The 70,675-nt window shown below is 47.9% G+C and overlaps 1 protein-coding gene across 3 annotated transcripts; it reads left to right on the top strand.

The window, feature by feature from the left end:
* Positions 1-14,750: 14,750 nt before the first annotated feature.
* MRAS (muscle RAS oncogene homolog) lies at positions 14,751-57,683 on the top strand. Of its 3 annotated transcripts, none has more exons than XM_082483488.1 (6): positions 14,751-14,851; positions 37,455-37,665; positions 48,184-48,337; positions 51,775-51,874; positions 53,213-53,292; positions 56,683-57,683. In XM_082483488.1, exons 2-6 carry the CDS (start codon positions 37,473-37,475, stop codon positions 56,780-56,782), a joined length of 627 nt encoding a protein of 208 aa, XP_082339614.1. In that variant the 5' UTR covers positions 14,751-14,851; positions 37,455-37,472; the 3' UTR covers positions 56,783-57,683. The 3 variants fall into 3 exon arrangements, with proteins under 3 accessions (XP_082339614.1, XP_082339613.1, XP_082339615.1); XM_082483487.1 differs by having other exon boundaries at positions 14,753-14,851; positions 37,452-37,665; XM_082483489.1 differs by lacking the exon at positions 14,751-14,851 and adding an exon at positions 15,293-15,323 and having other exon boundaries at positions 37,452-37,665.
* Positions 57,684-70,675: the final 12,992 nt, after the last annotated feature.

Below are 70,675 nucleotides of genomic sequence, written 5' to 3'. Positions count from 1 at the left end.
ACAGAATCAAGCAGCTTTGATATGCCATATTTCACCCTACCCAGTATCTTCTACAGGGAGGGAGTATAAATTGACCTCTGTCATGGTGATATTTTCCTTATCTTTTTAGTAACATGAAAACTGGCTAGTAAATCTTCTATAGAAACTCCCTGCACAAAAAAAAAAAAAAAAAAAAAAAAAAAATTGAAACTGAAATATTTAATCCCCATGGAATCAGCTCATCACAGATGGAGGATTTCCCCCAAAATCAGATTGTGAGCTTCCAAGAACACATCCTGGAAATGGTGATTTCACATCAAAGCTGAAAAAGGGAGTGGGAGGAGAAGAGAGGAGATTTTGGGGAGGAGGGGAAACCCAACTGCTGGTGTTCACCCAGCCTGTGCAGTCTCAGCCTCCCAGACCTGACTCCTGTGGATTTAGTGTACATGTGAGCACTTCCACAGATTTTAAGCACTCCAGGCAGAAGTGCCATTGTTAGGTATTTATTCTGAAAGCAGAGAGGATCGTCTTTCTTCCTTTCAAATCTAAATCTCTTGTTAGCTTAATTAGGAAAGGAACACAATCAGATGCCAATCTGATTGGCACAATCAGGAGCACAATCTGATTGACACAGTCTGATTGACACAATCAGGAACACAATCCCTCAATACAATTGAGAGTCAGGCTTTTTTTTTTTTCTTCACTCCCAAAGAAAAGTACAAGTTACAAAGGAATGCTTACTTTTATTTGTAGCTTTTTTCTGATCACCAAAGGGCACGTGATGTGTCAGCTGCTTAAATCTCTTTATTCTGTGCGTGTCTGTACTCTTCTAAGTATTTTATTTTTAGTCTGTTGTGTCACGTTCTGCTTTCCCCAGAGTTTTTTCTTTTAATTGCAACATTTTAAAACTCGACACCCGCATATCATCATACATCAAGACCATCTCCTCTTATGTCCCAGATTTCCCTCTCCTGTTAGTGGATCTCTACTTCTAGACAGCGATACAATGCACTCGATTGCTTATGCCATCCTCCAGCAGCAGAAGAAAGGAAAATCTCTCACAAATGGCCCAGACCACTTTCCACAGCCCACGGGTGAACTACGTCCCCCTGCCCCTGTGACCCAGAAATTATTTTATTTCTGCAAGTGACTGAATTTTCCTCATACTCTGTTACAATATCTCCTCAAATGTCTCGAGTCGTGACACTTGGACTTCTCTCTTCTGTGGCTTCCCTAATTGAGAAATGCTGCTCAGGCTCTCAAATCATGTAACTGCTCATGATCTTTGCACAGCTGGGGGGGAATGGATAGGTCCCAGCTAGCAGCTCACTTTCAAAGCCTTTTATTTCTAGTCTTAATGATTTGGATCTTGGCTGGGATCTGAGTAAAAACTCACATTACTTGAAAGCTGTTTTTCAAATGAGCTGGCAGCTTCCATTTTCTAAAGGGGCATGGCTGATACGGAATACTGGAAATTTTGGTGGCACACTCTCAACAGAAAAGAGGCCAGGGATTGAATTAACATGCAGTCTGAGTTATTGGAGCATGCTGACACCTCTCTTTAGATCAAATTAACTTGTCAGTGCAAACAACCCCCACGTGCTCAAACCCTTTGCATTCCTTGGAACCTGGACTGTTGCACAATTCCAAAGATTATGTCCTGAGCTATCAAGACCCATGCAAGCAACGTCCTTTATCCAAATGGATTTCAGAGTGGCCACATGCTGAAGGTGATGTGGAGCCTTGACGCTGCAAGCAGCTTTGCATGCATCTATGCAATTATATTCAAGCAGAGGTTCTGATAGAATTAGGAGCCTTCATCAGGAGACTTCCACTGAAGCCCTGTGACCCTCAGCTTTGCTTCTTGCAAAGAGGTATTTGTAAAAGTGGATGGCCTTCCATAAACACCACCCAGTCCTGGTGAGCAAGGGGATGGGGGAGAAGGACTGAGTCCTTCCTCACTTAGGCAACATATCATTGATTTCCTTCCGTAAAGAAATAATTCACTTTTATTTGAAATTGGCAGCAAGCAGAAGTAGTATGAAGGGTAGTACAATCCAAGCAGCATCCCCATAAGGTCTCCACGTGGTGCGTGGATGCCGGGCGAGCAGTGACTTTTCAGGCTGAAATCATTAGTCTGTCTTTGAAACTGTTCCAAACTCAACTCCCCTTCAAAAAGCATGGAAAAGGAGCAAACGTACCAACCATGGTGGCAATTTTAGTGACTTTCCATTTCAAGACAGTCCTTTTTTGAGTAGGTTTGTGACCTGATCTAATGCCTGGCAGATTCACTAAGCTGTGAGTAGGCCATCTCCTAAAATTTGCTGTGCTTGAAGGTTTTCCATCAACTACCTGTAAAACTGTGGGGCAGAGCCTTTGTTTTCCCATTTCCCATATGTGAAATGAGATAACAGTTCCTCTGAGGCATGATTTACTGATATTTGTAAAGCTTGTCTTAGTTGCAGCTTGGGGATTTCAAAGGGCTGCACTTTGTCTAGTCTAAGTACCCTGACTTCAGCAAAGCTATGAACTAGATGAATATCTCCATCTTGCGCTAGTAACTCCTGACTAATCTCATTAAAACCTTTCCAGACCCAGATCAATATTTGAAATGCACTCTGTCCTGTAATTAATCTGATGAGCCGTGCTATCCAAGTCCCTTCAAATTTTTCTTTAGAGTTTTTTATTTTAAAAATAAACTGGTTTAGCAGAAGCAGGGTCATGATCTCTGTTTCTTGGTAGCTTTTTCATGCCCTTATTAAATATCCTGTACTGAGTGCACTCGGTAATCCAATGATCCCACCCTGGTGAATAGAGTTGGATACCAGGGTCTTAAAGACCCTACAGAGGGGCAGGTCTGGCAGTTTGACGGCTCTTGTGTGATAGGGAATGGTCAGACCAGCCTGATAGATGTGTGGATTCGTCCCTCAGAGACATAAATGCATAATGAAGCGTGTGGACCTACGTGAGTCAGAGCAGTGTCATATCAGCACTCCTGGCTCCTACCTCATGCATTCATGTGTCCTCACCAATGCTTGGTCTGCTTCAGCTTTTGAGGGTAGGGTCCTCTCGGTGAGGATGATTTTCTGATACCTGGCTTTTTTTGAGTGAAGGGCTATTCAACAACAGCCCCATTGACCCATGAGGGACTACAGTACTACTAATCAGAGCACTGGAACAGGCTGCCCAGAGAGGTTGTGGAGTTTCCTTCTCTGGAAATATTCAAAACCCGCATAGACGCGTTCTTGTCCAACCTGCTCTAGGTGAACCTGCTTTGGCAGGAGGGTCAGACTAGATGATTTCCGAAGGTCCCTTCCAACCATTCTGTGACTCTGTAATCACCTGGAATTGTGTAAGGCATTTGACGCTATCCCACACAACATCCTTGTCTCTAAATTGGAGAGGCAGGGACTTGATGGATGGACCACTCAGTGGATATGGAATTGGCTGGATGGCCACACTCAAAGAGTTGCAGTCAACAGCTCGATGTCCAAGTGGCAACCAGTGATGAGTGGCACTCCTCAGGGGTCAGTACTGGGACCGGTACTACTTAACATCTTTGTTGGCAACATGGATGGTGGGATTGAGTGCACCCCCAGCAAGTGTGTCGACGACACCAAGCTGTGTGGTGGAGTCAACACGCTGAAGGGAAGGGATGCCATCCAGAGGGGCCTTAACAAGCTTGAGAACTGGGCCTGTGTGAACTTCATGAAGTTCAACAAGGCCAAGGGCAGGGTCCTGCACACGGGGTGGGGCAATCCCATGCACAAATACAGGCTGGGTGGAGAATGGATTGAGAGCAGCCTTGAGGAGAAGGACTTGGGGGTGTTGGTGGATGAGAAGCTCAACATGAGTTGGCAATGTGCGCTTGCAGCCTACAAAGCTAACTACATCCTGTGCTACATCAAAAGAAGCGTGGCTAGCAGGTCGAGGGACATGATTCTGCCCCTCTACACCACTCTCGTGACACCACACCTGGAATATTACATCCAGCCCTGGAGCCCCCAGCATAAGAAGGACATGGACCTGTTGAAGCGGGTCCAGAGGAAGGCCATGAAGATGATCAGAGGGCTGGAGCACCTCTCCTATGAACACAGGTTGCGAGAGTTGGGGTTGTTCAGCCTGGAGAAGAAAAGGCTCCAGGGAGACCTTATAGTGGCCTTCCAGTACTTAAAGGGGGCCTACAGAAAAGGTGGAGAGGGACTCTTTATCAGTGATTGTAGCGATAGGATGAGGGATAATGGTTTTAAACCTAAAGAGGACAGATTTAGACTAGATATTAGGAAGAAATTCTTTACTGTGAGGGTGGTGAGACACTGGCACAGGTTGCCCAGAGAAGCTGTGGATTCCCCATCCCTGGAAGTGTTCAAGGCCAGGTTGGATGGGACTTAGAGCAACCTGTTCTAGTGGAACATGGCCCTGCCCACAGGAATGGGGTTGTAGATCATCTTTAAGGTCCCTTCCACCTCTAACCATTCTATCATTCTATAATTGGTGTGGGCATGAAAACAATGGCCTTTAGCTTTATACGCCCTCCAGAAAAATGGACATGTGATCTTAGTTCATTAGGAGTACAAATGACTTGGCTAATAGCATAGATGACAGCAAAACTTAGAAGTAAGCTGTGCGAACAGAAGGAATTAATGGAATAAAATTGTGACTCCATTTTTTTGCCATTGACCAACAGTCACATAGCTCACATATATCGGAGTGCAACAGGCAGTAATTAACCACTACAGTTGTATCTGGGCTCAAAAGCACGGCTGCCTAGTCTAATGTTAGTAATAACTTCCAGTTTGAGCAGGAGGTTGAACTACAGACCTCCACAGGTCCCTTCCAACATACCTTTCCAGCAGTCTGTGGCCCTGCCCTGGAGTCCTGTCATGTTGCACAATGCACAAATGTTTACACACTAGTGTCTCAAAAAGGGGTCTAAGGATGGGGAAAAGATATTGGATATATGCACAGGGACTCATGAGAGAGCTGGAAACAATATGGCAGCGTTGCTTTCTTTTTCTTCATTGGTCTTTAGTGTGCTTCTTTGGAAGGCATCAAGAACAAAGTGCTGGAGAGGATTATGGCAACAGGGACAACAGGAAGTGCAAGGCTGAGCCAAAACACTGAGATACTGGGTGGAGAGCAAAGCAGTCTGTACCAACTGGAGAGATTATCTAATCTCTAGAGTTTTCCATGGAAATCTGAAGTTTTTCCCATTTAAACAGTGGAAATCACAAACATTTTGGTCTTAGATTTAATGTTTCTCCATGAGACACAAAGAATATTGCACTGCAGAAAATGCAGTACCTGGAATTAGCAAGAAAGTTTTGTTCACCTCTCAGCCAGCGCAGAAGCTGCTAAAGGTCCTGTGAAGAGGTTCATCCCAACCCCTGTTATTATCTGAAGCTTACGTGGTCATGGAGAGGTGAGGAGAGAAATCGGCCCTTGTGTCTCTTCTGTAGAGATTGAGAGTGCTTATCAGCACTTCATCTAATGATTCGGGTTTGGCACAGGCCTAGACAGCTCTTGTGCCCAGTTCAGTCTTGCAGCTGGTACATGTGCTAGTTTGGATGCAGAGACTGTTTAAAGACATCTTCCTTATCTCAGACAGCGCTTGCTGTTCCTCACTGTTCCCCTTGCATAAAGAGGAAGACCTGACTGTCCAGCTCGTGGAGACCACCCCACGGCTAAGGCACTTTTGTATTACATTTTTAGCCTGGGTCTGGTGACCCAGCCTTGACCTGGAGAGATAACTTGACCAGCCAGAACAGTGCCAGGAAAATGGCAAGCTCTCCTCTGCTAAGAGCTTCTCAGCTGGACTGCTGCCTTGTGGGATGTGAGGATGAGAAACCCTCCTCAGTTGTGATCTGCGGCCCAGCCTGGCCACACACGCAGGCTTCACTAGCAGGGTCACACAAGCTCTCCCATTCCTGCAACTAAATTTTAGGAGAGTGCTCTGCATAGTTTGAATATCCCAGTGTGGGGTGGGGAAAAGGGAGCAGCGCTGGGTCTCCTCTCCCTCTTTCTCCTCATGGGAATTAAACGTGAGAGCTAAGTGCTTGCTTTTCTGAAGCTATTATTGGCAACCAATGCAAAATGTCCCTTTTCATGACAAAGTAAATGACCTGCTAAGTACAAGCTATAAAAATTCAGGTCATGTTTTCTGTTTCATTAATATGCTGCCTGACAAAGCCTTTGCCTGCTGGGGCTCTCTGCTGGGGAATGGGGGTTAGAAAACCCTTAAGGATTTCTCACTGTCATTATGAGATAGAAAGGCAAACAGGCTTCTAAAGGAAGGAAGGCTCCCAAAAGACAGGCTGCCTTTGTGTCCTGATCTCATGAGCAACCATGGGAGGAGGGAAGTAATGCCATTTACACACAAAGTCCCAGTAGTGTGGGGTTCGAATGCTTTTATGTTTCACTAATAGCTGGGCCTGACTGTCCCAGAAGTCAAGAGAAAGGCTTTCCTTGATTGCAACAGGCAGTGGACCAAAAACGTTATTCAGCCACAGAAATGTTTGTCAAGTTGGTAAGGAGGGGGAGAAGAGCAATATGAATCCAAAAGAGAATCCAAGGGAGAGTCTCTGAAATGAAAAAATCATTTAGGTTTGAAAAGACTTTTAAGATCATTGAGTCGAACCATTAACTTAGCACTGCCAAGTCCACCACTAAACCACGTCCCTCAGCAAGACATCTACACATCTTTGCAATACCTTCATGGATGGTGACTCAACCACTTCCCTGGGCAGCCTGTTCCAATGCTTGAGAACCCTTTTGATGAAGACCTTTTTCCTAATATCCAATCTAAACCTCCCCTGGCACAACTTGAGGCCATTTCCTCTTGTCATATTGCTTGTTACTTGGGAGAAGAGACCAATCCCCACCTCGCTACAACCTCCTTTCAGATAGTTGTAGAGAGCGATAAGGTCTCCCCTGAGCCTCCTTTTCGCCAAGGTAAACAACCCCAGTTCCCTCAGCCGCTCCTTATAAGACTTGTTCTCTCTAGTCCCTTCACCAGCTTCGTTGGCTACTGTAGTCTTTGGGACAGTAGCATCAAGAGTTTACTGGAGGTAAACTTTCTATATGAAATTGTCTTTCAGAAATCAGAGAAGTGTTTCCCTACAGGGGACATCCAAGGTGGGTTCAGAGGGTGCATAACTTCTAGGTGTAACTACAGGCTTTCCCATGGAGGATGTAGGGACAATGGACCTTCATTCACATGCTTGGCTAAGGCTGGATTAATCTAAAGCTGGATTCTGAATCCAAAGCCTTTTCCCTGCATAGAGAGTTTGGGCTTGAAGGAATTTGAAGAGCATTAGCTTGTGCTCTTGGCAGTGTGGAGTAGGATGCATCCTCCCTTCTTGATTGCGTTCTCTGGGCTTGCAGGGTAGTAACTGATGTGCTGGCACTGAGGCCGTGCTGCCCTGCCCAGGGCTGAGGTTTGGCTTTCCACCTCCAGGTCAGCTCCCCTTCCTCTCGCCTGTCCTGCATCCTTGGCTACACACTGATAAAGTGAGTTTCACACGGAGAGTGTGGAGGCTGAGATGCAGCAGAGAGACCTGAGATGTAACCTGGCAGGTCGGTGCCTTTCAGAGGGTTAGAAATATTTCCTGGAGCCAACAGAGATTTCCAGGTTTGGCATCCAGGTGTCCTGCTGAATCACTTCTAGCCAGAGGTGGGTTTTAGGGACCAGGCTGCTTTGTGCCCTTCTCTGTGTTGTTCACTACCACGTACCTTGTTCTCTTGGCCAGAATGCCAACGTTTTGGAGTAGCACTATCAGCCTCGTTCCAGGGACACTCAGCCTGCAATGAATGCATTGATTCATAGCTTATTTTTAAAGCCAGAAGGAATCGCTACGCTGATCTGCTCTGACCTCGAGCATGCAGTGGGCACAGGAGTATTTATAGCTCTGTTTACAGCGTTCTGCTCTGTATACAAGCCAATAAGGCCAAGTAAAGAGCAGGGTCCCTGCCCCAGTGTAGGTTTGACAGCCACTACAAACTCAACTGCTTTATTAAGGTATTGCCCTCAGTAAATAGCAGGGCAGACCAGCCCTGCCAATTCCCCAGCGCGTGGGCAGAGAGTCACCCGCACACAGGACTTTCTGCACATACATCTGTGACCTATCCACAGCAGAAGCAGAAATAAGCTCCAGGTGGAAGGACAGAGATCGGGGAAACCCTGGATCTGCGCTTTAGCGTTTCTTAGACTCCATGCTGAGCCTGTCTTGCATCTTCTCTTGGGTGACCATCTCTCCTATGTTCTAACCGTATTGAAGCAGCCCAAAAGATGCGTAAGGTCACTGGATAAGGTGGTTGAAACATGCCTAGGGAATAATAAATAACCGGTAGGGAGGTGCTGGAGAAGAACAGGACAGAGCCACCACCAACTGCAGCTGCTACAGCTCTCCCAGTATAATATTCCTCAATGTGTGTTCCCTGCTTTGTATTTGGAGTTGTAGGCTAAGACACGGCATGCTCCAGAGCTCCGTGGTGCTGCATCTCAGATGCGGTGATGAACAGACCTGCCCAAAGCTCGAGCTCTCTCGTATGTGTGGAACTGGGGTCATTAAAATTGAAACAAGGCTAAAAGCTACCTCACTTCCCCCTTGCCATGTCCTGTCTTCATGTCTCGCAGCGTGCAGAGAATGTGCAGGCTGCTTGTCTTTCTCCTGTGCTTACTTCTGTTGCCTTAGCTCTTGATGTGTGGAGAATGTCCAGCCAGAAACCTGAACATTAACTAGATAGATTAACTAGATAGATTAGCTAGTTTTTTTCTTCTGGCTCGATGTCAGGTTTCTGCAGGTTAGTGCCCCGCAACTGCTTTTGGACTGCCCGTGTGACGTAAGAAGCCCCTGTCATTCTCCTTCCAGTAAAACGGCAATTACAATATTTCTTAGAATAAGATTTTCATAGCTAAATTTTGTTAGTGTTCTGATTGAAATGTGTCCCTTCGGGTTCAAATTCCCTTGAGAGCCTGTCTTTCTCCCAGGACTGTATTTGTGAGTGAACACGTAACTGGCTGTAACATTGTACATCCCTAAGAGGGAAAGTAATTGCCTTTTTACATGCAGAAATGGTAAAATCAGCTGGAGCTAATGCTTTGATAGTTAAGAGAATCAGTTATTAATATTTCTGCACGGAGGCAGCACAGCCACCGAGGCCCTTGCAACTGTGAGTCTCACAATCTTGCTCCTGGGCAAAGTATATGCAGTCATCTCTAATCTGTTCCATCTCTCCACAACCAGCTCGCCCAGCAGTGTGAACAAATTGCCTGGAAATGTCGTCATCAGGCTTCATCTGGCATTATCTCCCCTTCTGTCTGGGTCATTGATTTCCTCATCTCCTCTGCCTTAAAACTCACATCGTACATTAATTTGCGGCTCTCCAGTACTGAAGCAGCTGCACTGTGCCTTCCCCTGCTCAACGCCAGCAGCTTTCAGCCTCTGAAGTGTCCTTTACTGCTGCTCATATGAAGACCTCCTGAATGTGTCTCAAGTGGCGTCCCTGCCTGCTACATAACAGCATGTGCTCTGCCAGCTTTTGTTTCATCACAAGCGAGCTTAGAGCTGTTCTGCTTTCGGAAATTGGGTAAGACTCGGTCTCCTTCCTACAATGACTCAGTGTGCTGGAGAAATGACTCCTGCCTTGTACCAGCAGCTACCGTGGAGCTCTCAGAGCTGTGCCAGCCTCTGCTAGCCACCAGCTGCCCTCTGGAGAGCCCCTTGGCCAGCAAGGAGCTGGGGCGGCTCCACGCTCTGGTCTTATGACGGTTAAATGTAGAGGCCATTGATAAATAACATAAATGCATGAAGGGCGCAAGAACCAACTGCTGTTGCGGAGTCGCCTCAGCTAACACAGCCTTTTCCTCTGTTCTTTTGCCCGCGTCCCTGTGGCCTTTCAACACCACCCTTTGCATTTTGAGCACCAAACTCATATTCAGTTCTCATTGCAAGAGAGTCCAGGATTGGGCCTTCGACGTGTCATTCAGCCCAGAGAAATGATTCTGAAAGAGATAAGAGTCTTGTCTGGCTACTCACTGATGCTGCGCTCACTCTCGGCCAGAGTTTATTCCCAGTCCTGGTCTCCTGCCATCGTTTAATAGCCAGGTACCGCTCAGATCCTGTATCAGACCTGTTTGCTGAGCCGAAGCCAGCTCAGGCAGCTGAGCCACAAACTATTTGCCTACGGTAGGTTCACACAGCTATTCCCAAGGATCTGATCTGGCCAGCAGAAACTTATTTTCCTTGCATTTTATTAGCAATAATACAGTCCCACCTTTCCTCAACGCTTGTAAACTGAGTGCATCTGACATGGAAACAAGTGCAAGATGGTGAGGCCTCAAATGTGAAGCCCTTACTCCTAAATTAACGGTGATCTTAACGGGAATAATCCCATTCAAAGGAAATGTCGGATAAAATGAGTCTGTTTCCTTAGGGAAGTGTGTTCCATTATAAAGCTCTGCTGATCCTTGTCTTTCTAGAAACCAGATTGGAGGTCTCTCTGTTTCACAGCCAAATTCCTCATCCTAGGCCTGGAATATGTCTGGAACAATATTTCTAGAGAATCCCCTGTTATGAATAACTTGGAGGGGGGAAGTATTCTATGTGTCCTTCCTAAAACAAAGAGTAGCAGGCTGCAAAAGGGTATGGAGAAAGGGCTGATCTCTTGTACTAGGGGAGGAAAAAAAAAAAAATCTTGATCTCGGGGCTGATGTTTGAAGTGTGTGCTCTGGGTGAGTCACATGAAAGGCGAATTGAGATAAGAGCAAAGACTCCTGAAAGAAAACTACTGGTCTTAAACTCTGCATCCCTGCTTACAAAGGTCTTTGCTGTAGAAACAAAAGCGCTGCACTTCCCTTTAATGTCTCCTTGTTAAAATGTGTAGCACCACCAGCTCCCCTGAGCTTTCTTCTGTGCCCTCGCTGTATGTTTTCTAGGTATAAAGCCTTTGGGGATTTTTTTTTTTTTTTCTGTGTGATCTGTTTATAGAGGGTGCTGCGTGGTCAGCCTGTGCCAGCCCTCTTGCAGCTGTTACAGCCGCACCACACCAGTCTTTGGCCACGCTGGCTCTTAAGCAGTCACACGTGAACTTTTATCGGGTTTATGTAGTTGCATGTGAGTATCACTAGATGTCCTCTACCGCTAAGTAGCTTTATCGTAGTCTGTGCCAAGCACCGCACAGAAATTGAGTGACATGAATCTCGGCTGTTTAAGCTGTCCCTTTTTATAGCTTCATTGTTCCTAGGCTATAGATGCACAGCAATACTCTTCGTCCATAGCCCGAAGGAGTGACCTGCTACCTCTGACCGACTGGACTTACAGGGACAGCAAAGCTATTGTGTTGGTTTCATGCAGATTTGGAGCCATCTGGCACGTCGTATGAGCACCTCAACTTTTTCTTTTGCATCTGGTTTGAGACTGAGCCATCAGGCAGGGCCCAGGGTTTGTTCTCCCCATGCTCTTCTCCAAATTCACCACCAAAGGTCAAGGCTGTGAAGCTCTGCTCTAGCAAGATCTGCTCCGGTGCAGGATGGTGCAGGGTGCAGTCAGGTACAGCTCCCTGCTCCCGCACAACCCAGCCGCCCTCCAGGCAGCGATGCCAGCAGCGCCTTGGGTTAGCTCATGGGAGGGCCACCGAGTGCCCTCAGATCCCATCTCCACCCTCTGCCTTCTCTGCACTGACGGCTTATCCCCGGCTACGTGGCACTGGCAAAAACTTCTGCAGACAAAAATCTTACCCGTTGCACTGCTCCTGCAGAGAAAACATTGCTTTTTTTTTTTTTTTTTTTGTGTGTGTGTGTGTGTGTGTGTGCAAACTTGCTTGCTGCCGTGCTGTGCGGAGCTCAGCTGGCGCGCAGCGTGCCAGGGGCGGGCAAGGGAAGCGTCCCCAGCCAGCCCAAAAGGCAGCTGCCAGCAAAGCAAGCCAAGAGGCTCGCGCTGCCTTAACCCGCTCAGCTTTAGTACGGGATAATAAACGGCCACATTCATCCAGCCCTAATAGTGAAATATTATGCTAATGCGCCCTCTTATTTAGAGACAGTTCGCCTGTAGTCTGACCTGAGCGGTTCCGAGACTGTACGGTCACTTTAATCTACTAAGTGAAGCTGAAACAGACTGGGAATGTCGTGCGCTTAAAGCTGTATGAGGGGGAAATGTTGGCTGAAATTTGAAGGCACTATTTTTTCTTTTAGCTTTGTATTAAGTCCCGCAGTTTGAAGCGTTGCCCATCCTGCACTCGCATCCCCCCAGGGGAGCTGGTAAAGGGGGGGTTCTTCATGCCACCGCCACTGCTGTCAAACTGAACGTGAAGTTTTGTTTGAGGGTTCCTTGGGGTGACTCAGCAGGATACAAAAATGCACTTAAATGGGAGTTGTATTGTGTAAGCGCTCAACCACAGCACCAATTCCCCTTTAGCAATGTTGTTAACTAATACGCACTACAAGAAATTTAATGCTGCTCCAGATACTGGCTGGGATTGAAAGAGGAGTTTTTGGCTTTCCTCCTTGCATAACTTCAGTATTTCTTACGGGCAGGAAGGCTACTGAGAACTGAGGAATACCCCAGAGACCCGACGTGCAGGAGCCAGGCCACGGGTTTTTCCTCTCAAATTTTACTGACTTTGGTATGAAACGCATCAGAGATTTTCAGGTTTGGGTGTCTGAATATTTGGCTTGGTTTGGAAATACAGCTATCTTCACAGGAGCAGAAATGTGCCCGCTCTGAAGGCTGATCTCTTTTAGATGCCCAAGTACAGAGCTGGATGCTGAGATGTAAAGATCTAAACCTGAAACCTTTGGCTTACCAGTCCCGGGACCGCTGTCCCCAGCATTTACTGACAACATTTCCACACCTTCGAGGGTGTGGAAACAACCTGATGTGTTTTGAGACTCACTAATGGGTACCCCGGTACTCCCCGAAAATGCCACCGCAGCTTCGCCAGTGCTGCCCTGCATCGTGGCAAGATGTGCTGATAGCAAAAAAAAAAAACAGATTTCTCCTCACCAGCCACCTCCATGGCTGTGCTGCACAAAGCCGCTGCCAAAGTCTGCCCTCAGGAAACTGAGGAGAACATTTTCTCCCAGAAGGAAAATTTGCAGCCAACAGACGAGCCGAGTTTTGCACCAAACCTCTGACTCCTGTTGACAAACGCGTGTCTTACAAATCCCGCTGTTGATACACGTGAACCAAATGCCTCTGTGCTGCGGTTCGGTCGGAAAAAACCTACAGGGGTTCTCCTGGACGCATCTCCTGTGTCCCGAGACAGGGCAAGATTAGTGAGGAATTTGCAGGGTGAGCCAGCACAGCGCTGCAGCCAGGCGCTCTGTGGCCGCTTGCTGTGGGTCTGCTCCCTCTCACCTCCTCCATGCCGCTGGACCAATGCAGGTTTTGAGGCAGAGACTGGTGTCTCTCGTTTATAAAACGGCAGCGTGCTCCTCTCTGCCTCTTACTTAGGTGGGAAAGACAGCATGGAGGCTGTCTCTTGTTTCATGCAGGCCACAGCACGATGCCAGACTGCCTCGGGTAGGCATTTTCGGGGAGTATTGGGGTGTACGTAATGCTAATTTGGCACAGGAGGGGAGCTGGGGCTGTTCGTTTGTCTGTAAGAACCAGTTTGAGGCACGTACATCCGCTTTGCAGACCAGCATGGAGGTGGGCCCTGACCCAGCACGGTGAATTAGCGGGTGCCTAAATGCAGCCCCCTGAGATGCTCTGGGCACTTGGCACCTGCCCGAGCACCCCGCAGGATTGCGCCCAAGATGCTCCCATGGTAGGACACGGGCAGAGCCGGACGGATCCATCCTTCCTCATGTGGATGATTCTCATGTAGCCATCACCCACACCCTCTGGGAGGGCAGTGTGTGTGGATAAACGAGCGCACGGGCAGAAGTGGGACTTTTGTCAGCTGCAAGAGGAAAAGGTGTGAGGTGGCAAAGGTGCCTGCAGGTGAGATGTGAAGCACTGCTTTGGTTCTGCCTCCCAGCACCAAGGGCACAGAGAAGAGGTAGGAAAAGTACACACTCCCCGCGTGTTCCTTAAAGTCCCCTCTGGGATGAGCCTTGTTGTAATCAACACAAATTCTGCTGTGGCGATAAAAGTTGATAAGCCTTCCTCCTATTAGGTGTAAACATATACGTGAGTGTGTGCGTGCATGTAGCAGCCGGTTCTTTGTAGCACAGCGTGTGCCGTGCTCATGAACTCCCGTTTGTCGAATCCCGTGCCCTCCGGTTCCTGCCCCATCCACCAAACCCGCAGAGACGCGGTTGTTTATCCCCATCCCCATCCCCATCCCCATCCTCCTCCTCCTCTGGCGGCGGCTGCGCAGCCCCCCCCCGGCCCAGAGGGTCGGTCCTCTCCCTTTCAGCCACAACTCCCCCCGCCTCTCCCGGGTACCGGGCGGGGAGAGGGGAGGCACCGACCGCCCGGGCGGCTTAAGGTGCCGCCGCCCGCTCCCGCCGCGGTCCACCTTAACGCGGCGGCGGACGGGCCCATTGCCGCGCCGGGGGTCGGCGTGCCCCGGGTCGTGCCCCCACCCCCCCCCCGGCAACTGCCCCGCCGCCCCGCGCCCGCCGGACGGCGGTGTAAAAACGAGTCAAAAGTGATAAATACGTCGCCCTTCACCCAACCGCGGGTGATAGCGGGTCCCCGCCGCCGCCGAGAAACCCCCCCACCGGCGGCACCCGGCCCGGCCCCCCCGGCGGCGGCGGGGCCGGGCTATTTATAGCAGCCGCCGCGGCGATATAAGGCATGGCCGGGTGCGGGCTGCCCGGCCGCGGCCGCCGGGGCGGGAGGGGGCCGGCGGCGCTGCTGCTGCCGCTGCCCGGCCGCGGGCGCCGCTCGGCGGGCATGGGCGGGCGCTGAGGGCGCGGCCCCGGGTGAGCGGGGCTTGGGGGTGGGTGGAGGGATCGGGGGCGGGGGGGTGGCGCTTTTTTTTGGGGGGGGGAAGGCAGAGGAACAACCCCCAACTCAATAAATCGCCTTTTTTGGCTTCCCCCCTCCGGCCGGGGACAGGGGGTGCGGGGTAGCGCCGCGAGGAGTTGCGGCGCTCCACGCGTGGAAAGCCCACGGGGGTTGGGGGGAGGTGGGCTCACGGTGACCCCCAGCAGTAACGGTGGGGCTGTCCCCGCTCGCCTTTCCCCTTCCCCCGGCAGTCCCTGCCGAAATGCGGTGCCCCGCTCGGGCATGACACCCCCCCCCCCCCCCCCCCCCCCCGCCCCCCCTCCAATCCAGGAGGAGCGCTCCGCCGCTTTCCCTGCCCGCAGATCGCTGTCGGGAAGAAGGGGCTGTCGCCGACTGTCGCCGCGGAGCCGCCGGCGGCAGCAGCGCCGAGAGGCCGGGCTGGGGACGGTAGGGTGGCTGTGCGGCGCGGGTCGCGGGTCTCCTGTGTCCGTGGGGGATGGGGGGGGGGAAGTAGTGGTTGGGGTGTCATTCCTTCCCTGCTGGACGCGTGGAAAAGGGAATTTAGAAAGTCATGGTTGGACCGCGGTGGCTCTCGTGTCGTCTTCTGGGTGCGCGGTGGGGAGAGGGGGTCACTCCGAGTTACACGGTGTAAGGAGAGGTCTTTATAAATTGAGGGTTTGCTGGATTGTTGTTGTGTTCGGGGGTTCCCCCCAACCCCCCCTCAGCGGGTTCAGAGCCACGCGAAGCTTTTACTTTCCAGCCCCATGCGCGTTCTGATGTGTGTATTGAGAGATTTCTTTTATCTTGTGTTAAAACTCCTTTTTGGACCACTGAGTGCTTTGTGAAAGCTTCCAGATTCATGTGTTCGAGTTATTTGCGGGACTTTCAGAAGGAAGATAGAGATGCTGTCTTTAACTCCAAAGACGTAAGGAGAGGAGGAGGTACTACCCCCCCCCCCCCCCGCTTTTACTTTTTCTCTTCTCTAAGAAAACAAGCTGAACCGCCACTGAAGGACAAGGACTTTTCAGCCCTTGTGCTTGGGCTGCTGGGGATTAGAAAGAAAATTTGCAACTTTTTTTTTTTTTCTTTTTTAAACGGCTCAAGAGCTCTAGAAAGACTATTTAGAGAACCCTGCTGCCCAGACAGAGAAACGAAGATAAAGCCGTGCTGGCGGCAAGTTGAGGAGCAAGTTAAGAGTTAGAGCCGGGGTGGACCAGTCTCAGCATCCTGCACTTGGCTGCTCTAGTAACCCGCCCTGTCGAGGTGATGACTTTATGCTGTGGTGGTTTTGGGGTAGAAGCTGGGGTTTTGTTGGAGGAGCAAAGCGCACACAGTGAAGTCCTGACCCCGGCGTGAGGCTCTCCCCCAGCACAGGTAACTGCAGCCCTGCGCCCATCAGCTGGCACTTTTCTACATTAGTTCCTTAATGTTAGGAACGTGTGAAAATCTAAGCCACTGACTCTTTAGGTATCTTAAGTCATCTGAGTTTGGGTTTTGGTGGCTAGCTTAAAGGGGTGCTATTGACTGGAAACGTTCTATTTATGTGTTATCTGGAAACTGTTCTTCAACAATAGTTGGTACTAAGAATAAGCGGACCAACTTTATAGTCATACCTGGAAATAGATGTGCTTTCTGAATTTTCACTATGAAGCGACCCGCTTAACTCGGGCCCTTTCTGCACAAGAGATACATTTCAAAGTCCTAAGGCTGTCATTTTAATTTATGAAAGGTGTTTGTCTGTTTCTCTGAATCTGTTAGGGGCATTGTAAATATTTAAGAAAAACTAGGGAAAGAGAGAAAAAGGGTGTGGCAAGGAAATGATGAAGTAATAGCTTTAAAAAAGCCATCTCTCAGTAGTACAGATTTGGACCTAATAGAGATAAGATTTCTTTCTGTGTACTTGAGCCCAAAAATACAAATCTGACAGCATCTCTTTAAAAATCATAGTGCATCTAGAAAGGGTAGTTGTATTATAGTCCTGCATCTATTCCTTTGAGTTTCCTCCTCCATTCCGGGAGATATCCCATACCACAGAGTGTGTAGCCCAGATTGCAGGGGGCCAGACACCCCACCGGCGTGATTCCCAAATCCGAGCAGCTGCACCAGGGTCAGAGTTGGCCCAGCATCTGTTTTCAGAAATGATGTGAAAGGCAGTTTCTATTTATTGAAGTTCTTGGTGGGTGTTTTCACAAGCTCAAAACTTTTGTGCAGAGGAACTAAAAATTACAGAAACAAAGCTTGCCTTCTTCATGGGGGGAGTTTTTGGTATGTGTTGCATTAAGTTGTTTTTTTTTTTTTTTTTTCTTAAACTGAGACTGAGGCTAACAAAAGGGAGGAATAAAACTGTGTCATCTGGTGATTAGAGAGGACTCCTTTCCTTCTCCCCACACTTCTTTTGGCACTGGAGCGACATGGCATTTGGGGACTGGAAGGAGGAGGATGAGTCCTGTACCTGGGCTGGCCTTGTCACTGGCAGAGTAGTACATGAGGGCAGCGTAAAGACGAGTGAATATAGGACAAATGAATGTGATGAATCATTATCGTTGACATCATGCTGTGGTTCCTTAGAGCTCTTCTTTAACTGTGGACAGAAGTGATGTCCTGTACCTGAGACCTGTGTGGCCCTTTAGCTTGCACCACGTGCTGCTGGTGATGGTTCACTGTTGAGACCATCAGGGCAGAAACTCTGCTCCCTTCTGCTCTTAATTCTGGAGGGCTCCGTGACGAAAGCTGTTTGGCTCCGTTCATTTCTGCCCTTTCCTTTTTATGTTCCCTCTTTGGGTGTGAAATTTGGGGGTGTGAATTTTGTGGCTGGATTCAAGCCAAGAGCCTCTACCTATCTCCCCCAGTTGCCAAGCTGGGCATCCCTGCTGACTTACTGGGTACAGGTGAGTCAACTCATTAGGACGAATTGGTCTGCCCTGTGGAATTTTTTACGCTCCAGAGTTCAGTCTTAAGTTGGTTTTGCCTGGTTTGTTTGCTTTGCTTTGTGCTGCTTCTGCGATGTTGTCGTTCCTGGTGGCTCCACGCTCCAGCATCGCTCGGGCTGCGTGGGGCCTCTGGTGCGATGTGGTGGCCCCACGCGTGGGAGCTGCCCTTGCCTCCTCATTGTAACTTCTCCATGAGTGTACATCCCTTTACCTCTGTTTACCTGAAGCGGTGGAAGCAGGAGGAATTGCACCTCAGCGTGGGAATGTGCAGCCCTCGATGCAGAGGGGACTCCAGGCTCTGGAGATGGAGAATATTAACGTGAATCCACAGGAACAAAGAGGGAAGTGTTTTTTGCATGGTGGTGGTGTTTGCATGAGCTTTTACTGTCATAAATAAGTAGGTCAGGGCTGAGGGGACAGATTCAATATGGAAAATATGGAATTAATTTTCAGGCTTCCAAGGCAGTACTATAGACTGGGCTGAGGAAGAGAAGCGGTGTTAAAATATATAGGAATGTGCCTTGAAAGTGACCTTCCAAAGATCAACGGTATTATTCTTGGTGTCTGAGGCACCCAAGTTTAATGAAGTATAAAGCATAAGGGGTTGGGAGGATTTGGTCCAAGTGAAAACAGAATGAGCGTGGGACTGGCAGATGGGAGGAACGTTAGCCCACTCCTTGGTGGAGTTAGTTACTGCTTCTTTATCCTGTTGTTGCCTACGGAGGGGCTTGACAGAAGATATTTAGTGGGGAGGGGAGTAGAGCCTTCCAGTTCCACTTGAATGTCACCGGCTGTATTTTTCTCCATGGGGAAATGAAGGTCCAACGCTCTAGCGGGACACATCCTGAGTGTTTGTACCCGGTGTAAATCTAGAGCAAGTCCATCAACTTCAATAACATCTGCAATAAGCCATGACTGGCTCTTTCTGAACGGAGAGAAGAAATGAACAGCTGTAACTTCAGATGCTGAATTTCTTGGCGTACTCATTTTTTCTTGAGATTTATGACTCTCTTATTCTCTGAGAATGTAGTGAAGCAATTGCTGATCCATGCGTGCATGTGTATATGAGAAAATGTCAGCGGAGGAGTAATACGTATGGAAATCTTGCACAGAGATAGATGGCAAACTGGCCACCTGTTCTTAGGTGATGAAATAATTATACGAAAATATGTCTTCTGGAATAATGATTAAGGGAGGAGGTGGGGGCAGTGTTGGGGGAGGCTAACGATACTTTTAAGTAGTTTACTGTACTTACAACTGATTCTCCTGCTAATTTTACTGCTTCAGCCACTGGTTCTTCAGTAAGTGGTGGTTAGTGCTGCATGAACGTATAGGTTTCGTGAGAGAGAGCAGTCCAGTGTCTGGAGCTAGCTGAAGAGATGGGAAACCTGCCCCCAGGTACCTTCTCTGTCACAGACCGCTCAATGGCAGGTAGGCTGAGGTCAGCAACTCTTATAGATACCCATAACCACGAATCTGCCTATCATTGAGCCTGCTTTTCTTCTTTCTAAAATGGTGTGGCAGAAGTTTCTTTGTGGGGTGTGTTGGGAGGGTAAATATAGCAAATGCTGAGATACTTAAATGCCTTCTGAAGTACCTGAGATACCCTGGGATTGGATTCCCCCCTTCCTGCTGCTTCCCTTCTGGCCAGAGTTGAGCAGCAGAATTGCTTAGTGCTTCTACAAATGAGGTTTTTTTAATGAATTGTTGGCAAAATCTTGATTGCTGCCGAATTTGTTTGCCATCGATGGGCTTGAGATTAAAATCTTGAACTACTTCCTTTTACTTTCTTCTGCTTCTACTATAGAGCAGCTTAAAAAGTGTGCTGACACCCCTTCACCTTCTTCCAGATCACATAATGCCTGCCTTGCCTTCTCTTTCAGAAGGGCTGCTTCTGGAAAGAATGTTGTACCAAATATATAACTTTATGCAGTGTGGTAAAAATGGTTTATTCTTTCTTCAGCCCTCCACTGTCTAAGCCGCCTTTGTTGCTGCAGATTCCGTGTAGTTTCATACAAAGCCTTTCTTTTGAACATACAACAGTTCTCATTCCCGTATTGACTTGCAAAACCTACCTGAAGTGGGAACTTCATTTCGTGGAGGGGGAAAATGTGTATTTTCCCCAAGTGTGGGGGAAGTGCCCCCAAATGGTTTGCTGATCTCGGTCTCTCTGTGTTTGGTTATTGCTTGGTCTCCTGGCCAACTCCCAGCTGTGTCTGCCTAGTTCTTGGTCTAGAGGTGAGTGTCACTGAGGACTTCCTGGGGACCGTTTCGCATCGGAACGGTGACTTGTAATGACCCAACGTGGTGGGCCAGGCCACCGGTTTATGTAGTGACTGGTGTTAGCCCACTGAAGATCAAACAGCTGCTGCAGGTTTCCGTCATCTCCAGTGAAACGAGTACAGCTTGCATCAGCTCATGGCCAGTTCACAGTGAACCTGCTGCCTGGGCTGTGGGTTAACCTCGCGAAGTGTCTCCTGGGGTCAGGTCTGTATGTGAAAATAAGTCTTGGTGTGCTTTCTGATTTACTGGAGTGTGAATAAAGCAAGAAGGCCTTTCACTTACAGGCTCACTCATCGGCATATATTAGTAACGCTCATCAGCTTTTGACTGGAACTTTGATGGCATAATTACTCTAAAAGGGTAACATATTCAAAACTACCTGTGTGACTTTGGGAGTTAGATTCCTAAGAGTCTTAGTCACAGTTTTAAACAGGAATCAGCTTTTTAAGCCACACATACTCCTGGAAGTTTTAAGAAAAGGCTTCTGTTATCATGTCTTTAAAATGACAGTTTTTGGGACGAGCGTGGCAGCTCTGCCACTCCACTCATTTCAGATATTAAATAAGGAGGTTGACAAAAGGATTAGAAAAATACTGTGGAAAATAGATTATCGGGGGTAATCTTACTAGAGAGGCCAAGATATAAAAATGTCTATTCTTCAGTCACCTGACAGCAGGAGGAATGTGAGCGTGTATTTTCAGCGATGTGTTCAGGAGAGCTGGGAGGATGGCTGATGTCTCGGCCATCACTGTAGACAGAGCAAAAAAAAAAAACATACATTTCTCCGGACTTGATTTGGTGCACTGAATTCAAACGGCTTGTGACTGCAACAGTTCCAGTCACCAGGGCGAACATGGTTATCGGAAGAAACAGATAAACTAAGAAAACAGTCTTGCAGACCCTGGTATTTGTGTTTGTGTAGGTAAGACTTTAATTTGCTATCAGTCTTGGGTTTCTTTGTGAGCAGTGATGGATTAACCTTGGTACTTGTGCACGTCCAAGACTTGCATTCCTGTAACACTTGTAATGCAAAATCTATTTACTTTGCGACATACCTGTGAGATAGGGACCTACTATATGTCTCACTTGTACAAGTGGGGAACTGGAGTGTTCAATAAAGCTAAACGCTGCGCATGGGATCACACAGGAAAGTCTGCAGCAGGACAGGCAGGAAGGTGCAGAAACTGGATCTCAGTTTCCATGAAAACCACCAAGCTCTGGTCCACGCTCTTCCCATCAGGTTCCTCCTCGGTGCTGGACAAGGTGGGGTTTGGCATTTCTAAGGAGGAATGATGTATGTCTGGGAGAAGATGGGGAAGGGGGAGCGTGCCCCAGCTAGAGATGCCACTCCAGCTTCTTCAGCGAGCCTGGCTTCCCCGATGCTGGAACAGGCTGCCTCACAGTTATCAAAACTCCGTTCCTCTGGACAAATCCCTGTTCTTCCTGTGCCCAGAGCCAGCTCTGCTCTTTTTAATAAAGTTGATGTGAGTGGTTGGGTTGATGATGAAGCCTTCTGCCCAGCCGCTGGCTCCACATCTGCTGCCGCTGCGCTGTGTCCCTGTGCTGCCTGTGGTCCCTGATGGAGGAGAGCCGCCCTCACTCCTTGTGAGGGGCACCAGTGTTTTGGGTTTTGGGGAGAGAAAGCTGTTGCAAAGCCAGCAGGAGGAATTTTTTGTTTTGGTTGCATGGTGAACAGTAACAATATGAGTTTTACTGCTCAGAATGTATCCACATTTATAGGATGCTATATTTAAAAAGGAGAAAAAATGAGTCATGGGGAGCTATGCTAATGCTGAGTATTTATGTCTACCTCTTGTGAGGCTGAAGGCAGCAGGAGTTGAGCAACACTCTTGTGGGGTGTCTAGAGGATTTACGGATCAAACTAAAGCCTGCTGAAGTCAGCCGTAAGTCACGCTGTGCCTCGCTCGGGGCCCGTATCGTGTGCCGTGTGCGGGTTACAGTGAAATACTCTTCTTGGGAGAAACCTGGGAGTGCTGGGTGCTGTCAGCTCCCCTGGGCTGGGGCAGGAGCTCGCCGAGCCGGGGGCTGCAGCAGAGCCCTCACCCTCGCGGGGGCGGCTGCTCCTCCACTGGAAGGTCCCAGCCAGGGGAAGGATGGATGTCCCTGTGCCTCTCGGGCCATGCCTCCCGTACCGCATGAGCGGGTACCATCACCCTGGTGGGAGCTGGCAGAGCCTGGGCATGTCTCGGCTTCTGCCCGCTCCTCTGCGAGAGCTGTGGTCCCCAAGAGAAGGAAGGTCGGGGTCCACTGCGGTACAGGCTGCCGGAGCTCTCCTTCCAGAGCCTGCTAGGGATGCAGGGATGCCAAGGTTCGGATACTTTGGCTTATGGCACGTCTTGACACTAATTCAGTCGGCTTGCACTTAATTATGAAGTGCAAGGATTGGGTTTTGTTTGTTTGCTTGTTTATTTAAAAGTTCCTTAATGAAATATGGTTCTGTTTGAGAGTGCCAATGAATTCACCTTTCTGAGCGTCTGCCTGCCAGGGTGGCTAAGCTCTGGTTGCAGGTGGAAGGACTGGGACTGGGATTTCACTGCTGGGTGGGCCAAGAACAGAGGATGGAGGTAGACTCGCTGTGAACAAACCCAGACAGCACAGTGTGCCCGGACAATGCAGATTTGGTAACAGCAAGGTGCTCTGCAGCTCCTCTGTTTTCCCCACTTATTTGAGAGAAGGAGTTTTCAAAGTGAGCAGAAAATAATTTTTACAGTTAATCTTCAGGTTTATTGGGCTATTGTTGGGGTTTTTTTTTGTTGTTGTTGTAGTTTGGTTTGGATTTTTTAAGATTTGGTCATATCGGTATCAATATGAGCATGTTCAATATGTTTTTGAAGGGTTGACTGGGAAACAGAAAAGGCTGTAATGGTGCTAGGCTGGTTCTGATTTGTGGAAACAAATACTCGCTCATCTTGCAATCTTAAGAGGGGTTGAAAAGCTTTTGAGTAGGGATCTGTTATTTGCATTGCTGGAAGCACAAAGCCTAATGGTAAGTCAGATACACAATAGCTGGAACAAAGACCCACCCAACCCACGTTGAAAGGATGTTAATGGACATTGGTGTAGTGGGAATCCCATGCATTTTTGTCTTGAACTGTCTTTCCCACTTAAAAGGCCACTAAATCATCCACTGTAGCATGTCTCCAGGCACCTGGTCACTCAAAAAAAAAAAAAAAAACCCAAAACAAAAAAAAAACCCAAAACTTTAGAGTATTTACTTCTGTGAGTTTGTGAGCCTGTGATACAAGCTCTTTACCAGTTGGTTGTTGTGACACAGAAAGACAAAAAGGTATGAAATGATAAAAAGTAACAGGATGCAGATGGAATTTAATCTTTCGGGCCCATCCAGACATTGTTATCCGGTCTGTCATCTGTACTTAACATACCCAGATAGCTCTTGAGTGATCTGCATAGACAGCTGGCAATTTAGTAGAGATTGTGATCTTCAGAAAGTATGTAGCTGATGTCTTGTGTAGTACTTGGTACTGAAGTATTAGTGCCACCAGTGTAAGTACAGGACTTGCTGGGTGGGGGACATCTATCTGTAAAGTAGGACTCATGAGGCCGAAGTTATTCGGTACCCAGCTCAATCCCAGAAATAGTCATCAAGGGCATTAACGGACCTTGCGTTGGGGTGATGAACCGGGAAGGGGGAGATCACTGAAGGAATCCCTTCTGCTCAGGAGTGCTCACTGCTGAGCTGCAGACTGGAGGTTGCTTTGATGGCTGCTGGCGTTTGGTGGGGACAAGAGTCCCCAGCTAACCTCGAAGGAGGAGGAGACGTGCCCCAGTGCTCTGGCAAAATCCCAAGCTGTTGAGAATTGGTTTTGTGAAACAACAGTGCAACATGAAGTATTGCCATTGTAGCTCTCAGAGCAGCGTATGGTCTCGCTGTTAAGGTACCCGCCTAGCCACAAGTCTACATCTGATGGAACCGTCCTTGGAGAACGAGGCAGGTATTGCCTGAGCCCATCTGGTGCATGTACTGCTTCGCTTCCGCCTGAAGAGACCTTGGTGGGAGCTAGTGGAGGATCGTAACTCTGGATTAAAAGTCTGAAGCTTGCAATGAGGTGGACTTGAATGAGTACTTGCAGCTCTTCCTTCAGAAAATATTTTGTAGCTCAAGGGCAGAGCGCTGGGAAAGACTTCTCTATTTCTTCCACATGCTGTGGATGCTTTCAAATTTAATCTGCAAAGAGGCAAAATAGCAGGCATGAGGAGCTGAGTGGGACGTTTGCTTTTCTTGAGGTTTGGTCTGCTCTGAAGAGATACTGAACACTTTGTTAAAATGCTCTGCTGAGCATCGTTTCCTCTGCGCATTCTGCAGAATGGCTCCATGCAGCACAGAGATGCTGATAAGATGCTGCATCACCCTTGTCCTGTGAGCAGCAAGTGTTTTATTACATGAGATTTACCTGTGGAGCATTAAGTACATCTTCAGAAGTTTGACTGGGACTGAACGCCTGCGGAGCGTGAAAAGTCTTTCATCTTAATCAGCGAAGTTAGCTAAGGGGATATATGTAATTTCTTACTCTTTTTGCAATGTAGCAAGTCTGTTTAATTAAGCATCTGGGATTTGAATTATTAAATAACAGAACAGTTTCAATCTACTTTTTCTCTTGGTAAAGATCTCCAGCAACCCATTTTTATCCCTTGGATTTTTCAATTGTGAGCTTCAGAAACTCTTTGAACCTCAGGAGGATGACTTACTGGGTCCGGGAGGGCACAGAAATACAACTCTTATGCTAAGGTCTCCTGAGCGCAGCAACTCACTCCCTGTTGTTTGTATACCAACCTCACAGGAATACAGGAATAAATGTTAGGTTGTGGAAGCAAAGCAGAAGAATTGTGTTTTCAGGCATATCCTGATGCGTTGAAGCATCTGTTTGGTTTTGTGCAGCAAAAGGATTTGAGACCAATTCTGTGGTTTGGAGGTCAGATTGCCTCATCTGTTTTGGGGTAAAAAAAAAAAAAAAAAGAGAGAGAAAAATAACAGTAGTTGCAGTTTGCAGTGGGCTCGGGAAGGCTTCCAAAGGGGTGGATGGGTCTAGCCGAGAGGTGGGAAGGGACAAAGAGGAGTCGTCTAAGCCAAAGTGGTGAAGGGCTGCTGAACTCGGGTGATGGGTGGTGGGTGGAGGTCTGCGACCTTCACGGCAGTGAAAAGAGGAGCTGAGGAAGGAGATGCAGAAGTACCTACTAGTATCCATGGTGGGGGCAGAGGTGCAGGCAGCCCTGGGCAGGGTGTCCTCGTGGGCAGCAGGAGGTGAGGGACCTGCTGACAAAGCCACTTGGCCTCAACAAGCTCCCAAAATGCCTCCCAACCTCAGGACCGCTCCGGCTCCCCGAGCCCTGCTGAGCCCGGGCTAATGTGCTCTCGCTCCTGTTTGCGACCGGTGCACTTCAAAAGCCCTGTCGAGTGGAGGGGTGGGTGGACAGGGTGGGTGGTGCTGGTGACCCAAAATATCATTTCCCCTTCCTAAGGCTGGGCGTATACCAAACTTGTGTCTCTGTGTGGTAAAAGAATATGAACCAAAAGTGCTGAGAGATGCAGTGGTTAAATGGAAACATGCTGTGGCAGGATGAAAGTAATCTTGTCCCTTACCAGCCCTCAATGCTTTGGGGCTTTATTTATTTATTTTTTTTTTTAAGTGGCTGCAATCCATGCCATCTCTATCTGTGCTCTTAATAGAGAGATTTTTATATGCAGAAACATGTCAAGACACCGTCAGGGTAAGCCATCCCATGTTGTGTTATGTTTTATCTTGACCCTGTGAGCTATAAGGATATCTACAGTTGTCTTTCAGTTCAAATTTTATTTTTGTAGTGTCCTTGAATGTACGGAAGCATATGAAAAAGACCCCTATGTGCAGTGAATGTCCCTTAGGGAGAATCCAGCAGTGCAAAGAATGGCCGAATGCAAATTCTTGCTCTTTCTGTGAGTCTGGTTTGTAAAATATGACACAAATGAGAGACTTACCTGAGTTGCCAGGACGAAGGCTAACAGCTGTTTGCTTTGTGTTTAAAAATAATGGCACTACGCAGGCATAGGAGTGGCATATGAGATCTACCACAAGGTCAGAGCAACACAACACAACTTCCCGCTATTTCTGAGGAAAGACCTTGATGTCTTGATTTTGTGGTGACTTTGCAGCAGGATAGCCGTGTTTCACAGCTGTGTGGTGGATAGAAGTTAAAAGCGGATCTTCCTGAGCTCTGATGGCAGAGCCTAAGCATTTCTGTGAAACTTCTCAGCCAAGGTCTGTAGGGGATTGAAATTCAAGAGAATCTGAGCAAAGAAGCCTGTTCACGCAGGAGAGCGGAGTAATTAAACCAAAACGATGCTCTGGAAGAGCTAATCAAGGATCAGGGATTCTTCTTGGAAAGTAGCTCTTGGTTTGACCTCAGTAGTCTGGACTCAGAAACTTAGTCCAGTTACTTTGCTTTGCTCAGTTCGTGTGTGGTCTTACCTGTGAAACGACCCTTCCCATTGCCCAGGTAAAGCAGAAGTCCTGTACGCTTGTGGGAACCAGCGCACCGTACCGCTGCGGGTACAGCTGCTCATAGCCCCACTCACTTTCAAGGAAAAGTGAGTGTGTCCAGCCCCAGTAAATGATGAGCAATGTGGTGATACTGGTGTTTAACCAATATTTTATCCTCTTGTCTCATCAAACGTCATTGTCTGCCCCTTCGCCGATACCGAGTGGTGTGTTTGCTGTCGGCTTTGCTGCGGGGAGGGAGCTCCTCGGTGGGTCGGCTCCTCATCCCTCCAGGACAGCATCCCCTCGGGGTGTCTGACTGCACAGTTTCTGGAAATCTGCTGGTGCCAGACTGGTGATTAGACAGAAGGCATCGTCTTTGGCATGGGGCACTGGGAGGCTGAGTACCTTGAAGGTGTGTGGTGTGTTTCTCCCATGTGAATGCCAGAACCAGTTTATAGGGCAAAAGCAGATGTTATTGTTTGGTGTGTGTGTGAAAGATGCTTTGTGGCAATGGCAGCGGTGGGTGTGCTTTTCCCTTTTCCTTTAACCAAGGAGAGACTCTGCTGTTCCTTTCCGCTCTTTTCACTTTTTTTTTTTTCTTTTTTTCCCCCCCAAATAGCAGTTGATTTCTGAGGGGGTTTGTCCTTTCCTGAAGTTGTGAGTGAATTTTGATGTGATTGCACAGAGGTAGTGGTGGTTGGAGCCCTGCTGTTGCCTCGTACGTTGGAGGTGCTTCACAAGAGCGCAAAACATTTTTGAGGGATGATTTCCCATAGCATGCTAATCGAGTGAAGTGCTGCAGACTCGCTTGCTGGCACTGTTTAAATCCATAATGCATCACCACCTGCCAAACCACGGGACATAATGGAAGTGTTAATGAATGTACATATATACCCTCCCACGCAGCTGGAAGTTGAATGACTTAAAAGTTGAGGCAGAGGGTTTAGACTGAGCATAGAGGGAGATGGGCTTAGGGTATCCTGATGCAGGTCTGTGCTGAAACTGGGGGGTGAGGGGTGGGCACAGGGGTCTGAAGTTGGGTCAGCTGACCCATAGGGTGTTTTCAAAGATGTGTTGATTTGGGGCTGCTGCTCTCCGATGCATGGAATCGCCCACTCGTGACACCTGAGAAAGAACTTGACCGTTCAACAGCAAAACACAGGTACTGAGCATCACTGGCTCAGACCCTGGAACATCTTTTCCAAAGGGGTATCCTTGCGGAATGCTTCTCTCCTGTGCTGACAGGGTGAATGCACTCGATCAGAGGGAGGGCTTGACTCAGGCATGGGTAAACTCTGTTCCTCAGGAGTGGTTTGGCCAATTGCCTGCTGGTCTGAGTGTCAAGGTGTGCGTTTGCCCACCGGGAGGGCTTGCCCGGGCTGGCAGGGGGCGGGAGGACAGCAGGGAGGGACCTGAGAGCCACACAGCTTGCCAAGGAGAAGGGCTGAGAAGAGGCACCAGGGCTGGCCAGGCATCTGTTTGGGATGCTGGTGGTGTACGTGCGCCCTGTCCTCAGGCAGGACTGTGGGGACGCTGTGGCTTCACAGAGCCATGTGTCACCACGTGTAGGGCAGCCTGTCACCCAACCCGCTCCTCACCCCAGTACCCAACCCCGAGCTCTGCCCACACTCCTCTTTCAGACAAGCCCAGTGGATTTGCCAAGTACGGAGTCGCCTCCCCAGTGTGTTCTACGTAAATAAGAGGCTCGTGCTCTTGGCAGGCGCTGTAATGAGCCTGGAAAAAATGACTGTTACGGTCCTGGGCCAGTGATGAGATCTTGGAGTCTTCCAAGTGACAGAGTAATGACATGGACCTGGGAAATGCCTGGAAAATAGCCTTCCACACGGTTCTGGGATTTAGAGTCATGAAATTCTGCCTAAAATCTGCCAAGTGCCTATTTGGCTAAACCTGGGATTTGGCTGTTCCTTCATCTTCTGAAGTCCATGCCGGTGAAGCTCACTAAAGCTCCAGCGTCGCAGACTAGCATGCTCTGTGCTCTTCTATACCTGCAAATGAGTATTAAATGGGTTGCAGGGAACCGGGAGGACTGTCCTCGACCCAGGAGCCTGAGAAAACTGAGAGCGAGCCCTACGAGCCTGCCCTGCGCTCTGAGGTGTAGAAGTGTTGCAGAAACATCTGTGCTGTCCCATAGCTCACAGGTCGCTTCAGGGAACGCTGCGATGCAGAGAGGGAATGGGTGATCTGTCTTTTTTTCTCATGGGATAGGGACAACAATAGTTTCTTTGCCTAGTAAGGACAAAGTCATGAGTCAAGTTTTGCAGAAGATTTGTAGTAGAGCACAGGGTTTGGAAATAGCCAGGAGATCCCCACTCTTCTCATCTTCCACCCCAAGAGAGGGAGCATCGGCCTGGGATTTGATAGGATTCCCTAATCCCCTCGTGGAAGTGCTATTGCCAGGAACCTTTGCAGCCTTTGGCTCCTTACATCTGTCTGAAGAGACGCAAAGTGTGTTTGCCAGGAGGGAAGGGTGTCTTTAAAAAGCCATTTACATCCCAAAAGACATCTGGTAGCAACACTGGAGATGTAAAAAGCATTAAATACTGATTTGAGCCTGACTGGAAGAGAAACTTGGAGCCAAATGCATTGATTGATTTGTGGGAGGGTAACTGGAATGAGATGGCCCTGTACCCTCTCTATCCATAAACCATCTCCAGAGCTTCCGTAAGTGCCATGAAGTCTGTGCATTGGCTCAGCTGTGCCTGCCCTGTGCACAGCATGATGTCCCTAACGCTACAGCCCAAAGAGCTAGCAAGGAGCTGGGTGGAGGTGTGGGTGCACAGTACCGATCACCCCTTGTTTTGGCAGGGCCATGCGGGGCGATGGTGGGGAAGGTGGCAAGGTGGAGCCATGATAGTCCACGGTGGGCAGTTCTTGGTGTTGCTTGGGTTCCCCCCACAAGCCTGTGCTGTTGCGTGTGAATACATCGTGTGGGCCACTTCTGCCCACCCAAGGCGATGCTGGCCAAGGCCAGGAAGGATCTGCTGTGCACATCTGGCTGTGCCACGCACATCTGGCTGTTGTCGCCAGCAGCAGGACCATGTGCAGGCAGCGGAGCATCTGGCTGCAAACGGAGCACTGCTGCAGCACAGGGCTATTGCTTTGGAAACCTTGCTGAGCAGTGTAAGAGCAGCAAAACCACCCAGGGCAGTGGATTTGGGGTCTTTTTATTGGTGTGTCAGCAGGCTGGGATGTGTAGGAGGGAAGCTGCCCATTTCCAGGGATTGTGCGAGCAGGAAGGGCAGCTATTGGAATTCGAAGCGGCTTCCTCCACTGTAAATTTGTTCTTGCTGTGTTATCTCTGGCTGGGCAGGGCAGGGGAACATCTTGGCTATCTGATTTTTTGCTACAGTATGTTTAGGTCAGTTTCATCAGTTCCCTGATAACATAGGAGAGGCATTCCCGGCCTCACTAGCGAAGAATTTTCAAGAGTAGTACAGGAATCTGTCATCCCCTGATGTCTCCCAAGAGCTTTGGAAATAAATGAGTAGCGAAAGGGATGGCGGATTTAAACAAACGAGAAGTGGTGGAAAGTAGCTGAGCCATCCGCTTCCTCAGGCCCCAGTTACCATGCAGGGATGCTCTCCTTTCACGCCTTGTCAGAAGGTTTGGATCAACTTCCAGTGGACACCCCTAAACTGGCAACCATACAGTTTTAATCGAGGTCTGAGAGATACAGGAGCATAGCTCCTTTCTGGTCGCGTGTCTGGATTCTCCTACAAAAGTGGTAGCAGCAGTGCTGGAACTCTACGGATGACCCAAATCTGACTTCAGTGTTGTTTTTAATTAAAAAAAATAATAATAATGTGGCTTCTGCAGCTGACTGCTAGCTTGTCAGAGTGACAGGGATCTTCTTACGTGTTTTTGAAAAGGGCACTACATCACCGAGAGAAACAGGGTGAAGATTAATGGAGTTGTTGTGGGAGGTGGAGGAGGAGTTGGGGGAGGGAAGCGGAGTTCGTTTGGGATGACATTTGTCAATATGACTGACGCATGCCTTGCTGCATTTACATACGGATCAGGACACTGACAAGCACATGCTTCCAAGTAAATATGAGCGAGCCACCGAGGCCAGCCTGGCCACGGGAAGGCTGCTGCTCAGTGCCACAGCGAAGGCTCCTTCTGATCGCTTAAGGATTCGCGGTGGGGGGAGACAGGGGGCCGCCTACCACCTAAGCAATTTCCAGTGATGTGGCTTTTTATTATTATTATTTGTTCAGACTGTAATTCCATGTTTCCTGAAATAACTAGCAAGTACTCATCAGGCAGCTACTGTCTTTAGCTGCCTTTTGTGTGAATCTCAAGTGCTTCATTACTCCCCTGGTGCGTCGTCTTTCTCTTAGAATAAATCTGAGCAGCATCTGTGTGGTGGGGGAGCCGATGCGATCTCAGGTTGAAAAGGACAAAAGGTCTGGCTGGCCTGGGAAGCCAGTAAGAAGTTCAGGGAGCACAGCCCTCGGGATACAGCATCTTTTGGCGCTGGAGGAGAATTCACGAGGCCACTTCCAGGAGCCGCCGCTACATCCCCCGAATTCAAAACCCAAATGGTTGCAGCTCTTTATTACTGCGTTGAGGATTTTATTTTTAAACAACAGTTGGTTTGTGACTTTTTTTTTTTTTTTCTCCTCTTTAGTAGCAATCTGATAGTGCTTTGATCACTGCTCCAAAAGGAAATGCCTCTAATTTCCTGTGCAGGTCTTGCCAGGTGCTGGGCTCCATCAGATCTGCTGGAAGTGGGAGTTGAGAGCACTCTCACCTGGCAGGATCCTCCTTTTTAGAAAACCTCAGGGAGTTGAAATTTCACTTGGGTTTTGAACAACTTGATGCCAGAACTACAAAGGGTGTCCATGCTGACTTCCCACTGAAGACTTGCACACAGTCCGGCTTTTGCTCCATGTGCCCATTTTGAGTCATTAACCAGGGCAGGAAATCTGACAGACCAGAGGAAGCCTGGCTAAGAGTTAATAATCTTCATTTAATAGTAATTGGCGGTGGTTGTTCATACACCTACGTGTCCTTTGGCTCTTGAAGTTTTGGGACACGGTGATGCCAACTCAAGGGAGAAATTCCTGAAGTTCAGTTGGTCCTGATCAGCGTGACTCAAGGGAGGCAGCTGCCTCCGAAAAGGGCACATCCCTTATTTCAAGGGTTCTCAGTAGCTTCCAGTCCAAGGGTTTGCCTGCAACACATAAGGATGAACTATTTTGGTACCTGGCGAGCGTCTCTGGGTGTGTCGTGGTGGTTGTGTGGCTGCAGCCAGCAGTCTGCAAGAGGAACAGAGAGGGAAGTGTTCAGATCTTGCAGAGTTTCAGCCCTGGAGGCATTGCATGGAGCTGCTAATGCTTGCAAAGTTGCTTGCGAGTGAGCTGTGGCTAGAGGAAGAGTTATTAGTTGCAACCGTAGGAGTAGTTGGCAGCCTCAGTCGCTGATAGTCTTCCTCGGCCTCAAGTGAGGTTGGCGTCTTCAGGTACGCAGAGCTCTGGCTGGGCATACATGAAGAGCTATCCATGGACCTAAGTAAACCGATGACAGGGAAATTCCCTTGGCCGTGGGCTGGTGGAATTGGTCAGCATACGTATGTATACCTATGTATATGCTAAATCTCAGCTTATTGCTGTAGCAGCTGCAGGCTCCCTAGAGTTACCAGTTTTGGAGCTGCAGCAGAGGGGGAGGGAGCTGGTGGTTCCCACGCAGACCCTGCTGCAGCTTTTTCTTGAGGTTTCATAACAGAATTAAGCAATTTGTGTCACATGTTGCCATGGAGACTGTAAATCACTGTCATGCTGGGCTTCTCTGTCAGGGAGCTGGTGTGTCTTTAATTGCACTAACCTCCCCTGCAAATCCAGGGCTTGGTTCTGAGCTCGTTCCCCTGCTGTAATGGCTTTGCCTTGGGAGCTGTGCCTCCAGGAGAGCAGAGCTGGAACGGGGGACAGGGATGCTCACACATCGAGTGTCAAATATCCGGGGTCGATTTTATTATTATCATATGTGGCCACACCTTTGCTCAGATGAACAGAAATTATGATGATTTACACAAGCTTGAGATCTGTCCCACTTGCATTCAGGACAAGTTTTGCTATGAGGATGAGGATTAGATACACTACCTACACGTTGTGGTGATCTGTTGAGGCTTGGGGGTCTGGTCACACAAGCTAAGCTGAATTTCTCCATCTTTGGTGTTTTTATATTCCTTGGCTGCTCCAAGAGGGTAGCTCAGCCCTTCCACTCCATCCCCATGTCCACACAGGTAACCAGGCTTTTACGCAGTTTATTCTGCCTCCCTAAGAAATCCTTTTTGCAGAGGAGGCTCAGCCTCAGTGACACTCTTGGGTCAGCGTTTCTCTTTTTTCCTTGCCGTCTACCCCAGAAGTAGCCACGTTTCTGTGGCTGTCTCAGCATTCCTGGCTTGTGCTGTCAGGACACAGATGTTGCGTTGCTGTTGTGTATGAAGGCACCGGTATACATCAGCCTCCTTCTAGTGACTTAACCAGAGCCCTGACGGCATTCGTCGGCGTAGGGTATGGATCCTTCTCTTGGCTCCTTCAAAATAAACTATATAAATTGTAAGATGATTACCATCAGAGCTTATTAGCATATTACCACATGCTGCTTTGTATTCAGACAATAGATAAAAATGCGTGCGCTTCGTTTTTCTCCTTTGGATCTCCAGCAAACACGCTTATTCTTGCTCCCGTCTGAGGAGGACCGTGTCAGTACTCTTGCCAAAAACACATGAAAATCCGCCCAAGTCTTGTGCACTTGCCTGTAGCGACGTAACCAGCCGGGGCGGAAGCTCTGCGCACCTTTGGGAGTGTTTTAATATTTTCCAGGAGGTGACATATGTTGTTTTTAAGGTTTGATTTATTGGCTGGTTTAGATGATAATCTCGTTGAGGCATGAGCTGTCTTCTTGCTTTGGTTATCAGGGCAGGTGGAGGTGTGGAGGGATTGATGTGCTTGGCTTTCGGAGGGTTTGCGTTACGTACGGGCATGGTGGGAGCATGGGACCTGCCATGGCAGTAGGAGAAGCGTTGCCGTGAGCATTAACTGCTGTCTGGCGGAGACGTGTGGCTGTCTGGTTTTGGGCATGAGTGTGTCTTTTGGGTTCAGAGTGCATGAGGACTCTGCTTAGCAAATACTTGAGGAATTAGGGCAGTTTGGCAGCAGCCATCACTGCAGGGGACCTTCAGCAGTGCCTGCCTTTTTTTTTCCTGTTTTATTACTTTTTCTTCAGTTCAGTTCTTACCGTTTCTCCCTAGGCTACATAATGCTCAGTCTCATAGTGTAAACATACAGTATGACCAAACCTCTGGAAACAACGGGAAGCAAATGCCCCGATTCAACCCATAAGCGTGTTGGGCAGATTCACAGTTTGTACAACGGGCTAAATATTATCCTAGTGCTTTGGAGAGCAGTTCGTGCGAGAGAAGCTCGAGGCTTCTTAGGTCCGAGTTAAAGGGGCCGGTACTAAATGTCAATGAAAATGTAATGCTTGTCTGCTGAGCTTGTGGTTTTGTGATGAGGTCAAAAATCGTGCACAAACGGAGTATGGTTTTCACACCCGCGGCCTGTCCCTCGCCATGTCACTAACAATCGGCCTTTCACGCTGCCCGGCCGGAGCCGCTCTGCTGTGTGAGGAAGGATGGGGTGAAATGTTGGCCACGGAAAAAGCAGAAAATTGTCGTCAGATGTGTTGGGGAGGGGACAGGGTTTTAGCCAGGGTCTCCGTCCTGTGAGGATCATCTGACCCGAGCAGGATTATGCTGAAAGAAAACGTGGTCTTCCAAGGAAAAAAAGAGAAATTTAGTTGAAATTCATAGGTTTCTATGCAGCCAAGTGTGCTGCTTGTTGATGTGTGATCTTGTAAATATGAGAAAGTTGCTTACTTTCCCAAAAGTAGGGGTAAGGAACTTTTCCTTGGGATTATGGTGAGGAACTGCAGTAACACTGGTTGAGAGCTCAGCTGGTGCTTGGTCTCCTTCTCCTCATCCAGCAGCTGTTGCTTGCAGTGGAAATTCTTGCTGTTCTCAAGAATCTCTCCAAAGCTAGTTTAGGAACAAGCAGACTTGATCATGTTTCTTCTTGCTCTGAAAATTTTGGCTTGTCTCAACTTGGACAAGAGTCCTTCGCAGTTTTGAGAAGCCTCAGCGATCTCATGTCTGTGATCGTCCTTTATCTCCCTCTTACAGGGTTTTAGAGGAGAAACTAAGACACTTCCTATACATTTGGCTCAAGAAGAAATATCTGTTAAGTGACCTTAATTAGAGGTCAAGGCATTTAACCCACACAACATGTAGATGATGCATATGGGAAGTTATTCCTGTGTTTGCAGAAGTTCAAGTGCAAGCTGTACTTTATCATACGTAACGTGGTGCTGGGGAGGATGGAGGGGAGGAGATTCCCTCATTTAAAAAATGAAGGGATTTTCTCTTTTGGCATTGAGTTGTGATTGTAGGTGGGAATGTAACTCCCGGAGTTGTGTCCTGCTGGTACTAGTTGGACTATGATATGGTGATCAGAGGGAAGAAGTAGGAAGGAAGTTCTCATGCATACCTCATGGACAGAAAAAGCATACAGTGAATCACTCAGGTTTCATCGTCTTGATATTGGCTTTGTGCATTGCTGTGGTTTGAACGGTGCTCTCATGGCGTGTCTCAGAATCACCTGCCAACACTGAACGTTTTGGGGGATTGTATTTTAGATTATGGCTCAAATTCCACAGGCTGCTTTGGCCTGAGGATCTTTTTCCCATAATAAAAACTGAAGTTCAAATGTGAATGTTCACAACTGCTTTTATTTTGTCTCCTTTCATGCACTTGCCTGCATGTGTGGGAAGGTGGGTATGTAGTGGAGGGAAAGGCTGGTTAGTAGAGCTGTGAGATGACTGTGAAAAGCCCTTTCCCAAAGGATGAAGTCTCCAGTATACAGTAAGGAATGCGGGACCCCCAAGCAAGTGCCCTTACAGTTCAATATTTTTGGATTAAACTGAAATAGTGATTTAGGAGAAAGGGACTAGAGAAACTGGAATATAAACTTGGAAGTCTGATATCTTCTTCAATATGAACTCAAACTATTAGGGGGTTGTGCTCTTGTCTGTTTGAAAAGTGGTTCAGAATGGCTTCTGAACCTCTTTGGAAATGAAGACTCAAAGTTTTTATTTGAAAAATATCAAAACAAAAGAATTTCTGGGAAAAAATATTCTATGCTATAGGCTGAAATAAAATGATATTAGTCAGTGGCTCAAATCACACTGTGCACACAGCAGCCCCGCGGTCTCGGCTCCTTAGCAGCACTTGGGCCAGCGGTGGCACTCAGCGCGTCAGCCTTGCTTGGTGGTCCCTGAGAACAAAAAAGTTAAAGTCCTCTACTTAATGAAGAAAAATCCCTGTGGTCATTAGGAAAGCCTCCAAAAGCTTGTGTGGGAAAGTGGCGGTAAGGATCAGGATACCGACTGTTCATGGGGGCTTCCCCAGAGCAGGTAGCCTAGAGCAGTCCTCGTCCCCCCTCAGCGCTGACCCCAGCCAGTGCGGGCAGCCACAAGGGCACAGGCAATACCAAAATGGATGGGAAAACCAAAATGGATGGGAGCAGGTGCCTGCAGAAAGCATCACCACAGTTGCTCCCATGCTGGACAGCTTGCATCAAGAAAACCGATACCAAGGAAATCAACTGCCCTCTCTCAAGCCTTATCATAAAGATGGAGTTTTCTACTTTTCCCTACTGCATTTTATTTTTTTATTTTTTTAATACCTGAAGACCTGAAAATGCAATGACTTCAAATTTGGGAGATGGCCACCCATTGCCCATGTGATTAGACTGGGCATCGCCGTTGCCCATGTGTGGTGGGCGGGTGGAAGGCACTGCCCTCTGCAGCGTACGTACAAAACCGCTCGCCTGGCCGCTTCTTAAATAAGCGGTCATCGCTGTTGAGTGTTGAAATGGGCCGTTCAGCAATGGCTGCCTCTTCTTCTTTCTCCACACGTGTGCTGTTGCCCAGTTGCAGCCAGTGAATTTATTTTCTTCTGTCTTTGAAGAGTCAGTTCCTCCATGGCTCACAGGAGGTGTGGGGAGCGGTGTGACCATGCTGCAGGGGAAGATGCTCTCCTGGCTCGCTGACTGGCTCATAGCCACAGAAACCAGCCTTCCTGCCACGGCAGAGCTGGAGGGTGTTGGTTGGTTGGGTTTGTTTTTTGTTTGGTTTTGGTTTGTTTGTTGTTTTTTTTTTGTTTGTTTGTTTTTTTTAATAAAAAAGCAAAACAAAAACCACCTGCTCTTCCTGGCCTACTGCTGCCTTGGTTTCATTTCTCAAACTTAAACTTGTCTGCCGGCAGAGCCAGGTCTGGACCTTTAACTCCGGTTTCATCCATCACGGCCAGTTCTGCCTGCAGGTCTGGCCCCAGGATGTCATGGACCATTTAATGTGTGCCGTACCCAGGGTTAAGCAGTGAGGAGTAGCAAGGCTCCGGCTTCTCCGTGGCATTGGGTCACTGGCAACTGGAACTTGGCAGCTGTGTTGGCTTGGGGTGATTTTTGGCATGGCCACATGGGCCCAGCCCCTGTCGGAAAGGTATTCAGATGATAAAAAGTCTTGCACACGCATTTGCTGGCAATTAGTGATCCTTGTAGACGAGGCAGGAGTAAACAAGCCACAGCCATCGCTTTGAAGTGATGGATCTGGGTTGCAGTAGAGCTGTTGGGGACGGTAGGTGCTGCCACTTCTGTCCAAAAGGACTTTGGATGTCAGTGCTTCCTTCATCCTCACTTCATAGGCAATAGGTAAAAGCTGCTTTGTGCACATTGCCCTCTTTTCATTGCTAACAAGTGATCAGAGATGATCTCTTTCTCCAGCAGGTTTAGCACACTGGAAGCATGGCTACAAGCGCTGTTCCCAGCGAAAACCTCCCCACGTACAAACTGGTGGTGGTTGGAGATGGTGGCGTGGGGAAGAGCGCGCTCACCATCCAGTTCTTCCAGAAGATTTTTGTGCCGGACTATGACCCGACTATTGAAGACTCCTACCTGAAACACACGGAAATAGATGGGCAATGGGCAATTCTTGACGGTAAGCGTGCTACTCTCACAGTCCGCTTTCCCTTCTAGCTGAGCGTAAGTGCAAACAGACCTCAGTGCCTCCCACAGCATGTTGTTCCCTCGTGTCCTTCCTACTCTGCTGTGGGCTGCCGGGAATTTGAGTGCAAACTGGTCTGTGAGCCGCGACGCGTGGTCTGCAGCCTATTTCCAGCAAAGCTTCTGCTTCCAGTTGTGTCGGTTCCAGTTCTGCACACAAATGTGCCTTGCAGGAGTGTGAAAACTTACGGGTCACCGTAGACATTTGGGGTGGGCTTCTATGAAGGGTGAATTGTAGCACTGTGAGGTGGCTATTGCTAATGATGCTTCATTGTGGTTAGGCTCATCCCCCTGGGAAATAACAGTGAGCGGGTAACTGAATGAAGGTTATAACCAGAAAGAACATTTAATCAAAACTGTCATCCACTGACAGTGAAGAATCGTAACACCTCTTAACTCCTGTAATTCAGGTGTGATATTTTCATATCTAGTTACCTGGTTCTTTAAAGATGGGTAGGGTACCAGCCTGGAGAGCTGCTGTAACCAAGATCTTCCAGTTCCTTGAAGAAAAATCACTTTCTTGTTTTAAACAAACAAACAAACAAAAAACCCAACCAAACAAAAAAAACCCAAACAAACAGTAACAAATCTTTATCCTGCAGGTGAGGAAAAAGCCCTCTATTACCTAAAGCTGCCACTTACTGTGTGTGCTGCAAGAGACAGACTGACAACAGCCATAAGGGGAATCTTGCTGTTAAATGTATAAGTTCTGTTTGGCTCTATACAATAATTAGGTAGTAAATAAAAGCAAGCAAATATTTTGTCTTGATCACCCAAGTGCACGTATGTTGCCACTAACACAACTGAACTAAATTAACCTCACTTGTGGCAAGTCCCTACCTCCATCCTCTTGTCATGAAGGCGCTCAAGATCTTTGGTGTCCCTGCGTATGTATCATTGGTGTGCGGGGACAGAAAACTGGGGGATTGGCATGAGTGGTGGAACGTGGAGGCTGGTGGGGTTTGCTGGGAAGACCATAAGCTTGGTGTGGACACTTGAGATCTTAGTTGTGCTCTTAAAGATTTATCAGATCCCATTTTAGTGAGTGCAAATGGCCCCAACGTCCTTAAAGAACAGTCTTTACTCAGTATTTAAGTTGTTTTTTTTTTTTTTTTTAATCTTGCCAACATTTGTTCATTTAAATGTGTTAGGAGTTGATAGCTTGTATGAGGGAATGTTTGTGAAATTGGTGCCCAAACAGCCCTCTTGCTGTCATGTGCATCAGAGATACCTGCTCCTCAGTTAATGATCACATAACGTACCTGTACACTTTTACTTTTAAAATTCCAGTGTTGTATAAAAGAAAAATCCAATCCTGTTGTAAATTAAATCCATTCTTTCTTTTTAGTCCAGAATCCAGCCCTCTAAAACAAGCAAACTTTAGCTTCGCTGGTATGCCCCAGCAGGTATGCTGATATAACAGTACCAGCTGCTGTAAACGTTGGTTTTGGCTGAAACAGCCTGTTTTTTCAATTATTTGGAAGTAGAAAAAGCATCTTTCTCTGAATAATTGGAATTTTTGTTTATCCAAAAAAGCAAAAATCAACCCTGGCTGGGGTGGGAGTGGAGAGAGAGGTTGTTTTCCAACAAGCAGAGACTTAACCCTTTGTTATAATGAAAAAGCCTTTCTTTTGCTCAGATGGAGTTTAGTGGCTGCGCTTGGGCTGAACTGAATTCAGCTGTGGCCTTGAATGGCATGTTGGGAATCTCTGACTTTCAGAGTTCGTGTGCCCACAGATGCCTTGCAGCCACAAAAGTGAAACTATAGCTTCTCCTTCTCTTTCCTACCGCTTGAGATTTTAAGCAACCAGAATTTCGGAAGAAAGGCAGTATTCTTGCTTGGAAAAGCATGTGAGCCTGTACCATCTGTGCAGTAGAAACAGGGCATAAAGGCTATCACGTGTGTCTTCTGCCACAGCTTTCTGTCATAGGCTTTGGATCTAGGCCAGTCTCGGAGGTCACAAGAAGAGCAGCTGTCCAAGAAGTATATGGTGGTTACACATGGTTGCATGAATCACTTATGGTATAAAATTAGAGACAAACATGATAGGAAGGGTAAAGATGCATCATGATAAATTCTGGACTTTCCACTTGTCCTGTGTGACCAAATCCTTTACAAGCTGATGTTTCATGCAGTGCTTGGTGGGAATAAGAAGCTGCCCACCCCCAAAATAGGAAGTTGTTTTAGAAGGTGAGACTACGAAGTGAGGATATAGCGTGAGGGGCTCTGTAAGTTCTAAGTTTGCAGAAACAGTTGTTTAAAAAAAAGCCAAATACATTGGCAACCAGCAACTTCATAAGAAAAAAAAAAAAAAAGAAAACACAGCCCACCCTCTTCCAGGCTGTTGCCTGAGCAGTTCTGCACAAAGCATCTCTAGCATTTGGTATATGCCCCAGCATTATGTTGTAAAAAAAAACCCCTTGTGCTGGCCAGCTTGCCAAAAGCATTTGGCTTCCCTCCATGAAGACCTCCACCCACATTTATTCAATAGCACTAACTGGCAGCATGATGAAATGTTTGACTTGCATTTTTTTTTTTTCCTTTGCTGAAATCTCTCACTGAAAGTAGACTTAAATGGAATAGTCTTTTATTTCAGATTTTAGACCTTGGAGCCGAACCTACGCTCAAGCTCTTCTTTTACATATTTGCTCTCTGGTTTGGGCATATGTCTGTGTCTGTTTTCTCACCAAAGAACAGTCCGTGATGGTTCCCTGCCTCCCAGGAGATTGTGGGACCTGTGCTTGGTGTGTTCAAGTCCAACACTACACAAAAAAGCTTTATTGTTGGCCTTACACCAGCTTTATAAGACCATCGACGCAGTGTTTGGAGGACAAGTGTTGTAGAGTGGAACGGGGCACTTAACCTGAATAAGGGATGCACAGGCAATTTGTGGCTAGCCCACTTTCCCAGTTGCTGCCACCCCAATGAGGCTTTAAGATCAGCCTCTGATTTTTCTCTGCATATGTTACGTTCATTTATTCCCGGCTGTTCATGCTGAAATCAGCACGGTGATGTGCTTGGTTAAATGCATTCACACGCAGGTGCCGTATAGACACATCAGGTCAGAATTAAGCGGGGGCCAGGGTTAATATGCTTTGATTAGCTTTTGCTCCAATTGAGTTGCTATCGTTAATTTTGTACACTCCTTTCTGCGTGCAGGCTAACTTAGCGATTAGCAAAGGATTTCTTTTGGTGTGGCTGCAAAATGCCAGTCTGGAATTACTAATCTGGGCACGAAGCCAAGAGTGGAATACTTTAATACAGCAAAAAAAAATCCCAATGGTTCAAAATTCCTTATGGCTTATAAACCACACAGAGAGATAAAAAGGTGGCAAGGAAGAGGAGAGGAAGAGATGGCCACAAGCACATGGATTGGGCTTGTTGATGAATTGGGCTAAACTCTTAGCTGTCAGTAGGGCTGTGCCAACTGGTACCAGCAAAGCAAGGAACTGTGCCTGTGTGTTGGGTGAGAGGAGGCTGTGGTCTCCCTCCTCTTCCTTTTCCTTTCCCAGGTAGGATTTAGACAAAACACTCACTGCCAACAAGTTGCCCTCCTACTCCTGAGCTTCAGTTCTCCATTTTATTTCTCTTCTTCCCAATTCCCCCTCTTGGTCCCTGGGTGCCATCGCGTTGGGCACAGCCCTGGTGTGCACCCCTGTGGAGTAACACCAAGCGCCGTTCCTCCCCCCGGGCTCCCTCTCTGCCCTTTCCACCCACGTTACCCATACATCCCTTTTTGCCGAGGGTTTTTTGCTGCTAGTCATCCCAGGACAGGCTGTCTGCTTTTCTGTTTTTCTCCTCAGGAAGCTTGGGAACAATTCGGCCAGGAGGCCAGAGGGAGATCAAAGGTCACTTCAGACTTACAGGCAGAAGGGCTGGTTTGTGGATTGCTTTCTTTTTCTTTTTTTTTTTTTTTTTTTTTCTATTTAAACTTTGGGTAGCGTCATTGAAAGAATTAAAATTCAAATTAAGTTTATATTTTCATTCTTTTATTTGTGTGTACGGTATTTTCCCTCCCTTAATTGCTGGGATTTTGCAATCTTGAAAGAGGGGTTTTTGTCTTGGGTTGTGGGCACTTTTTTCCTGCCAGGAAAATTTTGATGTTGCAACATGGAAAACACAAGGCTTTGAATACTTGTCCTTTGTTAGAGAAAGAGCTTCTTTAAGGGCTCACATCTTTATTCTGTTTATTGATGTGGAAGCCTTTCTTCTGAAGGCCCCTCTTTTCTTTTTTCTTAATGACAGGGCAAGAATTCAAGTGCTCGGGTTTTCCATGTTATAACATCTGTGTATTTAGTTAGGGCACAGAAGAAGGGCTCATAAAAGCCCCAGTGTTTTCCCACTGCCTGTTTTTCACCCGAGGAAAGCTCTCATGCCAGGGGCAGCGTATCTGTGTCTGAGATGGAGCAGAAGCATCAGAGTGGCCGAGTGAAGCATCTACCTTGCCTTGCTCACAGTATGGGCACCCCATACCTCTTCAGGGTGACTTGGGCTGTAGGAATACAGAATATAAGCAGTGGCCCCTGTGCCCCATCTGCTCAGCACCCAGAATACCAGTTCTTCATCTCAAGCCAGTGGCCGATGGGAGCTGCCTTCTCCCACCGTGCTGCTGATGGAAGGAAGATGAAGACTGTGGGAATGGCTTTCCTCAGCCTGAGACTCTTTGGTTTCACTTGTCAATTCAAGTTAAGTTTTCCCTTGAGCTCAGCTACCAAGGTGCAGGGCAGCTGGGGATGGAGTTTGTCTGTGGCCCCACCTGTTGAAGAAGGGCTGTGGTACCAAGAGAAGAGCAAGATGCGGGAAGAGAAGCACCATGAGGAGTCCAGCTCTGTAACCTGTGGTCCCCTGATAGTGCCACATTCCCAGTTCTGCTTTTTGCTCCAGGGACTTTTCCTGTATTTCATATTAAGAAGTCAAAGAAGCAGAAAACGCCTGGAGTCAGGCTGTTTTGTGCTGCTCCTCTCCCTGGTGATGTGAACCCAGGTTCCTTTCTACCTGCTGACCCATCCGGCCCCTTAAAGGCTTGCACGTGTGCTGTACATACCCAGCCAAAGGAATTTCACTGGAGACTGCTTGGTGAAAATCAAGTCATACACATCGCACTCGGCTTTCCGAGCATGAGATTGAGGTAGGCACAAAAAACCACGTTCGGTCTCCGAGCTTTGTGACATGCAGCCACTCTTCTGGATGCTGGAGGGCAAGGCACCCCAAGAGCTGCGTTGAGCTGCTTTCAGGACTGGCTGCACCCGTGTGCAATCACTGCTTGGAACAGGCTGCTGGTGTCTGATTCAGGCAGTGAAACCCAAAAGCTTCAGTACCCTTCAGAAAATGGGTTTAACTTGCCCTTCTGGTCATCTTTGGCCCCTTAGATGCCATGGACAGAGGAGAAACAGTTGATCTATACACCTAGCTGCCCGGCAAGGTCAAGATAAAGACGTAGGAGGGGATTTTGCCTAGGTATGAAAAGAGAAGAGGAACGCACCTGCACAACCAGATCTGAGCTCCCCGAAGGCTGTGTTTGAATCTGAACTGAATCCAGCCTAGGTTCTAAAGCAAGCAATGCCATGACTTAGATTTCAAAGTGTGTCTCTGCCCTTGGCTTAGATTTACACGCCTGTGTCTCTGGATGGGCACTCAGAGCACTGTCAGTTACCGAGACATCGCCACATAAAATACCTGGAAGCACCGAGTGCTTCTATTTTGGGCCACAAATTCCTGTGTACTCCTGGACTCCTGTGTCTGCTCAGAAGTGCTCTCTAAGCAGCCGCGCTCTTGCCTAACCTATCGGGATTCACAGGAAAATGGTCTAAGAGGGCAGGATTCAATTAGCAAGGAGTTCATCACAACGGTTGGGGTCACATCCACTGGAAAGTGGAAAAGGGCATCTCTTTGCTGAGCAACCTCTTACCTGCGAAGCAAGAAACCGCCCTCCTGGGGTCTCACAGCCTAATTGCTCTTAGTTTAGTCTCCAGCTGATTGTGTGATAGCTCTGTAAAATGCCTTTATGGCTGTGCCCTCTTTGGATGTCTGTTCCTATGTCAGACATAGTCCTTGGCTTCTCTCTCCTCGCTGTTCACCCAAACACATTTGTTAATGCTCCTTCTTGCTTCTTCGGTCAAGTTTGTGGGAACTTCACCAAGTTTGCTGTTGGAAGTCCCTGACCATGCGCTGCGCAGCCTATGAATTTGATTTCAATTCTTGGAAGAATGAGGTAAGGGAAACCCGCTGTGCTTTGGTCCAGCCTTGTTTCCACATTGGCTTTTATGCACTGCCAGTGGGGCAACTGCCAGTAAGAGGCAACTGCTGGTTTTCAAGTACCAGGGGAGGAAAGTTCTTCGCTGCTCATGATTATTTCTATGTCTTCTGGCATCCTGTCTGCAGAAACGGGGATTTTAAAAGAACACGAATGCTGGCTAACATCCTAAATCTCCTCACCCTTTTGGGAAGCCAGTCAACCTTTCCAGTTTCCCCTTCCCAAGTTTTCTCCTTGCTACTTTCCCACTTCTGTAGATAAGAGTTTTCTTGAAGCTTTTGTGGCACAGGATTACAGCAGGAGCACAGCTGCTTGCATCTGGCCTTTTTTTTTTTTTGGTGCCGTTGCCTTCCAGGATGTGGTCCTGTCCTGCCTACGAAGGATGCAGATTGTGCTCTCCTCTCTGCTTGTTTACAGTTCACGTAGCACAGAAGTGTTAGGATGGGGGGGTTGTCTTTATGAAGAGCACATTTAAAGTTAAAACAAGGACTTTCCCTGGCCATCCACGTGATGCTTAACTTTGCACCTGAGATTAACCTTAACCTTCACTGCTGCGTGTCTTTTACTTGCATTTCCAAAGTGCCATTCCAAATGCTGCCTGGACTTGCCTTTCGACGAAGGCGGTGAGTGAATTCCCTTTAAATAGCAGCTGCTGACACAGCAGCGCTGCCTGTGTTTAGCGTGATGCCGTGGCCAAGATGCAGGCGAGGTAGGAGTGGCAGGACCACGGCCCTGTGCTGTCCCTCCGGTACCCCCAGAACCCCTCCGGGCTCGTCCCCTGCCCTCTCGCAGGGGATGGAAAGCTTTGGAGAGGCAGCACCCGGGGATGGGTTGGTGGGTGCAGGAGCAGAGCCGGATGCTCCTCATGTGTTTCATGGGATGTTTGCAAATGTGCCAGAGCAAGGGGAAGTCCCTAAGCAAATTACCATGCAGGATACGGCACATCCATCTCCACCTTCCTGCCCACGGCGCGCACTCGGGCACCTGCCCTGTCTCGGGGGGAGGGAGGGCGGGCAGGAGAGCCTGGCCCCCTGTGAGAAGCTGTCCCACTCCACCACAAGTTGGGTATGTGTGTTGGAGAGGGGAAGGGAGTGTGTGTTGTGTGGTTGTGTGTGTGTGTTGGCTGTCAGCTCTCAGCCCTGCCCCGATACCGTGTCCAGCTGGTACCGGAGTCAGATGAGGGCAGCCCAGCCTCTCCTTACAGGTTGGGCGGGTAGGAAGGATTAATTTCCTCTTCCGTCCTAGCCACGCGGTCCTGGCCTTATTCCATGGCAGCAATTATGCCCAGGGCATAGAAATTCACCAGCACATGCGGTGTCTTTGCGTTGTTTTTCTGTTTTCTTTTTTTTTTTTTTTTTTTTTTGTACAGTCCTTAAGAACAGCCTGGGTGCCTTTGAGCTGAGACCCTTGTTTCCTAGATTTGGAGGGGAAAAGTGGGCTAAAAGGCTATGGAGAGACACCCGTGACTCCAGCAAGCTCCGGCTACTTGGCAAACAAGCCTAAATCTCAGGGTCTATGCAGGAGCCGAGAAGCTCTTTTCACCTTAAGGGCTTATGGAAACAGACATTCAAGACCAGCTAAGGCAGGCAAACGCATGAGGCTGAAGGCTTTAAATCACCAAGTAAAGTCTCCAGGTCCTCCAGCATAGCTGCCTTTCCTCCAGACACACAGTGGAGGCGTGGGCTGGCTCGTGGGGTGCGCTGTGACATGCCACATGTCCGCCGGTGGCCACCTGTGCTGATTCAGCAAGTAACGCGGCAGCAAAGTGGGCTTTATCCTGGCCCCATCTGGAAATCGGGGCAGCCTGAGAACTTACCCCTACAGGGAACATCTCGCTAGGACTGTGGGCCCGCTCAGACCAGAAAAACCCGTATCGAGCCCTGCTGCTCTGTCAGCAGTACGCTCCTGCCGCAGTCTCCATCCACTGCTGCCCTGGGCTTTCCCCATCACTCGTGGGCAGCAGATGCTAACGCTGTGGCTGTACAGCGGAGGTGGAAACAGTTTTCCCACCCAGCCCAGTTGGCTGGGATGTGAGTGTTCCCAGTTGTCATGAAGGTCCCACACTTGCCTGTGGGATACAACGATACGTTAGGACTATGGCTTCTGAGCAGCCGATGCATTCTGAGCTCACACCGTGTTTGTACTGGCATAGCCTACGCTGATTAACTCCTCTTGTACCCTCCTTCTGCCAGCCAAAATCCTGGCAGCGTACAAAGCTGGGGCCCAGGACTTGATGCGCATCAGTATGTGGTGTTTACGCAGAAGGTTGGCATAGATTGCTCTGCATGTGGTCCGTGATGTAGCTGATGGGACCCCCCTACGAGGCAGAGTGATGGAGAACCAGTGAGTTATGGTCGTATTAGAGAGGAGGTTAATGTAGTGTGGAACAGCATCTGGGTTGCTGCCACAACTGGGGTATTTCAGGGCAACTGAGCATAGATCTAGGCATTGTCAATGTGCAGGAACACCATTGCTATATAGGATATGCAAGTCACTTCAAGCTTTTCCCCCTGTTTTAATTAGCTTCTCGATATCAGCACACCACTCGGGAGTAAATATTTAAGGGGAGTTCCTCAAGGCTGTACCGTCTTGCTTTGAAAGCACGTAATTGTGTAAAAATAATATCCATGTACAGAGAAAAGGAAAATGCTTGTTGCTATTACTCAGGGTTTTCTCACAGCTCTGCTTCACTGTGCAGTTTGTAGATTGTCCCTGACATTTAAACTGGCATTTACTTACACTTCCAGTCTTGGGTTTTTCCATGCGGATGTCCTGGTTTGAGCAACACAGGATTAAGTTCTCTTTCAGTGATTTTGCTCTTCGGTAAGGTCTCTTCTAATGCTTGGGAAGACTGCATTTTTAGAAGATTCTAGTGTCTGAATTTGTGAAAATATTTGGGGCTGTTCCGCCTAGAGAAGAGAAGGCTCCGGGGAGATCTTATTGCAGCCTTCCAGTACCTAAAGGGGGCCTACAGCAGAGCTGGGGAAGGACTTTTTACTAGGGCATGTAGCGATAGGATGAGGGGGAATGGCTTTAAACTGGAAGAGGGCAGGTTCAGGTTAAACATTAGGAGGAAGTTTTTCCCTTTGAGAGTGGTGAGGCACTGGAACAGGTTGCCCAGAGAGGTTGTTGAGCCCCCATCCCTGGAGGTGTTCAAGGCCAGGCTGGACGTGGCCTTGGGCAACCTGGTCTAGTGGGAGGTATCCCTGCCCACGGCAGGGGGTTGGAACTTGATGATCTTCAAGGTCCTTTCCAACCTAAAGCATTCTATGATTTACTTTATAGCCAGCTATGGTATGTGGGTTTCAAGGTCTCAGTGGTTTTGAGTTGGCCAAGTGCGGGGACAAGGAGGAATGAGACCCAGGCACTTGACCCAAGCTGACCAACAGGATTATTTCATAGCAAGAACGTCACATTCAATACAAATTAGAAAGTTTGCTGAGGAGTTCTCTCTTCCTTGACGGCTGCGATCCAGAGAACTTCTTGCCCTGGTGCTGGACCTTTGAGCCGTTCCCTTCCTCCCAAAGCTGTAGCTCTCGCAGTGTCCCACATTTGCTGTCCATTGCTGGGAGTGCACAGCATCCTACGGATAGAATTGACTGAGTATAATCCTCGTACATTTTATATTGGTACCAGGATCGATATCAGTTCTTCAGTATTATCAATTTTAACTATTTAGTATTATTCAATTAAATATTTTTCTATTTCAACCCTCGGGTTTCCTTGGTTTTTCCTGATTTCCCCTTCCCAGGTGGGGAGGTGTCATCAGGTGACAGAATAATTGTCTGAACAACAATAAATTGTTGTGGCTTCTTCAAACTGGAACAGCAGGGGACAGAGAGAGCTGGGAGAGGGAAAGATGGAGGGCTGTGGAATACTTTGAGCCGTATCTTGCCAAAGGAGTGACTCCCCCAGTTCAGTGGTCAGTATTTGGTACTGGAAAAGGAAAGTAAAATCCATGTAGTCATCTTCCCCTCTATCCGCTCCCAGTGTAGGTACACGGTGATGAGTGGGGTCAGGGGGTGTTTTTTGTTTTGTTACAAGAAACCACCTTGTCCATCCACCTTGATTTCATCAAATCTTGCAGCCTCTGAGAGGACCGAGCCCAGTGGAGGCAGAAAGGCCATATAGGGCACATAGCGGTGACAGCAGCCACAGGTCCTCACAGTAACTAAAATCCTTCCGTTCTTCTGTCCTAGTTCTGGATACTGCAGGCCAAGAGGAGTTCAGTGCAATGCGGGAGCAGTACATGAGGACTGGAGATGGCTTTCTTATAGTCTACTCAGTGACGGACAAGGCGAGCTTCGAGCACGTGGACCGGTTCCACCAGCTGATCCTCAGAGTCAAGGACAGGTGGGTGCCATGGAGCCGCTCTGGACGCTGTGCCATGGGGGTGGCTGCATGTCTCGCCCTGCTTTTCACCCCGTGGGTGTCCCAGGGCAAATCCTTGTGTGGGGGTTTGTGGACCTACCTCTGAGGAATAAGAAGTGTTTCACCTCCTCTGGTAAGCAGGTAGCGCTTTCAATGTGTTCTGTAGTGTTATGATGGAGTGAAAATGGGTCTGGAAGGGCAAAACTCCTGCCAGAATGGTCTGGCAGAGCAATGTGAGAAAGGCAGACACCTCTGAAGGTAACCCATGTGGCTCTGAAGAGGGAGAAGGATGCTCTGTGCACAGTGCAGGCACTCGGGGAACACCAGCAGGGAGTCAGCAAGCATTCATTCGGCCCTAATCCTTCTGTGTGTCCTGGCAGCATCCTCCTTTCCCTGGCTTCAGTCGGTGCCAAACAAACCTTAGAGGGTGCTGCATGATACGGGGCTCTGGACAAGTGTCTTGCAGGGGAAAACTCCTCACGTTGGAAGGAACTGTATTTCTTACAAGGGGTGTAATGCATCGTGCTCTGCAGCAACCATTTTCAATGAGTAAAACATCTCTGCGTGACTGGGGAGAAAGCAAGAGAGGTCACCCACTCCCCTCCTTGTGCGTGTGTGGGAGAAGGTAGCGCTGAGAATTTAATCACGGTAAGCAAAAGTGTCCTGACAGAGCGAGGGGAAGCTGCCAGGGTTTTATCTCCGAGATAACTCCCTCTTCCCATCCCGGTTCAAGAGGCGATGAATCCATCCTCACTGGGTGGGGTGTGAATTAAGCCCTTATATGTCTGCAGCTTTGAAACACTTACTTAGTTTTTTCCATTTATAATGGCTTTTAATTATGGAAGTCATCAAGAAAAGCCACCAGAGGGTTCGGGCCTCGTTGCTGGCTTCCTTTCGCAGCTCTGAATAACTTCCCCACAGGAAGGGTGGACTCGAATCATGTGAGGTTCACAGCTGACAGCTCTTCCAGTAAAGCATCCAAAGCGGAGCCCACAAGAGTGAAAAGCAAAGGAAAAACCACCCTTTGATTTCATCTAAATGAAGAAGAATGTCAGTCACTCAGACTGCCTCCCAGATCACAACAGTCTTTTTCTTCACTGCCAGCTCAGCTTGGGGCAAACCAAATCTGTTTCTGAAAGTTGGAAGAAGACGGGACAGTGTTTCCTGTAATCCGCCCCAAAACGTTGTCGGTTTTATCTAACTGAACTTTGTGAAAATGAGATGTGGTGCTCCTTGTTTTGCTCTGGCCTGAAACTTGTACCCCTCCGTGCGCCGTGCAGGCTCCGCAGCCGGCGCGTGAGAAGCAGGAAGCGAAACGAGCTGGTGAGGTGGTTTGTGTTTTCCCCCCTCAACACCGCCCAAGTGCAGAGCATGAGGAGCTCAACGCTTCATCCAGAACCTGAGCTTGTTCAGAAAATCGCAGCGGTAGGAGCGGCACGAGTAACGAAACCGTCCTGCCAGGCCCGCAGGTAGCTGGGAGCGGAGCATCGCCCTGGTTCTGAAGCTAGCAGTCAGCTTTGGCAACTTCAGATCCCAAGGAATTGCAGGCTGCCGCTTTCTCCTCATTCTTTCCATAACCTTCATTACAGGAAAACTTCCAACTATAGTAGGTTTGTCCAACTAGCAATTGTACGGCTTACAACAGGGAACAAAGTCCCCGTAGAGTTTTATGTCTGATGTAAACAAGGCAAACGAGATACCGTCCAAATGTAATCCCTTCCTTATCAATGTGCTGCAAGCCAAAAAGGAATCAAATAATCCAGAAAAGCAAGTGTTTTGCTCCAGAATGATCAGAGTCAAGATATATAGATGCTCAGATATTAAAATTAAGTCAAAGCCACATTATTAGAACGAATAAACTGTAAGACTCATTTAAAATGCGGAGTGCAGTACGGTATTTTTCCAGCCAGAGCAATGGGGCGGTGTGCCAAAGAGAAGATGGAGCCCTTATCGTCTCGATGAAAAATGACGCAGAAACGCTGTTTGAAAATCCAGAGTTGCTCAAGGAAGTGCTTTATGCAGAAATGAGTATAGCCAGCTGCTCCTTACCCCAATAAAATCAGCTCTCTTACAGCAGAGAACACTGGAATCATTTTAGGAGGTTTTAAAATTAAATATAAGAAAATAATACTGCGATAACTGTCAATTATCAGAAGGGACCTCCTCCCTCGTAGCAGTGGGTAAAGGACCTGCAGCACCACTTTGCCGTCTGTGTCACACAGCCAGAGGAGAGGTGGCCATAGGGGAGTGGGGTGGGATGGGGTGGGCGGCAGCCGCACTGCCAGCGGCTCCTGTGGCACGAGCTCCTCTGTTCTGTTTGATCACCGCAGCTACGGGGATTTCTGCTGGGGAAGAGCCTGACCCACACACTTCGACAGGAGAGCCTTGCACTGGATGTGCTGTGGATAGATGGGTCTCTTTAAGGGGCTTGTCCAAAGACAGTCACTTACATGCCTGGTAAAGTTAAAGAAATACTGACTTTGAGGGTGGTGAGGCACTGGCACAGGTTGCCCAGAGAGGTTGTTGAGGCCCCATCCCTGGAGGTGTTCAAGGCCAGGCTGGACGTGGCCTTGGGCAACCTGGTCTAGCGGGAGGTGTCCCTGCCCATGGGCAGGGGGGTTGGAACTCTGTGATCTTCGAGGTCCCTTCCAACCTAAACCATTCTATGATTCTGTTACAGAGGTAGATGGTTTTGGTGCAAAAGGACTGTTGTTCAGGTTTTTGCTGTAGGATCAGAAACAGGTAATAGCATTTGGAAACTTGGCAAGACTCTTCAGTTCCCTCCAGCCTCCTTCCAGCTACCACTGCCAGTCTTTCGGTTTGTTTTGGGGTAACAACTGATGGGGATCTTTGCCCCCAGTTATTTTCTCCCCCATGAGATGCCCCTGTAAGTGCCAGCTTTCCCAGAGTCTGTATTTTTTTCCTCCATGGTTGCTCTCAGTGGATGAGTCTCCACTAGGACATGAACTGACACCAGTTCTTCCAACACACTTGTTACCTCGCGGTGCCCAGATACGCAGATATGCCTTGACCGTTATGAGAAAGTCCTGTTCTGTTCAAGATCTGTCTCAGTTAATTTCCTGACTAATTCTGTAGTTCTTTCTTCATCTAGTTGGGTCTTCAGTCTTAGCTATTATCATTGCAAAAACAATGACACTAAGTCCCTGAAGTGCCTGCAAATAAGAATGAATATGTGCATGCCTGCATATTGTCAAGTGAATTTTTACAGTATGAATATATGTGTAACACAGTCTGGGGGCTGATGTGTGTTTATTTGGTCTTTACATTTCTTTAAACATATGTGGTATGGCTGTAGCTGAAAATGTTAGATCATGTCAGCATCAGAAAGTGAAACTTATGCTCAGCATTTTTTTATTGTAGTCTGCTAGTAATTGGGTGGTGGTTTTGATTTTTTCCAGAGAGTCCTTTCCAATGATTTTGGTGGCGAACAAAGTTGATCTAATGCATTTACGGAAAATTACAAGAGAACAGGGAAGAGAAATGGCAACAAAACATAATGTAAGTTTGTGGGATTGTTTAATTGGTTGTTGTAAGTCCTATTACAGGCATTCAGAATTGGATTCTCTGCTCATTTAGAACTGAATTAAAGTATTTCTCTTACAATCGAACATTTGCAATTATATTTTCAACTACTACAAAGTAGTAGCTATGCAGCTTCCTTTCCGTTGGGCCAATTCGTCATTGAAACTAGAACCTCTGCTGTGCACCAGGCTGCAGCAAAGCCGGGGCCACCGCGAAGCCGTGCGTACAAGTTGTCTGCACGTGGTGCCAAACGTGAAATGTTCAAAATGAGGGAAGAAGGTGCACCCTCCCGGAGTGAAAAAGCAGAGTCAGGGGTTAGGAAGTATACCCAGGTGTCCGTAGCAAATGAGCTTGTTAAAGATAATGAAGTTACAGGGTTGTTAAGCCTATCTAAATCTGGCCCACCACCTTAGCTCTGCATTATTCGTGCCATAGTTTAGGCCGAGAAATTGGTGTTGGATGGGTGTAGATGACACGATACTCCACTAATCACCTCTAAATGCCGGCAGCCCCGAATACCCAGAGGGAGACAACAACTCCCGTAGGAGGAACTGAATGGGAAGGCAAAGGCAAACAAGCCTGAGACCTCTTGGCAGCGTGCTGTGCCTAAACGGCGAGCTGTGCCAGGTTTCTAAACCAGCCACCATGGGAGTTCGGCAGGGCAGGTTCGCTCCCTCCCCTCCCCAAGGAAGCTCGTTTCTGTAGGAGCCGGGACACCTAAACTGCCACGCAGCATGTTGCGCCCATCTGTACACGCACGCTTGCGAAAAGGCCGTGTACGAAAATACCTTATCAGAGGCAGTTTTATAAATCTGCCAGTGTGCTGGACAGACACTCGAGGAGGCCCCATCTGGCTGTCAGACTTCTGAAGGAGAAGATCACTTTACACCGAAGGGGAATTGTAGTCATGAAATATTCATGCAGTAGTCCTAATAAAATGTGGCGAGCAAGAATTTTTGGCAAGTGCTCGTCTTTCAACAACCTTCGGCTATTTTCATGTCTGCAAGCACAGCTTAGGGGGAGAGAACATCTGATGACATGAAATCTATGATTATTCTTCCCCAAACCCGGAGCTCTGATAGCAGCTGGTTTGCCTGGTGCTTATGCCAGACCTTTTGTAAGCGCTTGCTGACCTTGCTGTAAGCGTGAAGGCGTTACTAGCAGTGTCATGACAACACTTTTGTTTACCTGTATTTCCCTGGTCTCTTAGGCACCCGATTTCTCCAGCCTTTGGGGTTTTTCACTTTGAAACTGGTTTGCTACCAACATGTAGGCTGTTACTAATCTCTTTCATGATACGCTTCTCTCCTCCAGATTCCTTATATAGAAACGAGCGCCAAGGACCCACCTCTCAACGTTGACAAGGCCTTCCATGACCTGGTGAGGGTAATAAGGTAAGCTGCGAGCTCTTCACTTGCTCATTGCCCGTGGACAGGACGTGCAGGAGTCCTGGCCAGGAGAGCCAGGAGCCAACTTCTGGGGAGCAGGAGCCAGGTGGTTTGGTTGGGGGTGGGACACTTCTGGGGTTTATTAAACATTCTTGTCCCGTATCTGGATAGGGATGTTACTTGCACTTAGTTAGCCTTGCAGGACATCAGTGCTAGGCAGGTTGAGAACTAGCTGTGGCCACAATGAGAATGTATTATTCAACGAACAGTGCAAAGCCCACTGTAATGATCGGCTTTAAAAGGACAGCTTTAAAAGCTCTGGACCATTAATTTGGGTTTTCATAGCTTTGTCCTCTCAGGGTCTCGCGTTGCTAGAGGTTAAAAAGGACCGTCAAAAAATTCTACAAAATTCTACTGTAGTAGGTGACTTCCAACATTTTCTGCTCACTAAATGGAAAAAATTAAGCCGCTTTGTATGAGAAACAGCATGACCTAATGGCTGAGCCACAGGTTTCCTCCTCAGACGGCAGAGGTTTGTTCCCGGTTTTGGCACGAGCTGCCTTTGCTCGCTTTGGCAAGCGCCCGCTCTCCGGGCGAACCCCTGCTCCGGCTGCCGGTGGGGAGGGACTGCCTTCCAAAATCCCGGCTGCCCTGCAGGAAAAGAGCTGCACGCACATCTCGGCGTCTCGGCTGATAACCTCAAATCTCTCTTGAGAAGATTTGTTTTTCTGGCACCAGTTGTCTGCCAGATTTTTCTGGGCCCTCATTTTGCATGTTTTTGGGAGGGTGCTGAGCTGAAATCGTGCTCCTCCCCGCCGCGCAGTCAAAGTGCCTCACTCGGCAATTAAACCATGAGGCATTTATTCACAGCGTATCTGTACTTGTGAATATCTTAGCGCAGCCTTGAGTCAGCCTCCATCAAAAGCAGATGGTACTGCCCACTCTTCCCACATGTCTCAAAAGCAGGGGGCAGAAAGTCTTTGGAGAACTACAGAGCTGAGTTGGAAATGTCCCAAGCTGTTTCCCAACTGTTCTGTAACTTGGCATTAGCTGGCTAGATACTACTTTTGTGTTACAGTGAGCTCTTACCACCATCTATTCTACTCTGGGGGGGGGGAAAGAACCCCACAGCCAAAATAAGATGGTGAGGCTCTGTTTGCTTTCTCTACGTAACACAACTCCAGACAGGCTGGAAGGAGGGTTGTAATGAGACATCACTAAATTCAAGCCCTGAAAATCCACTCCGTAACCTCAAAGATAGGTGACGCACCTCCGTTCCCTGAGTAAGTCACCGTGAAAGTCATTGCTAGCCAGGAGAAACCTTCTGTGGCATCAAGGGCACCAGAGATGTTCACAAGAGCTTGAACTTGGGTGGGTTAAGTCAGAGAGCAGAGAGCTGCTGCGTGACCTAGCTGAGCCATTTGCCACAGAGCAGCTTCAACTTGGTCTTGGGACGTTGCAAACTGTCCGCAGCCATAGGATGGCATCACCCACCAAGTAGTGCTTCTCTCTTTTTTTTTTTTTTTTTTTTTTTTTTTTTTTTTAAGGGAGTTTTTCCAAATAAAATGTAAATTTACAGTTCCCCTTATAACGGTGGTGTTCCTGGACTGCTTTACAAATGTAAAGCAGAGCCCGTGTAAGTTCGCAGGGTGAGGACGCTGGGTCAGGCTTGGCACTGTTTGTGCTCCTTGCACTTGGCTGATTCCCAGTTTATTTAGCTTCATGCAAGAAACTGTTGTCTGGAAGTAACCCAGAAAGGAGTGGGGTGATTGAGTCCACCTGACAGATCTTTTAAATCTCCTGATACCCCTTTTATGCTGCAGCAGCATGAGCACAAGGACTGTCACAGCAGAAGTCTTCAGTGGGCATGGGACATGGTTTTCTGGATCTCTAAAACAGTTCCAGAATGCTGTGAACAGCTTGCGGCCGCTTACTGTTTAGCCAAATTAACTTTAAAGTGTTGTTGGTTTTTTTTATTTCAGCTTTCTAGTTTTGAGCTTTAACGTTATATATTTTTCATGCCTACAGCCTTCATACTAGCTGAAAAAAAAACCCCAACTTATTATTCAAAGCTGGCTTTTTCAGGTAGTTGGAAGCATTTGGGAACTGAGGCTGTAAGAAAAACACCGACTAAAGCCATAATGATTTGTCCCCCCAGATATGTCTCATCCTGGTCTGGATAACTTGGTCTAAACACTCAGTTTAGTGCCTGGCATGTTACATGGCAAAGAGGCTGGTTTTGAACTATTCAAACTCTCAGGTTGGTTATTTAGACACTGTTTGAATCCACGGAAGCTGACGGTGTTTGTATGGTTCATCTTGCGGTAAAATCTAAGTCTCCGGGCTGCCTGTTGGGTGTTAAACTTACAAAGCCGCCTTCTGTTGAATTTGCACCGCTGGGCTGCTGCAAACAGGTACAGTTGCAAATGGGCATTTGGGCAATGCCTCATAGAATCATAGAACGGTTTAGGTTGGAAGGGACCTTGAAGATCATAGAGTTCCAACCCCCCTGCCATAGTCAGGGACACCTCCCACTAGTCCAGGTTGCCCAAGGCCACGTCCAGCCTGGCCTGCAACACCTCCAGGGATGGGGCCTCAACAACCTCTCTGGGCAACCTGTTCCAGTGCCTTACCACCCTCAAAGGGAAAAGGGAGAAGCCCTCAACATACCATTGTAGAGGTTGCTCACAACCCACTCGGCAGATGGGGGCTGCCAGGGCGCAGTGCAAGGAGGGCTCTCAGCTGCAGGTTTCTGGTGGCTGTGACCTCAGGCAGCCAGGGACATCTTTCTGGGGTCAGCTCACTCTCTGTGCTGTGGTGCTCTTCACAACTTCCAGGGGAGGACAGAGCACCAGCGGCAGCAAACTCTGGTTTTTCATTATTATTTTTGAACCTCCCTCCATAACCAAGTCTACAGCGGTGCACCTGGCTAAGGGCAATGCTGGCTGAAAGCAAATATTTCCAGGAGGGTCTGTTTCTCTGGACACCCTGTATTCATCCTCTTCCCTAATGAGTGTTAGCAGCAGTGTGATGGATGATGTTGCATTGCTTGGAGCATCCCTGTTTCCCGCAGCAGCCCCCTGGCAGGGGTGGGGACAACAGTTCACCCAGGGCAACCAGAGGCAGAGTGCCCTGGCAGGACGTACATCCCTTAACGTTTGCTTATGGCTTCTTTCCTCCTTCCTTAAAAATGCAGGCGGTTGTCTTGTTAGCTGTGTGGCATGAAAAGCCACGTGGTGGTGGAAGGGCGTATGAAGATATGTATGGAGGTACATATGCAAATATACATATGCATGCCAAGATGCCATTCTGCTGGCTGCCCAGGGCTCTGGTTGCTGATAACCAATCCAGCTTTGTGTCCCACCTGCTTATTTTCCTCTCTGTCTCTCAAAACAGGCAACAGATCCCAGAGAAAAGCCAGAAGAAGAAGAAGAAGACCAAATGGCGAGGGGACAGAGCCACGGGCTCCCACAAACTCCAGTGCGTGATTTTGTGATGGGACTGCCTGGGAGTGCCTTGGACGCCTCCCTCCTCCCCCCCTGACCCACCGCCAACCCAGGCGAGGAGCAGCAGCACGACACCCGCTCGACCCCGCCACCCCCCCGGGCTCCCCAGAGCGGCTCGGGCTCGGAGGAGGCAACTCGAGGGGGTCCGGACCCCCCCCTGGAGTGAGGCTGCACGTCGGGGCCGGCGTGGGAGCCATGCGAACGGGAGGCAGAAGGGATCAGCAGGACCTCAACTTTCGAACATCCCCAGCGCCTTCCAGGGGCCTCCATGATGTTTATTTAAAAAAAAAAAAAAAAAAAAAAAGTGTTGGTTTTATCTGCAAACATTTCTCCTTGTGACCCATTTCTGAACAGCCATGAATAGCCCCCCTGTTTGCTACAGTCGTCTGTGTATGTGTGGGGGAAGGGAAAGGGCTTTTCTTTTCTTTCTCTAAATTTTTTTTTTTTTTTTTTTGTCCTCTTCTCCTTTTTCGTTGTTTGCTCAGCGAGTGTTGGGTTGCAGAGAAACACGGCCGGGGTTAGATTTTTTGCACTGAACTCTCTTACGCGGCAGTGCCAAAACACGACTTCATATGAAAGTGCATAGATTTGGAGGAAGAAAATGAATTCCAGCTGCTCTGGGTGCTCCAGACATTGTGTCAGACTCTGGAGGGCAGCCAGCTCACAGACCATAAACTCCAGCTTAGGAAAGGAGGTTTGGGCTTGGATTATTTTTTTTTTTTCTTTTACCCTTTGTCAAGAGGTTTTGTTTCTGTTTTGTAATTTGGGGCATGTCGAAGTTAAGACGTTTTGTTAACCTGGAAGTATTTAAATTAAAGTAATTTACAAATGGAAGGGTATGTCATCTTTAAGGGGGAAGAAAGGGAGAGAGGAAGTAAAACCTGAACTGAATTTGTTATCTGGGTGTTGAATTTCTCCCTCATAAATGTGTGTAAAGTGGTGTGATCTAAATCCCTCTTTGTTATTCCTTAACCTTTCCCTACAAAGCCACTCTTGGGTAGATGAATTGTTTTGCTTTTCCCAGGCTCATCTTGCACACACAAAAAAAGTCTGTTTATGGGCTTTGGCTCAAGGCTTCTTCGTTTCTTCTTCTCCCCCATTCGCTGAGAGTTGGTGACTTGAAAGGAAGAGGTGGTTAGAAAATTACTCAAGTGGGATATGTCTCTTCATAAGCTTAGTATATCTAAAATGTCTCCCTGAAAACAGCGGAGATAAAGATATTTAATGCCTGATGAAAAGGCAAGGCAAAAACCTGCAGCCATCCAAGCCACCATCTGTGGCACCAGAAATACGGTTGTGCGCATCCTGGAGGGGCCACGCTTTCTCTCACACCTCTGCTGGCACTTAGAATTGCAGTGGCAATTTCTTCTTTAATTTAATGGATTGTCATGTGCTGGAGTGAATCCATCAGCTCCATTCACAGGGTCACCAGACCCCTTTAAAAGTAACAACTTGGTTTTCATCAGCTTGAATCTTATTCAAATAGGATTTATGGTCATAACTTAAAATATTGGCAGAGTGTGAAAGCCTGAGATCTGTGCGTCTGAGCGCAGAAAATCCTGGTATTGGATATTGAAGATCTGTTCAAGATGGTGGATCATCACAGACTCAGTTGTTTATGTTTGTCTTTGCAATCCATTTGCTGCTGGAGTGGGTTTCTTGACTCTTTACCAGGCCATCTAGGAGCTGGCTGCTGATTATTTTTCAGGTGAGTGTGGCTAATGAAAACATTTTCCTGATTTGTCCGGTCTTCACCACGGCCAGAAGATGGCAAATGTCTGCGGCTGGCTCAGCGAGCTGCTTCCCGTAACGCTGGCTCCACTGCCTTCGTCCCCTTTTGTGTGATGACAGATGCTGGGGCTGGATTAAGGAGGCGGATATTGGGAAGAAATATTCTTCATGGACTCTCGCGCTGGATGCGGGCCACACGCTTCAGTAAAGTTGCAACACCCTGTGTCAACTGAGATCTGGCTCCGGACCATCACAGCGTTTCTCCCACTGTATCGTTTCCTCGTTGGCTGAACTGCGGTGACCAAAACCATCCGGGTCAAATGCCGGCTCTTGAGACTCGCCACTATCTTCTGGGGGTGACTAGCTCACTGTAGGCATCCCATTCGTTCTGCCTTGAAAACCTCTAGTAAATCAGAAGGTGGCTGATACGTGCAACCAACCCAATTTGCTGTAACCCCTGTTACCGCTTTCCTGCTAGAATCCCTGTCTGGCCTGGCTACTGGCTTATTTTTTTTTTTAATTATACATAACTAATGCTATGGGATCCCACACACGAGAAGATGAAGGCATTTTCAGGGAGCCCGGCTAATACCCCCTAGAGCCCTTCCACTTAAACCTGATTTCTGCTGAAACCCATCATCCTTATTTTTATCTAAACCCTTGGGAATACTTGCTTGAAAACAGCATGTGTGTGTCTTGAGTCACATCTGCTGGGTACTCAGCACTGCATGTGAGAAATTATCTGCTTTTTCTGAAGCATCTTAATTCTTTCTTCAGCTTCTTTAGTGACTAACATGTTGCAGAATGATGCAGGGAGGAGGGGAAAGGAGCAGATTAACAATGAAATATGGGTAGTGGCAAATGGGGGAAGCATGCCCGTTTCTCTTCTGTGTTCCTCAACTTGTTTATAGTGTTTTCCAACAGGGATCCCATCTCTAATGAGTCTAGGATGCTCAAAATAGTGAAGGGATACAAAGCCTATTGCCATCTAACTGACCCTTTCATATCCAGGGCTGTTAGCAAACCAAGAGCACCTTCCGTGCTCTAGGCAGCGCCTGGAGACCTGGGTTGAGAGACGCTGGTTGGTGGTACTTACACTACCAAAAGCACCGACCGTGCTGGTGGGTGGCTTATTTTTCTCTGTGGAGCATCCAATGGAAAGGGACTTCTTTGCTGCGGTCAGAGGCAGTCTGGAGAAGGATCCTGTGAGGGTGCGCTTGGGGCTCGTGTTCCAAAGAGCTGATGGTCCAAGTGACCTAACCTCACCTTCAGCCCCTGGGTGAATCTGCTTTCACTTGTCTCACGGCAGTCTGGTTTCTCTTCTGCTAAACAGGAATTTCGAAAGGAGAGCTGGCTGTAGCCTTACCTTACTTTCAATAGACACCTACAAACAAAAGAGAAGAGGGCTGAAATCTTACGGATCCACTTGTATTTGATAACCAGAAGGCCTCCTATTTTCATTTTAGGCACTGAATAATATCTAAAAAACAACAAAAAACTTGTTACACTACCTAAGTTTTGGCTTTGTAAAGGCATAATTCACCGTCCCAGCCTGGGGTCTCAGCGGTACCACTGCCTTCAGGTAAATTGTGTCGCTGTTTCCTCCCTCGGGTCCTTCTGCCTGTAAAGCAGACACTGGCTTGTTTTCTTACCAGCTTTTGAGACCTAGGGCATTTATTGTACAAGCAAAGTCATCTGTCTGTCTATCTTTGTCTCTCATTTAAGGAAAAGGGGAGGTGGGAAGGAAGAGAAGGAAAAGTACCTGGCTAAAATAAATACATTTTCCTCTGGCACGAGCAGAGGATTTAATTGTCCCTGTCTGCCTGCCAACTCTAAATGGAACAAAAGCCTGATAACAACATAAACAAACAAAAACCCCCAACTGCGCAGCCCTACAGGTGGTGCGTTACCTACAAACCTACTTCCTTGGCTGTCTCAGCCATGGCCAGTGCTACTGCTGCCAAAGCTGCTGAATGACGGTCTGGGTATATCTGAGTAAACCATGTTCAGGTGATGGTGCTCAGCAGAAAAACACAAGAGATGGTGAACAAGACAAGCAGGAGCTTAATGAGGGACTGAGATTGCTTGCTTTGGATCAGATGTTTGAGTTTAACAAGAGGGCATTGCAGTATGTTGCTCTGTTCCTTAATCTGTCGTAATTAATTTTGGCTGGCTCTTTAAACCCACAGCTGTACCAGAATTTGTAAATTGGTTTAGGCTGAGGGGTTTAGACATACATGATGTGTCTCGTCTCGAGAGGAAATGAGCATTATTAGGCATGGAGAGGACACTATTGTAATACTGGCTCAGACTTTTCCTTTTTGGTTGGGTTTTTTTTTATTTTCTTGTTTGTTACCATCCTAATGCCAAAAGCGACTGCCCAGAGCCTTGTTCAGCTCCAGTGATTTCCAGGGATGATCACCAAATGTATTACAGCTACACATCCAGTGCTACAGTAAAAAGGAGATGAAGGATGCTACCCCCCCAGGGGATGTTGCAGTCCTTGGTCACCGCTCCCTGTGCTGGGAGGTCTGCTGGGGCCAGCGGTCACATAGGTTCAATTCTGTGTCCTGCATATATGTATTTAATGCCATTTGAGATGCCTCAGGGTATCCAGGGGGTTTGCCTGGGAGTTTCAGATGTAACACAAGACCTATGGGAGATCTGTGCCCTTCTGAAGCAACAGCTAGCAGCCAGGTGAGATTCACCCGAGCATCTGAAATGGCTCCAGGTGTGTATCTTCAGGCAGTCAGTTGGTGGTTTAAGAGCCCTTTCGTATTTATTTCACAGCATCACTCTGAGAAAAGTCTGTGGATATTTCAACTACCAGAGGATATTCTAGCTCTTCTCCTGCAAAGTGATCTCACCTGGTTTATAGGGACTCACTGATGCATCAAAACAAAGTCTGAAGTAGAAATCACCAAATTTTGCAAAATGTATTAATTGCATCTTCCAGCCTAAGTGATCTCACGAGTATCACTTGCACAATTAGGCTGTAAATAATTCAATATTTGGCTATCAGGGATTCCATCAATATTATGCAGGCTTTTTGCTTCTTTGTCTCCTGCATGCAAGGGGAATAAATATTTCATAGATGACCTCACAGACACAGTTTCTGGGATGACATGGGACTTGCTTGCAACAGAACGGAGCGGGGAGATGTCTCTATGTGTGCTGGATCCCATAACGGGGAGAGAGAAGGAGCAGCAGCACAGAGGTATGCTCCGGTTTGGTTTTTTTTTTTTCTCACTGTTGTGGCAAATCCCCCCAGCTCCAAGAAGTCAACCAGTAAGGGGCCAGCAGGTCAGGCAGGCCAAGACTTTCTGAGACAGGAGAAACATGTGGGTACTGCATCGCCACTGTGTGCAGTGCCAAAGAGAGGGGACTGGGGGAGGAAGGCTGATACTCGGCACGTGAGACCACCAGGTGGGTGAGCACAGGGTTAGCGTTCCCAACAGTGATGGGGATGACCACCAGTGCTGAATGTGGAGGAGAGAGAGGCAAAATCCCCTAATCCTTCTGGCACTTTGGGGATGGCTTTTTTATTTCTTTTGAATGGAGGGATCCCTTTGCCGAATCCTGGGGGACCAGCAACATCATGCCAAGCCCAACACAGCAGTCTGATTTACTCCAAGCGTTACTACTTCTCTGGTTTCCATCCTTCCAGGTCTCTCTCATGCAGACCAGGGCATGAGACCTAGCCCGGGAGCTCAGACTGGGCATGTGGTCAGGTCCAGCTGCCAAAGAGGAGGGACTCGGACAAAATCCTGGATTTGCACAATAAGGGAGCAGGAGCAAGAGAGGGAGGAAGGAGCTTTGTGAATTGGGAGCCTGTTCTATAAAGCCAAATCCTCTGCAAATCTGGGTAAGAGACGTTGTACACGCCGTGATTAGGACAATCTCTGCTGAGAAGTCAGCCCCAGCTCAACAAGTCACGAGCTGGTCCTTGGACCGCCGCACACAGAGGTGGTTATTGTGGAGCTTCTGTGACAGCAGCTCCTCTCGCCTGCTGTAGTCATGCCTAACCAGCCCAAGACCCAGCCGGGTATTTGGCATGCCTCTTTGCATCTCAATAGCCCGCGTCCCCTTAAAGCTGGAGCCCTGGCGCTGGGAACCCGCTGAAAGGCCTGGGCACATGCTTATGGGGCAGAGGTTTCTTTTCTGCAAGCTCCATAATAAGAGCCGTGTTTCAAACAACAGTTCCCGGGATGCGAGCCGACAAAAAGCAGGAAATTCGAAGTGAAGGCTGATGCGCCGGGGTCTGCTCACACAATTGTGGAGGTTGAACAAAGGACAATGGTGTGAGTTGGGGACAGGGTGCTGCCCGCCCTCCCCCAGGAGCTTCCTGCCTTGCCTTGCCCTCCTCCCCGTCTCCAAACCTTCACAAGAGCTTAAGCTGGTTTCTGGCATTGAGTTTCCCACAGAGCTGGTCACAGAGTTTCGTTCCCACGTTTTTTTGCTCAGCTCGGTGTAGTTTCTTTGTTTCCTTCAGCACCCTTTGGCCAGAAGGCTTAGCTGGCTGATGGGGGGGTGTCTGGGCAGCCTTTAGCAGAAGGTGTTTCGTGGGGAAGAGGAGTCTCACCACCAGCATGAAATACTGTCAGAGATGGCGCCCTGCTACGGTTTTGGCGGTTTTACTCTAACATGTAACAATTATTCTGGGAAAATTCACACAGTACCTGCTGCTGTAAGAACAGAGAAGTGGCACTAATGATTTTTCATTTCAGGATCTTAAAGTTTTCATTAATCAATCCCACCACTTTGCCATGAAGACACTCAGAGGCGGCAGATCTTGTTCTGTAGGCTGCAGAAACCACAGCACAGAGATCTGAAGCGTGAAGAAAGAGCGAGCTGAAGTCGGTGAGATGCCCGAACACCTAGCACTGCTGGGACTTGTGCTCAATTTCCTTCAAGCTGAGAAATTACAATTAGCTTAGACTTAAATGAAGTTAAATATTAAATGCTGAAAGAAGACATGAAGGCAGCTGTCTTGAGAGGTTCAGTCCCTGATACAAACTGTAAATACCTACTAGATACAGGCTGCTTCCAGAAGTGGTGTATTTCCAGTATTTTCAATTGATTTTTTTTCCTAAACAATCCATCTTCTTCCTAATTCAGGATTCAGCTTATCACATCAAGGAGATAAGATAAAAATGGAAAAGGTCACAAGTTCTACTTCATTTAGGAAAAAAAAAAAAAGAAGTTTACTCTTTGTAAAATGCCTTTGGACTTATTTATATGACTACATTGGACTTATTTATATGACTACATTGTTTTTTCTTACAGAAGAAAAGCTTGAATCCTGCTTGTCCCATGGAGTCCCCAGTACCAGTGACTGCATCAGTGGTGGGCTGACCTGAGAGAACCAACGTGTGAGCACCAAGCGTAAGCCATGGGAGCCCACAGCTGGGTTGCTGTTTCAAGTTTCCAAGGGGCAGAGGCTAATGATTATTTTTAAAATGACAGGTCCTTTGGTGATGTTGTCCTAAGGGAAAAACAAACAAATGATGCTATCTAATGCCACTGTGGCCGTTCCTCTTAGCATCCAGAGGACTTTCAGAACTGGCCATATAAATCATGTTACTGATGCCTGTGCTGAACAAACTACTTCTGCTTCTTGGGCCAGAGTTAGCAACAGCCTGACCTACAGGGAAGAAGGCTGCCTGTATGTTTCCTATACTTTATTGCCAACTAATCCAAAACTGCAGGCTTGTTAAGCCCTAGATATGGTCTCAGTTGGGCTTCCTCTTACTGTGACCAGTATGGGACTTGTAGCATTGAAGCATCACTGGAGAGCCAGTTTGGCTATGGCAGAGCATCTTTTTCTGCCCAGCTGCCTCTTCTCTGCAACAGCCTTTTACCACAGCCTCTGTGAAGGTGGGGCAGAGCTGGTGCTCCTCCCTGGAGAGAGGTCTTGAATTTGATGGTTTGGGCTTGGGTTTGTGGCTACTGCATGGAGCAGCTTCAAGGACAGGGTCAAATTCCCTTTTTACAAGGGTATTTAGTGATAGGACAAGGGGTAGTGGCTTCAAACTGGAAGAAGGTCAATTTAGAATAGATATTAGGAAGAAATTTTTCACTCTGAGGGTGATGAGGCACCGGAACAGGTTGCCCGGAGAAGCTGTGGATGCCCCATCCCTGGAGGTGTTCAAGGCCAGGCTGGATGGGGCTTTGAGCAACCTGGTCTGGTGGGAGGTGTCCCTGCCCGTGGCAGGGAGTTTGGAACTAGATGATCTTTAAGGTCCCTTCCAACTTAAACCATTCCATGATTCTATTAAATTCATTGCCCCGACCTGTATCACTAAGAGGGTCTTAGTGCTGCTTTGGGGCAATTTGGCTCTTTCCCTGAAATGAATCCCCTGTGCCTACCAGACGAGGACAGGAACACTTTGTCTGTGTTTTCACATGGTATCATGATCAGCTGTCTTATAGACAGGCTGGATCCCAGGAGATCATCTGCGAGGAGAGGTGGCCTTACCTGCCCTATGGACTGGCCTTGTCCCAGCACTCTCCCTTGGTACCACCTGCCCCTTGTGACAATGTCCAGCAGCAAAGGCAGACAGGGTGAGTGGTGCAGGGTCCTTCGGGTGCAGCCAGACCTACGGCATGTGGCACGGCTGGGGAAGTACGCCCTTGGGACCTCTTCATGTGTGTGCAGGGTCGGTACTGCCAGCAGGACTGCCAGGTGCTGGGCACCACTGGGAACCTGCTGGGGTTTTCCAGATCCCTCCTGTCCCCTTCTCTTTCCTACTGCTGCAGAAAATAACCCAAGGAAAACGTAAACAGCAGAAAAAGCTTCTCTAACACCTTAGTCCTTTGTGTCCCTTCTCAGCAAAGGTTGGGAGCAAAACTGCCCCCAAAACAATGGTGAAAAAACAGCCAAAAGGGGGGAGTGTAAAAGGGAAACTAAGCAATCTGCAGTTGCGTTAGTGGTGGATGTTTTTTATTACTTATTGGCTATTCAAACACCCAAAAAAAGAAAAGGAGAAGTGGAGGTGGCAGCTTCAAATCAAACAGAACATCTCAAACAGTTCACAAAAATCTTCTAAATATATTAACCTTCCAAAAGCTCTGAAGCCTGTTAGTCTGAAATAATTATGACCTAGTACTTACTGAGTAACTAAAACCTTTTGAGAGATCACATTTATACTGCAGGAGACCATTGTAAAACAAAGGGCTGAAAAATCCCATTTGGATGTGAATATTTAATACGGCTGTTTGGAAAGCTGCTGCGCTGACATTAATTTGGGCAGATAATCAAATAAGTATTCAAACACACAATTATGTAGAGATAAAATTAGAACAGGGAAAAGCTCTAAGTTAAGCCAAAAGAAAATGGTTTATAAAGACCTTTTGACGATGGCCTTTCAAACACAACTGGAACTAAACACCAGAGTCGTTACTTTATATTCAGGATTATAGATTGGCAGCGGTACCAGTAGTACCTGGTACGTAAATATAGGATGGATGTTGTGTTTGTTCCTCAGAGACCCACTTCAGAGCCCATCAATGTTAACCGGAGCCTTTCTGTAAAGTCAAACAGGCTTTGGATGGGGCTCCATCACCTGCTGACGAGTGAGTCCCCCAATTCCTTTAATCGGCAGCTTGCAGGAGAAGCAGAAGTGAAGCATATTGCAAAAGCCAAGCTCCAACAGGAGTTCTGTTCAATTATATCTTAACATTAAACTGTAGCTAATGTGCTTTTACCAGATGTCCTGATGAAATACTATTAAGAGCCGGTGCATTGCATTAATTAAAGTGAAATTTCATAATGAATTCTTTTTGCAAGGCAGCAGAGATGAATCGGTGACCTACATAACCTCCCTTCCCTCCGAAATAGCTCTCTGAACTAATGAAATGAATCCCCCTGGTTGTGGCAGGAGAGCAGAGGGAGCCGTGCTTCGCATCCCAGCTACACGCTGCGACACGAAAAAAACCCGGGCACTCTCTGCAGAGGTTACGGCTCACGTTTCATTGTGTCTAGCAACAAGAGGGAACTTTCAGAGGCAGGAGGACTCTCCATTAAGGGCACCTGGCATAACGGGAGGCTTTTGAAAGCTCCATTAAAATTCTTGGACAGTGCCCTCGCAGAGAACCCGCGGGATAAGCTGGCTGACCCTCTACTTTATAAACTGGCATGAACATACAGACAGTTAAATGCACATTGGTTTGAGCGAAAGAGGCTTAGGGTATGTCATTAAAATATAATCCACGACGCACAACAAACGCACACACAGCTGGCAGGCTCAAACCCGTTTTCGCAAGCGCTTTAGGAGAGAAGCAGGAGAATAAGCGCCGCACAGCTCCTGTACGCGGGGAGAGCGTGGCAGGAAGGGCACATGTTCCCAGGCATATGTTTTTAAAAGAGAAAATATGCCTGTGAATTCCGATTATGCCCGTGTTAGCACATTTTTATTCGTGGCGGTTTGAGATTAAAAGCGATTTATGATGTTCCTAAGCCTCAGCAGCCTACGTTTCACTAAGCCATTGCAGTGCAACCAAAATAGCGTCTGTACCAATGCTGGATTGTGCCAGCGAGTCCTAATTGCCTGAAAGATAATGGTGTCATTAAAGTCTCTTGCCCCTGTGAGCCTTGTGCTCCTCGAGAGAAAAGATGCTTTTATTGTTGGTTTCAAAGGAGCCCTCAGTCACTGCTAAGGCACATTGTCCATTCAGAAGTACTGGGAGGCTGTATTCTGTAGCTGCTTTATTTCTCTGCTTTTCCCTTCTTAGGCAGAGGACAGGGGAGGGCAACGGAGAGAAATGCAGAAAAAATGTTGACTTTTCATCAAGAAAGCCAAAATAAAAATTAGATATTATTCAGTTCGAGACCACGAGGGGAAGAAGTGGCTCAGACCTTGCACTGGCGAGGCTTCTAGCAACAGAAACGGAGAGGGCTTCTGCGGAAGGAGCCATGCTCCACAAAAAAATGCCAGCTTCGCCAATAATTTTCAATTCAGTAATCATTTTGACAGAAAAGCTGTGACCAGCTGCTTTATTCATACAAAAGTCATGCGGCCCTGCAATTCCGCCTTAATTCACAGCCATCCTTCTTGCTGGACAATTTCAATTAAGAAACGACCTCTCCCTAAAACATTCAATTCTGCTACATAACTCATTCCTGTCTTCATCTGCTAACATCTTTCTAAAAGGCAGAAAAGCGCTTATGCAGGTAAATCGATCACTTGTCAGTTTATGGGTGTGGTGTTTTTTAAAAAAAAAAAGTTTATGTTTGTTTATGTGCGCTCTGAGCCTTGCTAGTTCTTGTGCTTCAGGCACTAGCAATAGAAGACGACATAAAAGTGACAGTGACATGCAGAGGTAGCCTATTAACAAGTGTTTTCCACATTTTTGCCATGCAAAATGAAGAGAGGTGTATTTAATCTCTAAGACCTCACACAAGTAATATCTGCTGAGTACAGTAAGAGGCTTGGTTTGCAGAGGGGCTGTAGTCCATCTGACCTGCTACCTTCATAAAACCACTGCAGTTAAATGTACACTCAGTTATGCTTAAGAGACTTATGGTGGGCCATTACAACATAATCCAGAGTGCTCACCAAATGCATGCATTACAGAGAAAATTGCTTTGTGTCTCTGGTGCAGGATACTTTCAAGCAGGGCATCTGTACTTTGCAGCTTATAAGAGTAAATCAGTTCCCCACAAATCAGCACTCAGATAATTTTTCCTTTTATGTTTTCCTTCTCCTTTTCTGCCCTTCATTCTCCATTGCCTCTACTCCTGCAATACTACCTTTCTATTTTCCTTGCATATTATCCACCATGGCTGGTATATGAGCCTTTCCTCATCACCTTTCTGGAGCATCCTCTGTTGTAGTATTTGCCACCGACTCTCCATCTGTTTAAGACTTACCGCCATTTAATGCTTTTTTCTTTGCTGAAGCCTTTTTGAAAGTAAGATCTAAAATGCAGTCCTGCTGTTCAGGGCTGTCTCTGTAAGGTGGCACTGGAGCAGGGGCTTCATCGGGACAAAGAGGAGTCTCGGTCAGTTGAATGAGTAGAGGCACCTTATAGGTGGAGGGGAGGCAGTAATTAGACGGAGAAGAGCTTAATACTGCTTGCCTGAAATGTGAGTGGAAGAGAGAGATGATTTAAACCCCCAAAACAAATTTGGAGACCCCCCTGTGCATATCACGCTGCAGCCTGCAATGTTGGGGGGGTCCCAGCACGCCAAAGAGGCTCATTCACAACCACGCTGGAGAGCCCAGGGCAGCGGCGCGGGCAGCTCTCCCCATCCTCCTGGACCCCCCACCACACACCGGGCCCTGCCACAGACTCACTACGATGCCCAAACCCTGCAAAATGTGAGGTCAGGTCTCAATCCAGTGTATTCAAAATAGACACTGGTTTACTTGTTTTTATAAAGGACCAGAGCACAAATGGCAGTAAATCTATGAGCTCTTTGGCTTAATCCCATTTCAGACACAAAAAAAGAAAACCCTGCCTGACAGCCACAAGATCTCTGGGAGGAGTCGGCTCTTCCTATGTTTCCCTGACTATAATTTTACTCAGTCGTGTGCTGTCATCCTCCAATCCTCCTCGAGTGTCACTCAAAAAAAAAATAAAAATCTGTTGTCAATTATAATGACAATGCATTGAAGATGGCTTACAGCAGAGAATGGCGCTTTATAGCAGCCGGCTGTGACAAATCTGGGTTGCGAGAGAACATTGTGTGTGTCCTAGAGATTATAGCTTTTAAAATAAAAACCTTATTCTAGTTCCCTGGGGCTTTTCAATGAATTGCCACATGCAACAATGCCTTAAACGAAGCACCAGTGATTACCCATCTGACTGCAGCTCACTCGGTATTTACAAAATAACAGAACAGCCAGCACCCTGAAACCCCTAAACCTACTTGAAGAGCTCTACTGGTGCTTAGAATACACCCCACTTTAAAGGCAATGAAGCAGTAGTCACCAAAGGAGCAAAAGCTTTCAAAGAGGTGGGACTTCGGAGGCTGCCCCATGTCTTACCGTGGTTAATGTTACTCGGGGATGACACACCCACCTCTGAGTCATGGACCAGTTGCACCACATACAGCCCAGGAAATAGACGGATGGCAGTAGGTGCCAGTCAGATCCCAGTATTATTCGGACACCTGGATAAAGGGAAATCATGTTTTACACAGCTAGCAAGAGCTAGGATGGGGCCAGGAGCAGCAATCCCAACAGTTTGACCCAGAGGGAAGCAGTTCTTAGACCATGAGGATACAGTCCAGTGAGGGTTAGGGGTATTGTGCCTAGGGTCAGGGGTGTCCTGTTCCATCCAGACACCTGTTTAAACACATAAGCACTATGGCTTTTCCCTGTCGGATCGACGTGCAGCATTTAACTCTTGTGCATTTGGCTTAGGCATGCAAGTGAAGAGTCCAAACTACCATGGCTCCCCCTGTAGTTGTTGGATGAGATGGGCTCCTCTCCCACATAATAGAGTCTCCACCATGGATCACCCCGCAGGAAAGCCTGCCTCTCTCCAATGAATATAAAAGGGCATCTGGAGACCAGAGTCCTAAATTAGACACCTCATTTAAATGCTTCAGGTTGGGTTGCGCAAATACTTGCCACAGTGCCAAGAGTTGGTGGAGACCTCTGGCTCCCCTGTCCTGTCTTAACCACCCTTTCATGACTGTGCACTCACCCTGCACCCTCTGGGGCTCTCCCAGTCCTGTTACAGCCTGTACACACAAACCTAACAACTCCTTCAGGTCCAAAAGTGTGTTTTAAAGCATCCCAAACTTCTCAGAATAGCCTCTGTGCATTTGGAAGGAGGCAAACACATCCCAACGCATCAGACTTGCTGCACGTGGGACACAGTGTCCCTCTGCCTTTGCCCAGGATTTCCGGATGCCCAGAAGCCTGGGCTGGCAGATACCCACTAGCTCATCGCCCGCGTCGCTATAGAGCTGGCAGGTCCGTACGCTTCCTCAATGCCTGCCCCGCATTCATCTTCTCCTGGGCTTGGCGGCGTCCAGAGTAAATCTGGGTCAATGTCTTTCCATAGGATTTCTGTTCCCTTCCTGCCCTGTCTGGCAGAAGGGGATGTGCCAGGACAGCACTGAGGGGCCATTGATTGATGAGGAAGGACAGGGAGGGAATGAGGGGGTTTGGTTTAACTATGTCGAAGCTGTGTGCAAA

The sequence above is a fragment of the Vanellus vanellus genome, assembly GCF_965231255.1.
Source record: "Vanellus vanellus genome assembly, chromosome: 5".
Taxonomy (NCBI): Eukaryota; Metazoa; Chordata; class Aves; order Charadriiformes; family Charadriidae; genus Vanellus; species Vanellus vanellus.
Note: the sequence above shows the minus strand (reverse complement) of the source record. Positions and strands in the feature narration are given on the sequence as shown.

Coding starts and splice junctions, on each gene's coding strand:
- MRAS (XM_082483488.1), top strand. CDS start 37,473: ATGGCTACAAGCGCTGTTCCCAGCGAAAACCTCCCCACGTACAAACTG. Junction 37,666..48,183: donor GCAATGGGCAATTCTTGACG/GTAAGCGTGCTA, acceptor CTTCTGTCCTAG/TTCTGGATACTGCAGGCCAA. Junction 51,875..53,212: donor AAATGGCAACAAAACATAAT/GTAAGTTTGTGG, acceptor TCTCTCCTCCAG/ATTCCTTATATAGAAACGAG.